The sequence below is a fragment of the Coffea arabica genome, chromosome 2c (genome assembly GCF_036785885.1).
Source record: "Coffea arabica cultivar ET-39 chromosome 2c, Coffea Arabica ET-39 HiFi, whole genome shotgun sequence".
Lineage (NCBI taxonomy): Eukaryota > Viridiplantae > Streptophyta > Magnoliopsida > Gentianales > Rubiaceae > Coffea > Coffea arabica.
The window spans coordinates 36,508,042-36,580,130 of NC_092312.1; the positions used below are offsets into that span (position 1 = coordinate 36,508,042).

The window sequence follows — 72,089 nt, forward strand, 5'->3', positions numbered from 1 at the left end:
AGTTGTAGGGAATGACATTTTAGAGGTGTCTACAAAATTTCAGGTCAATCGGAGTGGTGTAAAATGAGAAAAGTCGAAATTACTATTGCTGTTCTGGTTTTACCCGAATGTAAGAATTGGGCCTGTAATTGGTTGTTTTGGCTGGAATTGCTTCCGAATTGGTTGTTGAGGCCTTCTGATGAAATTTATCCCTGTTTCTTAGCTTTCAGTTGGTTTTGGAATTTCTGGATTTGGACTTGGAGAGCCTGAGTTATGAGGTTTCCGCTAGAATGCATTTTGGTGAATCTGTTTTACGTTTTTGATGTAGTATCTTGCATTTTTGACCTGCTTGCACTCAAAATTGGGTTGAGTGACCTTCTGTGATGTTGTAGCCCTGTCATTTAGCTTCGAAATGGTGGGTCTTGTACCCTCATCCGATAATCGTAGTGAAATTGGTGCCATTACCGTAAAATGAGGACAAAAATTATTTTTTTTTCAGGGCCAAAGCTAGTTACATTTCCGAAATTTCTGGTTTCCTTTAATGTTTGTGTATGCTTGTGGAACCCTATTGGGGTCATGTTTGGCCTTGGTTTATGACTCGTTATCGAGTCTCATTGTATTTGTTTGCATGTTTTAGGACGTGACCTAAAACCACATTTGCGAGCTTGGTGAGTGTACTACTCACTTGTGTGTTATTATATGACTTTAATACTTGAACTTGAGATGTTGAATGTTAATTGATTGAAGTGAGAGTGTACTTTATCACTCTCACTTATTGTTTCGTATGCTATTGGAAAGTTATTGGAATGTTATATGAAATGTTATATGAAATGAAATACATGACTTGGTGTCGTTTGGACGAGTCTCCAACGACTACAATTGTTATTCTTGAGCTTAACCCCATTGGTAATTGATTGAATCGAGCCGGCGAGGGCTTGGTCGTGCCAATTAATGTGCCTTGGGGCAATGTTATATGGAATCTTGTAGTATGAGAGACTCTCGATTCCGGTTTACTCGAGTAATACCACAATGCAAGTGTTTGGATTTCGGGCCCGGTTTGGGAATGTTAGGTGGAAGGAATGGAAATAAAGTGGAGTCTACAGTTGGTTATTGTTGAACATTGACGGAGAGTCAATGACGTTCGATCAAGAAATACAAACGAGGAAAAGGGCTCTTGAGAGCCATCTGTATCCTTTTATCACCATATTTGACGTGTGTCTTTGCTTATTTTACTATATTGAATGAAAGCTTGATGCTTATATGCAATTGGTTGCTTAAGTGATAGTATCTCACTGGGCAATTAGCTCACACCGTTCCTTTTGTTTTCCTTACAGGCATATGACTACTTTTGGAATGATTCTTGCTAGTTGGTTGCTGAATGAACTAGATGAATATCTCTTTTGTGTTGTATATGAAGTGGGACCCTAAATGCATCTTTAGGGCCGTTTTCACTTTAATTTGGCAAACCAAACATGTAGTAACTTTTGGATTACTTTTGTATACCATTGTGGCTTGTAATTGCAAAATGTCAAGTGTATATGTATTTTAATGTTTGGTTGGGTTCTAACGGGTCGGTTACTATTCATGGCCGACTCCGGATTTTAATTTTTGTATTTTGGGTTATTTTGCCATTTTGATTTGTTTACGCACGTTATAAGTTCCGGAACGCAATAGATCGCTCTAAACTGCACCGTTAGTCCTGGCAAGAGCTGGGCAGGCAGTCCGCTAACCCCTTTGGTTCGCCTTTGGGGAAGGTGAGGCTGTCACAGGTGGTATCAGAGCCTAGGTTTGAATTAGCCTGGGTGTTATAGGAATGCTTGATTTGAGGGTTTATTGTTTATGGCCTTTAAGATTATTTATGGTTAATTGCTCTTTTGGTGTAGGATGGACGGATCTAGTGGACCGAGTGGTGACTCTGTAGGCGAGCGACCTCGCAGAGCACTCCCAGTGATTCCGTACCAGATACGGCCAGGAGGGGTCGTCGTGCGCTGGAGCCCGTCTAACCGTCTCCGACGGTGTGAGTGTAAACATAAGTATGCCTATCCGAACGCTCTCGTGTTTGCCACTAGCGTAAGGAGTTGGCCAGAGAGAATGCTCGACTTGAGGCCAAGGTGACCCAGTTTAGGGCGGCCAATAAGAGACAGACTGAGCGCATTGAGGGTCTGAAGTACGATGTACTTGAGACAGAGGATAGGGTTGATGACCTCTGCACTCAACTGAGGGAAGTCCATGAGCGCGAGTCCAAGCGAGCTCGAAAGGTGAAGAATCGAGCCGCTTCGATCCTGAACCTTTGCGCCGAGGTGGTCGAGGGCGTGAGCGACGAGGACTCCTGTGGGGGGTCTGAGGCTGGGTTGGATCCACTCCGTCGGGTGGGTCTCGTAGCTCGTCGTCGGTCTAGGACAGGACTTCTAGGGTTTGTTTTGGATAGTTTTGAGTTTGTATATAGGGTGGATAGGGAGTAGGGCCTTAGCTAATCATTTTGTACGTCTAGATTAGCTACGTGTATATTTCTTTTGTTGAGGCCATTCCCTTGGGGATTGTCCATGTTTTGTACTCGACTTGACTGAACTTGACTTGACTGCTTGTATATATGTGTGTTGTTTGCCTTGCTTGGAATGTATATATTTGTTTGGAAAAGTTTTGGGTTACTTACATGCATTGTTTTATATTGGTTTAGTACCATTGCCTAAATCATATAAAGTATGGAAGGAACACGTAGTGGACGGGGACGTGGGCGCGGAAATAGACAACCCACACCGGATAGGGGTACTGGGGAAACCTCTACTGGACTTAACCCTGACCCCAATGTGCAAATCGCTGCCGCTATGTAGCAAATGACTAACTTGCTAGCACAAGTAGTGCAGCAACAAGGCCAGAACCCAAACCCTAACCCCGAAAACCTTGGCAACCATGTCGAGAGCGAAGACCGAGCTCTTGAACGATTTCAAAAGTTTGCTCCGCCCAAGTTCATTGGGGGACCAGATCCGGATATTGCCGAGAGATGGCTCGAGAAGATGATCGATATTTTTGCGGCCTTGCACTATACCGATGAACGGCAGGTGACTTTTGCCGTTTTCCAGTGTGAAGGGGCGGCCCGTTCCTGGTGGAACGTCATACGACAAAAATGGGAACGGGAGCAAACGCCCAGGACTTGGGTGAATTTCATCAGGGAATTCAACGCGAAATTCTTCCCTCCTCTGGTGCAGGAGAGGAAGGAAGATGAGTTTATTCGACTCCGCCAAGGAGCTCAATCGGTGGCGGAATACGAGAGTCAATTCACCCGCCTGTCCAAATTTACGCCTGAGTTGATCATGACCGAGCAACGGCGGATCAGGCGCTTCATCCAGGGCCTGAACGTCGAAATCCAGAAGGACCTCGCAGTGGCTCAAATCAATGCTTTTAGCGAGGTCGTAGAAAAGACTCAAAGGGTAGAGAGTGCTCGATTGCAAGTCCGGAACTTCCAGGCGAAGAAGCGGGGCTTTCCTGGAAGCAACTCTGGACAAGGGGATAAAGGTACTCCCTCCAAGTTTGGACGTGGAGCTGGCGGTGGACGACAGTCAGGTTCCGGCAGGGGGGCTCAGTCTAGGGGCGGCCCAGCCGGGAGAGGCCAAAGTGGAAACTTCCAAAAGGGTTCAGGTTCGGCGCCCCGCGGGCGTTGCGGGTACTGCGGAAAGCCGAATCATTCTGAAGATAATTGCTGGAATAAGGGAGGCAAATGTCTGCGTTGCGGAAGTGTAGACCACCAGCTTGCTACTTGCCCACTTTTAAAGCCAGACGGAAAGGGGGCTCAAACCGCACCAAAGACCAATGCTGGACCAGTTAGGGGAGATGGGTCCAAACCTAAGGTGCCAGCTCGAGTGTATTCCTTAGAGCCCCAACAGGTCCCGGATTTCTCAAAGGTCCTAGAAGGTACGATCCTTATTTTCCACCATTTTGCCAAAGTTTTAATTGATCCTGGTGCCACTCATTCTTTTGTTAACCCTGATTTCATGTGTGGCATCGATATAAAACCTGCTAGTTTACCATACGACCTAGAAGTTAGCACACCTACGGGGAATGAACGTTTGGTTACTAGTATGGTTTATAGGGATTGTGAAGTATGGGTAGGAGAGAAAAGATTGTTAGGGGATTTGATAAGTCTGGTCATTAAGGGGTATGATGTGATTTTGGGTATGGATTGGCTAGCCAAGTATAATGCCCAACTGGATTGTAAAACGAAAGTGGTGGAATTCCGCATTCCTGGTGAGACGACCTTAAGGTTGGATATAAGGGGTAGGTTAGCCTCATCTGCTTTGATTTCGGGCATTCGAGCTAGGAAATTGCTAAGCAGAGGAGCGAAAGGATTTTTGGCCCTTTTGATTAACACCCCACGGATAAGTTGAAAGTGGAGGATGTGGCCGTAGTGAAGGAATTTCCGGATGTGTTTCCTGATGAATTAGTAGCCTTACCTCCGGAAAGAGAAATTGAATTCAAAATAGACCTGCTACCGGGAGCCTCACCCATCTCAAAAACACCATACTGAATGGTTCCTGCCGAGCTCAAGGAGCTAAAGTTGCAATTACAGTACCTTCTGGAGCGGGGATTCATTCAAGAGAGTGGGTCTCCTTGGGGAGCTCCTGTACTGTAGGTTGAAGACTTTTACTCTAACGGTAGGTTGCAACGGTGTAGTTATCTTGTCATTAGTTTAGTGAAATAGCATAAAAGCTCTTGAAGGTGATTGTTGATGGCTATCAGAGTCATTACACGGGTGACATGATTCATGTCCACGTGTGCGGAGATTGATTGCATAAGCTTTCTACTTTTCAAACGTGGCATCACGTGGTAGTAAGCACCTGAGATTGCTTCCCATTTGGTGCGCCTCACCCAAATGTGTTATTTCGGATTCGGGGTGGGAACGGTCACCGTTCCCGAGCTGTCATCTCACAAGCAGAAAAAAAGGCGGCAAATGAATCACATCAGAAGCCTTCAGCAAAGCCCAAAACGACGTCATTTTATTAAGTGAGAAGGGGAAAAAATTGATAGACGTATTTGGGGAAACGACAAGTTACGGAATGTCAGCACCATTAGTAAGCATCCTCCCGCCCAAAATGAAAGGTTGAAAATGAAGAGCCCCACTTAGACTCTCTCCCAAACGAACGAAGCAGTTGCTGAAATTCACAACTATCAAAAAATAGGACAAGATATGAGAGGAGAAATAACAGAGAAAAAGAGGAGATTGGCAACATACGTGTGACATTGGAGTCAAGCTGTGGAACTGCGGCATTGTTGAAGGAAAAGCAGAGCAAGGAAAAGCAAGAAGTGGTGGCAGAAGTCCAATTTTTTTGTGATTCGGGTTTAGTAAAAGACGAAGAAAGGTGAAGCCAAGTAACAAAGTGGAAGATCGTGGGATCCGGAGTAGTGAACGACCACAAATGAGCCAGGTAAAACATGAGGAAGCCTAGGATGATATAGTAATGTGTGTAATTTGACAAAAAAGTGGAAGGACCTTACTTGTGGATGTTTTTGGTGTACACTATGACAGCCCCACCTCCCTCTAAGGCGAACCAAAGGGTTCGGCGGACCGCCTGCCCAACTCTCGCCGGGACTCAGTCGTTCACTCAAACAAATCCGAAATAACACCACAAGAAAGAACAAAACAATGATCCAAAACTTACAGAAAAACTTATACACATTGATATCTTAAAAGGGAAGTACAACCATCGAATATATAGAGGTTCTCACTTCACCATACAACCATCCCGTGCCAAGCACTAGGGCGAGAACCATTACAAAAAACCAAGAGCTAGACCAAGCCAGTCTATACGGGCTCTCGTCCTTGCTCGCCTTCCCCTGTTAAGGAAAACAAAACTAAAGGAATGAGTTAAAAGCTCAGTGAGGTTCCGAACACATAAGCAACAAGAAGTTCAATGCATTTACAACGGAAAGCGATAATAACACATATATTAAAAGGATACGGGCTCACAGGGAGCCATTTATTCGTTCGTTCGTTCGTTCTCCTGTCATTCCCCTTATTCCTCCAATCATATGAAAAATGCATTTTTCTTTTTAAATAAAACCCTCGTTCGTTCTTTCGTTTAATTCACCCCCTCTTGGACGTTGGCCAGGCTCCACCAGAATACAAGGTAATACTCAAGTATACCAAATTCACCCAAGGTCACCATATCGTCCGACCGAGTCCGCTTCTAGCTTGAGTCGATCGGTAACGAAGGGCAGGGGCCCAGTTCAGCCAAAAGGCTTACATCATGCGCAACTAATGTTTCAATCATTAAATCATTGAAAATTTTACATTTATTTAGGTCGAGTGCGATAAAGTACACACTCGCCTAGAAAACTCATTTTGGAAATCCTTGAAAGCACTTAACACATTATCAAATAATAACACAAGCCATGAAGTCAAGTAAAACATAGCAAACAAGGAACACTCACCTAGTTATGCAAAATAATGTCCAAAATATCCTACCGGATATTACCCTCGGTCACCGAGAAAACCTAAGATTCAACGAGAAAGCATATTACAGTTCATCTAGCAAAACAAGTAAGTGAATCGAAGAAAATCCGACAAATAACAAGTAAAACGTATAAAGATGACTTTCTAGAGAAAAGAGAGCATTTGGTTCGGAGGACGGAAATAACTACGGTTTCATAGACCAAACGGAAAACCAAACTCAAAAGGGTATAAAATTTCCAACAGAAAACACTTGACTAAAACAAATCAAAATCCAAATCGATAGGCTAAGGAAATATTCTTTCTGAATTGTTTATGTGGCTAAAAGTCAATATATATCCAAATAGATGTTATACAATAAAGGTCTTGATGAAATCATGTGGGAAAAGGAGGGCACTTAAAACTTTACTTGAAAGTAGTTCACTTGTGGCCGAGAAAACCCTAATTCATACCTCGATATTTTGGTAAAGAGTAAGCAATCATTTGGAATTTGAAACTAAAGAGGTAGCATGTTTTAAAATGGTAGAACGGTCATGGTATTTGCCAAGCATCTATATATGTTCAAATAGAAACTTAGCCCTCGAACCCCTTTTGAAAGAATCGATGAAATTTTCAACGAAATACATCCAACTCGACACAAAACACATTTTCAAAACCACTTTAACTTACACACATTGCAAGAAAATAAACGGACGGCATTTTCCCTAAAACTTTACATTTTTACCCTACAATACAAAAACCTATTCTCATGGCAACCCAACCACAATCATACCTACAACTCATAAACAATAAAATACATTCAATTAGGCCACAAAACCCTTCAATCAAAGCCAATTAGAAGCTTAAGAGCCAACTATTAGAAAACCCTCAAATTGAAACCCTAAAATCGGAAATTATCCCCACAAGCGTAAATTTTCTGCAAACAAACAAAATTAACGCACAAAGGTTCCATTTAACCCCATTTCAATCCATCAATCCAAGACCAATCCATGACTTTCATATAAAATCAGAAAAATACCCAATAAATCAGAAATTGAACCAACTTGACTTAAAACTATGAAATCATCCACAATATAGCACCTCTAGCCTTTACAAGTCACTAATTAACCAATATTAGAACCAAAAAGGGAATTTCTCAACAACTCACCTTATGAGCTCAACAAAGGTAGAAACTTAGGGCCTCTCTTCCAAAAATAACTCTACCAAGACCTCTAGTCCACCCTAACTAACACTTGTACTGAGCGGTTTGAAAATCCAACGGTGAAATCTCAAGATTCAAGTGAAAATGGAAACTTGAAAATGAAGAGCTTTTCTTTCTTTTCTCTCAAACACTCGGCTGGCCAAGGAGCAAAAATGCAGATATTTTGGGCCAAAACAGTTTAAAAAGAGAAGGAAACAGTTGGTGGCTGCCTGTGCCACGTCACAATCCGGCCAGAATCTGGTCGGATTCCAGGTAGTGGCTAAAATCAAAATTTTTTTTCAAAAAGTTCCAACAATCTGGCCGGCAATCCGGCCAATAACTGGCCGGATTTGCGGCCTGATTCGAGGCAGTGGCGAAATCAATTTTGTTCCAAAACCCTTCAACAATCCGGCCAGCAATCCAGCCAAGAACTGGCCGGATTTTTGGCCGGATTTGACCCTTGTCATTTTTTCCAAAATTTGTCTTCTTTTCCGAGTTCAATTGCCACGCTCAACCATACTTCCAACACATACACATATATATACAATCTCACACACAAACGCTTAATGCAAACAATCACACGTTCATATATATGAAATGAAACCCTCCTAAGAAATGGATAGTGAATGGTTTTCTTTTCAATTTAAAATGGACAATAAGAATAACTAAAATGCGGAAACAAATGTGAAAATTTTTGGGTTCTCACATACACTATGATGATTTTGTGTATAGTAATTGATAAGTGCAGCGTGATAAGAGTATTATGTAAAATTGTCTTTGATCGTCGAAACAGGAAAGTGGGAAAGGAGGAGAAAATCTTGCGGCACAACTGCGTGATAAAATGTGTGCATGGATTTGGGAGTTCGTAGGTGTAAAAAATGGGTGTAGATTATAATTACTATATGCTAAGTAGATAGTACAATGTGTTTAGTCTATCATACACTGCAAAACCAAATAGTGACAAGATAATTAAGTGCAAGGAAGGGTCATACAGCATGTTGGCTAAAAATTATGTTATGTGGGAAAAAAGTGACATGTGTATGGTACATCTATGTCCTTATGTAGTTTTTTCTGTGGTTCGTTCTCTGTGCTTGTTGTGGTTATTCATCTTGCTCGACTTATATGGTTGGAATTAGTTTGTTCTTTTCTGACATAGATTAGTATGTTAATAGATATGCCTTCACTTTTTGTTTGTGTTGCCTCTATCTAGTCACCAGTTCACTGCTTCTCTCGATTATGTTCTGTGCTAATGCACTATTCCTTTATTTTCTTGTTTTAATTTTCAATGGAACAGATCTTCAAACTAAAATAAGTGAGTGCCCGCCAATTTTGCATATTGGTGCAGGTTGTAAAGATAATACACGTAAATCTAGTGCAACTAATGCATCATCTATTAATAACAAATATCTGCATATTCATGTTGCTTCTCATAGGCATGCTATACGTGTTCGAAGTTTGATATTGTTTGTATCCTCTGCATAACATGATTCCTAATTGGTGATTTTTGGTTTTCGTAGTATCAAAGGCAGTGAATAAGTTACAGGCCAGTAAGCATTGTGTTGCATCCGGCAAGGTTGAGCTTTCAGATGCAGTTGCAGTAAGAGTTTGTGCTCTTTGGATATGTTGATTTGTTGGTTCTTAACAAGAATGCTGAAAAAAGGAAAATAATGTGTATTGAACCTATCAACTTGCAAAATTATCTATCTTGTGGAGATGACTTTGAAAGAAACTTTGAAAAAAAAAATTGCGAGTCAAAAGAAAAGGTGATTTAGCAACATTGCCAAAATAACAAAGGCTAGAGGCGAAGGACATATTCTATGGTATTGTAAAAGTGTTACCTCCCTATATGTGACCTGAGAACCATAAATGATGAAATGGATTGCATGGAAATTGATGATAGGAGAGTTGGCAGTAATATAAATATGTTAGGTAGAATAACAGATTGTTGTGTATGTCATACTCAGTGTGTAATAAATGTTATAAGGTTTGTTAGTTTATGGGCCACAAAATAATGTTGGATAGGTCTTACATGCAGTGGATGAATAAGTACAGAACAGAAATATAATAGATAAGTTAGTCTGAGATTGGTATGTTGTATTTGGGATTTGATTGGTGTATGTCTAGTGTATCGGTTGACGGGCACGAACACAATGTTGGATAAGTCTTACATGTTGTGGACTAACAGGCACAGAGAAGAAACAAGTAGAAATGTTAGTGTAAAATTGGTATGTCCTATTTGGATCTTCATTAGTGCATGTCTATTATATGAGTTCATGTGCACGAACACAATGTTGGATAAATCTTACATGTTGTTGGATAACTATTACATGCTATGGATTAACAGGTACACCACAGAAAGAGAACAGAAATGTTAGATTGAAATTGAAATGTCGTATTTGGGACTGCGTTGATGTATGTTTATTGTATTAGTTCTTGCGCATGAACACAATGTTGGATAAGTGTTACATGGTGTAGATTAACAAGCATAGAGAAGAACAGAGTAGATGTGACAGCCCCACCTTCGCCTAAGGCAAACCAAAGGGATTGGCGGACCGCCTGCCCAACTCTCGTCGGGACTCAGTCATACCTCAATCAAAACCGGAATAAAACCACAAGAATAAGTATAACAACAATCCAAAACTTAAAACGAAACTTATATACACTTCTATCTTAAAGAAAGGAGTACAAACTCAATTATACAAAGGTTCTCAATTCTTCATACATCCAGCCCATGCCAAACGCTAGGCCGAGAACCATTACAAAAATATTCAAAGAACTAGACCAAGCTAGTCTATACAGAGCTCTCGTCCTTGCTCGCTTTCCCCTGTTAAGGAAAACAAAACTAAAGGAATGAGCTAAAAACTCAGTGAGGTTCCAACCATATAATCAAACAATAAGTCCAATGCATTAACCATAGATAACCAATAATTCAAGAAACATTTACAATATGAAGCGATAATAACACATTCATTAAATGGATACGTGCTCAAATGGAGCCATTCATTCATTCATTCACTCATTCATTCATTCTCCTTTCATTTCCTTATTCCTCCAATCATTTGAAAATACATTTTTGTAAGGTAAAAACCTCTCATTTACAATACCAATCGTTCATTCATTTCATTCACCCCCTTTCGAACGTTGGCCGGACTCTACCAGACTTCAAGGTAATACTCGAGTATACCAAACATTCACCCAGGATCACCAAATCGCCTGACCGAGTCCGCTTCTAACTCGAGTCGATTGGTAACGAAGGGCAGGGCCCAGTTCTGTGACGACCCCACTTCTCCCTAGGGCGAACCCAAGGGTATCGGCGAGCCGCCTGCCTAGCTCACGCCAGGACTCAAAACTTAAAGCTAATAAAACCATATTAAACCACAAGAGAACTATTCATAATATATACAACCGTCAAAAGTTCTATAGCTCAACTTTTAACAAATACAAATTCAAGTATTCTATAGCTCAAAATCTAACCACCTTCCCGAGCGATCCCCGCGTTGGCCCCTGCTAAGGAAAACAAATAGAACGGGGTAAGCTATATGCTTAGTAAGTAAACAGGGGCAAAAGCGTAAATTTCACGTAACCACATTTCCATAGTAGGAGTAAAGCAAAAGCAGAAAAATAACATCACATGATAAGGATACATATGGCTCCAAAGCCAAGTCATTTGCCATGCGTGATCTCCTGTCGACACTCCGTCGACCATAAATAAGGTCCGTAGAACTTCACTTGTACACCCACCGGACACCTTATCACCCTCACTGGCCAGTCACCTCACAAACTTGTCCGGGCGAACGAAATCACAAACTTGAGCTTGAGTCACAAGCTCGGGTCACAAACTTGGTTCACCGAACTTTTAAGGAGGGGAGATTGTGACACCCCCAACTTTTAAGATGCTATTGTTTTACGGTTTCTTTAGTTCATTTTATTTTAAAACATTATTTTGTTTCAAGGAAGATGCTAAAGTTATTTCTTTGGGTTTGATTTAAAACCTTGTCGCGCCCCATTTTTTTGATAAATAAATAAATCGTTTGAGAAAGATGTATTGTTTCAATTTTGATTGGAAAATGATTTTTGTGAGTTGAAAAGACATGGGTCTCAATGAGACTTTGGAAAGCGACGATTTGACCCAAAAAATAGTTTTAAAAAGGGTTTTGAAATGAAAAGTTTGGAGTCGCCACTTGGTAATGATTTAAGGTGTACCAAGTCACCTAAAAATGAATTAAGTAATAATAAACCCTTTTTAAAACGACTCCTAGTCTACGTAAAACAAAGAAAAAGGTTCGGGAGTCACGTTTGACAAAGGGGAAGGCAAGGATAGACTCCAAGGCACCCCTTTGACCTAGCCAAGGCCAGTTGCGTAACTTAACCCTAACTTTCCTGACTTTCTACCCAGGGTATGTATTGCATGTTGGATTATGCCTATATGAATGCGAAAACGAAAAAATGCAATCCTAAATTCTACGATGTCTCTCGTGAGGTTTTTGGTCCCAAACCACATGAATTGTGGCGGCCAATAAAGGGAAACCTCATAGAGGTCGATTGATGCAAATGGTGACTCAAGTGCAAGTGTGCAAGTGTATGAAAAGATTCATGTATGAAATGGTGTAAAAAAACAAAGTGTTTGTGTGCGCATGTGTAAAGAAAGTGCACGTGTGAATTTGGATGAAAAATCAAAGTATTAGTGTGTGCAAATGAATGAAGATAGGATTATAAATATATATGAAACTTGAATTCTACTTGTGGAGTAAGATGAGTAAAACATAGTGAAAAATATGGATTGAGAAATGTGGAAAGAAAAAGTGATTAAAAGAGCATGGAAGTGAGAAAAAATGAAAGTATGTCCCTAAGGGAATGCAACAAATTGGGTACGGGGATGACGCCTAATTTTCGACTTTGATTTTCCCTCGGATTAGAAGGTAAAACTAGCGTGCTAAGGCTATCGAGTAGCCACACTCGCTCGTTTCCCTTATCAAGAGGGGATTTTCACGCAAATGAACCCTAACTAGCATGAGATGCAAGTCCTAAAGTGAAGGGGTTTGAGGAACATACCAAGTGATAAACTAAGGAAAAATGCGTGATATGTGGTGATCATGCACTTAATGAAAAAGGGAAAAAAGAACCTATTGGGTCTAGCATTGGACTAACCCATTCTATGAATTCCGACTAGCGTTGGACTAGTGGAAAAGATAAAAGAAGCCACAACTAGCGTTGGACTAGTGTGGTGACGTACATTCATCCATTCCATTCATCTATACTACAAAAAGCGAGTAGACATGCGAATCACTTATAAACACGTAGCACATAACACTTAGCATGCTTGACTAGATGCAAAATCCTAATAAAGCATTTAACATATAACACATAGGCATGCAACCATTACATTTGCTAACTAAAACAAAAGGGAAAGGGAAAATGGACCAAATTACTTGCTATGCCCTATCTATTACAAGCCAAGAGGTGTACACATACCCCATAATGAATAACTTAAATAAAAATAAAAGTAAATGAAATAAATGCAAGGAATTAAGAAAGCAAAGTAGACATGCATATTCACGTAACACGTAGGAGCACGTAAGAGAGAAGTAAAGAGGATAAAAGAAAGTTATACCTTCCCCCGCTTGTGAAGCTAATGAATGGAAACGGTTCTAAATTGGGCTAAAACCATTAAACAAATGATCAATGCACCAATTTAGTGATAAGATATAAACTAAACAATTTGAATCCACCAAAACATCAAACTTTCCCTCAATTGCAACTCAATGAAGTCAAAACTACTTAAAGACCAAGGCAAAAGGCATGATCATCCAATCCCCAAGCATAACATCTACTAAGACCCAAATGCAAGCACTACTCAAATCAATTGAACCTAATAAATCGTTTAAGCACTTCAAAGATTCCAAAAATAAAGAAAGAGTCAAACAATGATTGAAGTTGCAAATGATTTTAGGACTTAATTACAAGATACTAAAACATGCTTGGGCTATTGTGGCACAAAGAGAAACTTAGAGGGATCAAATTGATTAAATGTTCCAATTACTTGGGCCATAGTGGCATAAGGGGAAACTTGAGGGGTTGGACTGTAATTTTTCTGAAAAATATTCATGCAATCTTCATGCAAGCTACGTAGACAAAGAGCTTCTGCAACCATCACTTCACCAAAATCAGCTTTCAAATAACATTAGATCCCAGCAAACAAACACACAATCCTTTCATTTTGCATCAAGAAACGCATGGCTTCAAAACAGATTTTCAGCAGCTAGCCAAAGTTTGAAAACTTCAACAACTAAACATAGAGAATGAAGCTTGCGGCCCTTTTGTTTTCAAAATTTCAGTAATTTCCAGGTGCAACTACCTCCATTTCATCAAACAAACAAGATCATCAACCCATAAATTATTGACCCAAATCAAAACATAAAACTTGTTTGCAAGATTAAGACAGCAAATCTGTTTTTTGATCAGTAACAAAAGAAGGAAAGGAAACCGCAACAAGATTGTTTTATTTTGACAACCACAGGCCAAGCAACCTGCTGGCTCCTATTGCTAAGCTTCCCAACACTTTCACAACGGACAAAGCAAACATTTCAAACAACACCAAAAGAACTTCGGCAGTCAAATGTACAAGCCTGCTGCATTTCATCTTCGAACATGAACTTCAGAATCTAATACAACTTTGATCAAAACTTGATCCACCAAACATCAAAACTTTAAACTAAGCAACCAAATCAAGACCTTGAGCATCTAAACAGGCTAAGAAACTTAAAAAATCTGGAAAAACATGCAAACATTTGACTTTTGAAAGCTGCTGCAATTTTCCTACGGATTCAAATTTTTATCCCAACTTTGATTAGATGTTTTTAAACCCAACATCCCAATCCTAAACCAAGCCACTAACTGCACCACCACCATGATCCAAACAAGCAGGCAACTCAGAAAAATATCACAGAAGGATTCTAGAAAGCATGCGTGCAACACAGGGATCTAGCAAAACCAACAAGCAGATTTCATTCATTACCCAGCAAGCATTGGATCTCAATTCAAGTGTTTCAGCCCCCAAACACACAAACCCAACACCCTTTGCCCAATTTATATCATCAAGTAGGTAATGAAAGCCTCTTGGTGGACTGGGTTGTTACAGGCAAGGAAAACAGCAAGAGGAAACACACGGATGAACTACGACCTGCTAAAGTTTATTCAAAACTCTTCATGGATGTCAAATCCATTGCTCACATGCCAATATATTATATCCGTTCTCATCCCAACAAAAACATGCAACTCACATGTATTACTACCAAAAGAAACAGCACAAAAGAAAGACATACCAATCCATAAGACAACAGGGCAATTTTATTGACACTAGATAGCAAAATTTTGGTAAAACTCGAAACTAAGCATGCGAGTGAGAGCAAAAACTGGATTCACATGGTCTCAAAGTCACGGTTTTATCAAGCTCAGGTGAGCTTCAAACTTTCCAACTCAAACCAGAAACTGATAATCACTTCAACATGGAGAACAAAGACTGAAACGATAAAGTAAAGCCCACATATTTATCAAGACTTCATTTTCTTCTCCTAATTCATATCGACACAAAAATCTGAGTCGACAGGAACATGGAATCGACAGGAACAGGGACAGGAACAGGGAATGAAAGTGCCGACCAGAAACAGGAAATGAAGACAGAAACCAAATATAATTCTGTGTATGTATAGAGGAGAAAGATGAAAAGAAGAGGGGTTACCTGACAGATCTTGTCTTGAGGAAAATGGAGACCGGAATTCAGAAGGGACCTGCAACTGGCTTTGATGAAGGCAGTGCAAAATCTGGAATTTTTCTGGCCCTTGCCGTAGCTCCCTTTGCCGTTTTTCTATTGACGCTTTCAAACCTAACCCCCTCTCTTTTCACTTTGTTCTCAGTCGGTCACTCCCTAATCTCTCCTCTCAATTTTCTTAGCCGCCATCCTCCCTGGAATCCTCTGCATTTCTAGTTTCACTTAGCTTTTTTTTCATGCGCCGTGGCTCTCTTTTTTTCCTCCCTTGCGGCTACTCCCTCCTTTTCTATTTATATGAAGCCCCCCTCCCCTAACCTACAGTCTTTTCTTACCTATTTGCAGCCAAGGCTCCCCAGTCCTTCCTTGCAAATCCTTCCCTGCAAGCTGCGTTTTGACGCAGCTTGCATGCCGCTACTTACTTTTTTTTTTTTTTTTCAACTTCCAACTTAATAAATACAGAAATGATAAAATATAAATAATAACAAATTGACAAAAACCAGGTAATAATAATAATAACAAAACAAAAATAATTTTAAACAAAAAACTAAACAAAAATGGCCATTTTTAATTTTTAAATTTTTTCATTTTTTATCATTTTCTTTTTCTCAAAATAACTTGATAGACATAACTAAAGTGCCCAAAGATTGAATTTGAACGTATTTTTGTGAACAATTTTCTTCTTTTTTTCTTTTTTTATGATTTTCCTTTTCTCTTTTTTTTCCAAGAAAGCATTGAATAAAAATGACTAAAACATATTTTTGATGTTTTCCTTTTCTTTTCCTAAAAACTCGATACTAATCTTAAACTTAAAAGCTAAAAACTAAAAACTAAAACTAAAAGTAAATAAGAATGAATAGCAAATGAAATAGGTCAACTAAAAGGGCGAAAATGAATAAAACTAAAACATTATAACAACTAATAGTGCAAAACACACAATAACGAACTAAAATGCAAGCAATCTAAAAATGAAAATCATGAAATAGATGCTACATAAAATTATTCAAAATTTGGTGTCTACAGTTTGCCCCTCTTTGTCTGAGTTTTGAAAAAACTTGAGACAAAGAAGTAGACACCAAATGCTTACCTGTGTTATTGGGCTGCAAAAGATTCCCACGAACAGGAATTATAACACGGGACTGACCCGAACATGAAAAATAAAACGGGACTGACCCGATCCAGAATTGAAAACGGGACTGACCCGAACATGAAAAATAAAACGGGACTGACCCGAACAGGAATTTAAAACGGGACTGACCCGAACAGGAATTTAAACGGGACTGACCCGAACAGGAATTTAAACGGGGGAACAGAAATTAAACGGGACTGACCCGAACAGAAATTAAACGGGACTGACCCGAACAGAATTTAAACGGGACTGACCCGAACAGAAATTAAACGGGACTGACCTGAACAGAAATTAAACGGGACTGACCCGAACAGAATTTAAACGGGACTTCACTGGGGATGTTTAAACAATAAATTGAGTTTTTACCTGAAAGTAGTTCACACTTTTGCAGCAAAAGGGAGTTTTGATTTTTGTGACTGAAACGATAACTGACGTCGTTCTTTATGCTCAAACTTCGTTAACAACTTTATCACTTCACCGTTGCTTACTGGGGAGCCAGTTCTGACGTTGATTTAAGTGCGAGAAATAGAATGTTTGCAATGTTCCTGCAAGAAAAGAAAAAGTGGTAATGGACTCGGCACCATCATTTGATCCGATTAGCCTTGAGAATCGTGTAAACATGAGTCTTGTGATTCTTTTGCCTCTAGTTTGCGGCGTACACCTTAGTCGAGCTTGCAACTTTGAAACCTTTCAGATTCTGAGACTGATAAGCACGTGTTTACTACTTCACCCAAATCCGTGTAGCAGTCGTGTTACTTTTTAACCACTGCGATAAATGACCGAATTCCCCATCTTTGAACAAACCTTAGGGTTTATCATTCGTCCGAATTCAATGGTGAAAGAATGATGCATGAAAATGTCATATAAAACAATGATATATGCAGAATGAATTTCCTATGTCAGGCAAAAATGAGAATGCAAAAGAATACAAACAATCACAAACAGTCGAACACAAATAATTGAGAGGAACCAAGAGATTTATAAGAGTACATTTTGTAAAAGAATGTTTGTACAAGTTTGGCCAAACAATATTATATTCGAAACTTGGGGTATATCTGTTTCGGAATTCGATACTGGCAAAAATATCACAAACATGAGGAAAAGTTTGAATGAACCAGGTCACCAGCTGTCCCTTCTCGTGCTCATTCGTTGCGAAAAACCGACCTTGGCGCCCTTTCGGGTTTTCACCAAGGTTGCCCCATCACTTTTTGATTGATTTTTTCCCTTTTTTCCTCTTTCTTTTGTTTTTTTTTGTTTTTTTTTTTTGAGGCGCCCTTTCGGGTTTTCACCTAAAGAACAACGAAATCTCTTGACCACAGTCGACTCAGAATATATGCATTAAAGATTCTAGCATCAGTAAAATGCACTTCCCTTGAGAAATTGGGCGAAGGCATTATGGACATCACCTGCCAGTTGATTAACAAATTTTCTAGTAGAAATGCAGCAAGTGACGAAAGCCAGGACTTTGGGCTTTTATAATGAGGTCAGGTAGGGTGTTTTCAAGAAAAATTCAGGCTTAAAAGCAGATTTTGATAAGAGGTGTGAAATGAACTGAGATTGCACCATTTTGAAATGAAACCGAGGAAAATTTGCCCCAGTTTAATTGGATTTTCTCTTTTGCATTCTTTCATTGCATTTTTCCTCACTTTTGCATTTTTCTTTAAAACTAAATTTGCCCCAGTGTAGGGTTTTTTTTTTTCTTTTTTTTTCGTTTTTTTTTCGTTTTCGAAATAAATTTGCCCCAGTGTGGGGTTTGCAATTCTCAAGGGTGATCAAATGAAATTTGTCAATTCTGATGGCTCAAAGGGGACAAGTAGAGATAAAATGTTTTTAGTGTAAAAGAAGATGGCCTGACTTGCATTTCGCCATTTGCATGAATTTCTTAAAAAAAATTTGCTTGATCAAATGAAAAACTTTTTGCACATATCTGAGTTGATGGGTTGAGGGAATGCCCGTCCATCCATTTCCGCTAAAATAAGAGCTCCGCCAGGTAATACCTTTTGGATAATGAATGGCCCTTGCCAATTTGGAGCGAATTTGCCTTTAGCTTCATCTTGCATTGATAGAATCCGCTTTAGTACTTTGTCACCTTCTTCAAATGTCCGCTGATGGACCTTTTTGTTATAAGCCCTGGCCACACGTTTCTGATAGCACTGACCATGACAGATAGCATTGAATCGCTTTTCATCTATCAAAGTCAATTGCTCATGACGCTGCTTGATCCAATTAGCTTCTTCCAGTTTAGCTTCCATAAGGATTCGTAGCGACGGAATTTCAACCTCAGCTGGTAATACAGCTTCCATTCCATACATGAGTGAGTACGGCGTTGCCCCGGTTGACGTCCGGATAGAAGTCCGATACGCCATTAATGCATAGGGCAACTTTTCATGCCAATCGCGGTACCTTTCTGTCATTTTGCGGATAATCTTCTTCAAATTCTTATTTGCGGCTTCTACAGCTCCATTCATTTGTGGCCTATAAATGGCAGAATTGCGGTGTCTGATTTTGAATTGCTCGCATAGTCCATCTACCATGTCATTGTTCAGATTCTTGGCATTGTCTGTGATAAGCGTTTCGGGTATTCCAAAGCGACAAATGATATGATCTCTCAAGAAACTGGCAACTACTTTCTTCGTTACATGTTTAAATGATTCAGCTTCAACCCATTTGGTAAAGTACTCGATCGCCACCAATATAAATCGATGTCCATTTGAAGCAGGAGGATCTATTGTCCCAATCACGTCCATACCCCACATTGAACAGGGCCACGGGGCGGTCATGCTATGCAATTCAGTGGGTGGAGCGCGTATAATGTCACCGTGCATTTGGCATTTTATACATCTCCGGACAAAGTCTATACAATCATGCTCCATAGTAAGCCAGAAGTATCCGGTTCTCATGATTTTCTTCGCTAGCAAATGGCCATTCATGTGAGATCCACAAACGCCACTATGCACTTCTTTCATCATATATTGAGCTTCATCTTCATCAATGCACCTTAAAAGGTTCAAATCTGAGGTTCTTTTGTATAACACTTCTCCATTTAAGAAAAATTTTGAAGCCATTCTACGTAGAAAATTCTTGTCTTTTGTACCAGCATGCTGAGGGTAGGACCCAGTTTTGAGAAACTCCTTAATATCCTTATACCAAGGCATATTATCAGAGGACTCGTCTGCAACCCAACAGTGGGCAGGCTTGTCTTGAAGTTGAATCTGGATTGGTTCGATTTTCAATTCATCTGGATACTGGATCATAGAGGCTAGAGTGGCCAAAGCGTCGGCAAATGCATTTCGGGCTCTCGGGAGATGTCTGAATTCTAAATTTTGAAATTGCTTGGCCAGAGTGAGCAAACTACAATGGTAAGGCAGAATTTTCGAATCCTTGGTTATCCACTGCTTCAAAGTCTGGTGTACGAGCAAATCTGAATCACTGAAAGCTATCAACTCTTTAATTTCCATTTCTAAAGCCATTTTGAGACCAAAAATGCAAGCTTCATATTCGGCCATATTGTTTGTGCAAGCGAATTGCAATTTGGCAGCGGCAGGGTAGTGCTTCCCTTCGGGTGACACCAAAACAGCTCCAATTCCAGCTCCCAGAGAATTCGAAGCTCCATCGAAGAAAAGCCTCCATTCAGGACTTTGTTCACTTATATCATCTGCAGCGCCTACAAATAGGACCCTCTCGTCAGGGAAATAAGTACGGAGTGGTTGATAATCATCATCCCTTGGATTTTCCGCCAAATGATCAGCTATAGCTTGCCCCTTGACCGCCTTTTGTGAGGTGAAAACAATATCGAATTCTGAGAGAATTATCTGCCATTTCGCCAGACGCCCAGTCAACATCGGCTTCTCCAAAAGATACTTCAAAGGATCAGACCGGGAAATAAGATACGTGGTATGGCTCAACAGATAGTGTCTAAGCTTTTGGGCTGCCCAGGCCAATGCACAGCAGCTTTTCTCAATGAATGAATAATTAGCCTCGTACTGCGTGAACTTCTTGCTTAGGTAGTAAATGGCTTGTTCTTTCCTTCCAGAGTCATCATGTTGACCTAGAACACACCCAACTGCTCCTTCAAGCACGGATAGGTACATGATTAATGGTCGACCGGGCTTCGGTGGTACCAAGACTGGCGGATGTAACAAATAATCTTTAATCTTGTCGAAAGCCCGTTGACACTCCTCATTCCAATACAACGGTACATTCTTTCTCAACAATTTGAACAATGGCTCACAGGTGGCAGTTAATTGGCCGATAAACCTCCCGATAAAATTGATCTTCCCTAAAAAGCTTTTCACGTCCTTCTGAGTTTTTGGCACTGGCATATCTCGAATTACTTTGATTTTTGCTGGATCTATCTCTATGCCTCTCTTACTGACAATAAATCCCAACAGCTTACCCGCAGGTGCTCCGAAGGCGCATTTTGCAGGATTTAACTTCAAATTGTACTTCCGTAGTCTCTCGAACAATTTTTTCAGATCAACCAAGTGGTCCTCTGCCCTTTTAGACTTGATTATAATGTCATCCACGTAGACCTCCATTTCTCGGTGGATCATATCATGAAATAGGGTTGTCATGGTCCTCTGATATGTTGCTCCGGCATTCTTTAAACCGAAAGGCATCACTCGGTAGCAAAATGTGCCCCAAGGGGTAATGAAAGCAGTCTTCTCCCTATCCTCTTCTGCCATCAAAATTTGGTGGTAGCCAGCAAAACAATCGCAAAAGGTTTCAATCTCATGTCCGGCAGTATTGTCTAAGAGAATGTGAATATTTGGTAGAGGGAAATCATCTTTAGGACTGGCTTTATTAAGGTCTCTATAGTCAACACAAACTCTCACCTCTCCACTCTTTTTTGGAACAGGGACTGGATTTGAAAGCCAAATTGGGTAATGGGAAACAATGATAATGTTGGTTTTGAGTTGTTTTTCAATTTGCTCTTTTATTTTGAGGCTCATATCTGGTTTGAATTTTCGGGGTTTTTGTTTTACGGGTGGAAAAGAAGGGTCTGTGGGTAACCTATGCACCACCACATCAGTTGAAATGCCAGTCATATCATCATAGGACCACGCAAATACATCCTGGAACATGGTCAAGAATTCAAGCATCTCCTTTCTCTGCCTTTCATTCAAATGAATACTTATCTGCACCTCCTTAACTTCATCCTCAATGCCAATGTTAACCTTTTCTGTTTCTTCCAGGTTCGGTTTTGGTTTTTCCTCATATTGTTCAAGGTCCTTTGCAAAAGAATCGAATACCTCCTCATTATCACTCTCGCTTTGGAGTTCGGATTCACAGACCTCCAAGTCGTGATTGGAAAATGAATCGTGATTTAAAAGAAAAATGGGTCTAAATGGGGTTTTGAGAATGCGACGATTTGACCCAAAATTATAGTTTAAAAAGGGTTTTTAAAACTAAATACGGAGTCGCCACTTGGTAATGAGTTAAGGTGTACCAAGTCACCTAAAAAGTGTATTTTTAAAGAAAAATAGGGAAAAGTAGTGAGAAACCCTTTTTAAACGACTCCTAATCTACGTAAACCAATGAAAAAGGTTCGGGAGTCACATTTGACAAAGGGGAAGGCAAGGATAAAATCCAAGGCACCCCTTTGACCTAGCCAAGGCTAGTTGCATGATTTAATCAAAGATTTTCTTGTTTTAACCAAAGAATTTATTACATTTGGATGCACTACATGAATGCAAAAAGAAGGAAAAAATGCAAACCTAAATTCTAAAATATCTCTTGTAAGGTTTTTGGTCCCAACCACATGAATTGTGGCGGCCAATAAAGGAAAACCTTATAGAGGTCGATTAATGCAAATGATGGCTAAAGTGCAAGTGTGCAAGTGTATAAAAAGGTGAACGTGTGAAATTGTATGAAAAATCCAAGTGTTTGTGTGCAAGTGTATGAAAAGGTGCATGTGTGAAATTGTATGAAAAATCCAAGTGTTTGTGTGCAAGTGTATGAAATATAGTGATAAGTGCATATAGGTGTAATTAAGTGCAATTTTATGAAGTAGAAATCAAATTGAACAATAAGGAAAGGAAAAGTGATGAGGAAATGTGAATTGGAAAAAAAAAATGAGTAAGTGATAAATGAGAATGAATGAACCTAAAGGAATGCATCAGGTCGGGTGTGAGAATGACTCCTAACTTTTTCGACTTCGATTTTCCCTTTGATTAGAAGGCAAAACTAGCGTGCTAAGGCTATTGAGTAGCCACACTCGCTCGTTTTCCTTATCGGAAGGGGACACTCAAGCAAAATGAACCCTATAGCTAGCATGAGATGCAAAACCTAAAGTGAGGGGAAAGGGATTCGAGGAACATGCCCAATGATAAAACTACAGAAAGTTGTATGATATGTGGTGAACAAGCAAATGATGCACTAATGAAAAGAAAGGAAAAAGCCTATTGGGTCTAGCGTTGGACTAGCCCTTTCTATGGATTTCTACTAGCATTGGACTAGTGGAAACGGAACAATGAACCACAACTAGCGTTGGACTAATGTGGTGACGAGAAAGGGGGCCACAACTAGCATTGGACTAGTGTGGTGACGGGAAAGGGGGCCACAACTAGCATTGGACTAGTGTGGTGACGTCCATTCATCCATCACATTCATTCATGACTATAAAAAGCGAGTAGACATGCGAATCACTTATAAACACGTAGCACATAACACTTAGCATGCTTGACTAGATGCAAGGACCTAATAAAGCGATTAAACACGTAGCAACGAAAGCAAGCAATGAACTTATTACATTTGCTAACTAAAACAAAGGGGGGAAAGGGAAAATGGACAAGAAAGCTCACCCTATCTATTACAAGCCAAGAGGTGTACACATACCCCATTTAAAAGAATAATTTAATAAAAGCAAGAATGAATGAAATAATGGAACTAAAGAATGGTAATGAAAGCAAATTAGGCATGCGATTCACACTTAGCACATTGGATCACATAGGAGAGACAAAAGGGATAAAAGAAATTATACCTCCCTTGAAATGAAGCTCTAATGGAGTGAAATCAACTTATTTACCCTCCAAAATAATAAAGGAGTCAAGGTGCCAATTTATTTGACAAATAATCACAAAGGATAAAAATAAACATGAATTTGAATCAATTAAATCATGTCAACAACCCACATTTAAGAAGTCAAGAGAAGAAAGGACTTGATTGCAAAGATTGGCAAAATTTTGGGGCCAAAATTAAAGAAAAATAAAGTTCAGGGACTCATTTGCAATTAAACCAGGGACTGAATTGAAAGTAGTTGAAAATATCCAGGGGCACAGTACAGTTAAGGAGAACTTCAAGGACCGATTTGCAAAATCATTTTCTGGTTTCTTAATGGTCCAAACCATTGGGCCATTTTCTTATTTGCTTGGGCCAAAACCTTCAAAGCCCAACCGAAAGCCCAACAAAATCGGTGGGCTTCTATCCCTTGGCCCAAACCAAAATCCACTTTCTTAAACCCAAACAAAAAAAAACTCTTAACCCACACCACTTGTTTTATTGAACCCAATCATGATAAAATCCAAATAAAATTATTAAACCTCAATTATAACCTACAAACAAGAATTAATCTATCCAAACAAATCACATAAAAATATGCAAACAAAGGATTAAACTTAAAAGGGTAAAATTAGTTCAATTTTCCAGATTTCGGGCCATATCAGAATAAAGGGAGACTTGAGGGGTTTCCATGCAATGCAAATAAGGACCCAATTGAAGGAATTACAACAATTTTGGGGTCGAAATTAAAGAAAAGTAAAGTGCAAGGGTCAATTGCAATTTTTCAAAGATCTAGCTTCATATTTCCCAGAAGCGTTCTTCTTCAAATCGAATGAGATGGGAACGTTTTTACAACTTCTGATGCTTCAAAAATCCGCCAAACTTACACAGCAACAACATCACATCATTATTGAATACAAAAACAGCAAAATTGAACAAAATCAATATCAAAAGTTCATGGCATCTCTTTCTCTTCCCGAATAGCAAATTTATGTATTCTGGCCAGCTTTGGACTGGCCAGAGTCCCATTTGAACAGAAAAAACACGAAAATCTTCCCTTTTGATTCCAATTTCTGGTTCAGGCATTTCATCAGACAGGTAAGGGGCGTTAAGAATTTCTACGATTCTTTGTTTAATCAATGCTGTAACCGGCCCAAAATTTTGTCAGAAACAAAGAAAGTCAGCCCAACCAACGCGTGCATCATGTTTGGAATTGCAGATAATCGACCAAAATTGCCACAACGAATCCACAAGAAACACTCTTTGAGTTGAAATTTTCAGCATTTATGTTTGAACGGTCAACTGAAATTCGAAGGAAAGGTGACTTACCGTGCTTTCACTTGGTGAAATTCACAGGCTACGATGATGGGTTGGTGGTGAGGTCCTGGTAGCAGCAGCGAATTGCGACTCCTCCGCTCGGTTTTCTTTTCCTTGCCCAGAAGCTTTTCCCCTCTGTCTTCTTTTCCTCAGCTCCTTTTTACCATAGCCGCCCACTGCTTTTGCCTTTGCTCTGCTTTTGGTTTCCGTTGCATAAACCCGCCGCCTCCTACTGCCTTTCTTTTCCTTCAGCTCACTCTCTCACTCCTTTTGTTTTACCCAACTTTCATGCCCGAAACCCCAACCGCCTCAAGCCTTTCCTTGTCGGCCAAGCTCCTCTGTTTTTTCTCCTTCTGCCCAGATTTTTAGCCGCCGCCCCCGTAGCCTCTTCTTTTAGCCTCTCTGTTTTTCTTCCTTAGCCGAGCTTCCCCAAGTTTTGCAGATTCCTTTTGCCGTTTTTCCCTTCCCAATTCCTCTCAGTTTTTTCTTTTGCTCTGCTTTTTGTTCTTCGCCCAAACCTCTCTTGGCCTCTGTTCTTTTCCTTCCGTCCCCCTTGCTTCCGTAACCTCCCCCCAATTCCTTGTCCGCCGCCCCTGCTCTCGTTTCTTCTATTTTTCCAGACCCAAAAACCCCCTGTCGGCCATCTTTTTTTTTTTTTTTCTTGCTCCCTTTTTTTAGCCGTCCCCTTTTTTTCCTTTGTTGCTCTGTTCTTTTTTCTCTTTTTTTTTTTTTTGCCTGTCCGAAACCTTCCCTCTTTTTCCTCCTTTGTGTTTCTGCTATTCTCTTTTCCGTTCCACCCCGTAGCTTGTTTTTTCTTTGTTTCTTTTTTTTTTTCAAAAATTCCCTAAGCCCAACAAGTGTCCTTGACACCTACCCCTCTATACACTTGTCCTACAATTCCTTAGACACTTGTCTAATGATTATTTTGTACACTTGTCCAACATGCACACTTCCACCTATCCACACATTTTTCTTTCTTTTTCATTTTCATTTTTCTTCAAACATCAATTAAAAATAAATTAACAATTTTCAAACCAAATTTAAGAGAATTAAAGCCACTTTTGGTGTCTAACCCAATTAATAAATAAATAAAATGATAAAAACGAAATTAAAAATAATAAAAATTTGGTGTCTACAGTATTCCAGAACTGTGATATCCAAAGGGTCAAATAATTTTATTTTTGGCCATCTGAAAGAATTAACGAATGTGGGATTATAAGCAAATAAGCATACAACAAACAAATGAACAAACAATATGAATATAAACAAGCGAATAAACAACAATGACAAGAACAACTTGTGCATTTTCATAAAACCTTTGATTGAAAGCAAATGGAAATGAAAACTTAACAATATTTACATGCACAAACGTTAGTCAAAAAGGAAAATTGTTTTCATTGGCTATTTACAGATGCAAAAGTATTTTCATGAATTCACATGAATGATAAACCTCTTTCAGTTTACCGAAACTCCTTCCGAACGGGCAGGGACTCGGCTGTCCAATTAGAAATTGACCCTTCAGGGATGTCAGGAAAGTCAGCCTCATCTGGAAAACTATCTTCAAATGTTGCCCCTACGAACAATTGGGCCAAACTAGCTTCAATTTCTTCAACTGGATTAACCTCTGATGTGACAACCTCTGTTGGTCGTGGAAAAGTATACCACAGTGGTGGAATGTCAAAAACCCTGTGCCTGCCCTATTTCTCTGCTCTTTTGCGCTCTTTCATCTCTTTGATGTCCTTGGCGGTTGGTTGGAAACCCAAACCGAATGTATCCCTTTTTTCCATAATCTCCACTGGCTTCAGGATCCCTTGCAGTTCACGCCCCAATCCTCTGTCTAATTTGTATCCCCCACGAATCATTTCCTTAGCCATCATTACACTGGCCTTTGAGAGAGTTTGTTCCTCCATTGTGATCCAACTTACGGAGACTATATCGGATGTGCTGTGAGGGGACATGGTAACACTTTGACTACCCTCCTCTTTAACTCCAGAATCGGTGATCACCAGGCAGTCCTCTTCAGCAAAGATAGTGATTAGTTTGTCATTTACCACGAACTTGAGCAATTGATGCAACGAAGACGGCACAGCCCCCGACTTGTGAATCCATGGCCTTCCAAGTAAGATATTGTAAATGCTCGGGAAGTTCATGACTTGGCAAGATATTTGAAATTGGGCCGGCCCCATCTCGATTACTAAATCTGCCTCTCCTATTGGCTCCCTCTGCGCTCCATCAAACCCTCTAACGATAGTCCCTGAAGGCCTTAGCTTGATGTCTTGCAATCCTAGCTTCTCCAAGGTACTCCAAGGACAGATATTAAGTGCGGACCCGTTGTCAATTAGCACCTTCGGCAGCATTTTTCCGTTGCACCTCACTGTTATGTACAACGCCTTATTATGTCCAATGCCCTCCGTCGGCAATTCATCATCAGAAAAAGCAATTTGTTTGTTGAATAATACGCTCCCAACCACGTTTGAAAAATTATCAACAGAAATGTCCCTCGGAATTTGAGCTCTTGTTAATACGTCGATCAATGCATCCCTATGCACGTCCGAAGAGAAAAGTAGGTCCAACATGGTTATCTGGGCAGGTGATTTGCTTAGCTTTTCCACTATGTTGTATTCACTTCTCTGGAGTCGTTTAAGGAAATCCACAGCTTCTTTCTCGGTGATTGTTGGTTTGATGGGTGGCTCAGAACTATTGGCTTGAATTGGAGTAGTAGTCTCAAATGGATTTACAGTCTTCCCCGATCTGGTAACTACTGACACTTCCTTCTTTGCAGTTGAATTTTCCCCGATCTGTATGCTAGGCTCATCGTAATTCCACGGCACTTGTTGCAGACTTAATACGGGCTCCTGCTTCGGGAATTCGATGACTACTGGTTTCAAAGCTTCACTCTCCGCTGGCGTGAGATCTAAGACAAAAGGCTTGTTATCTTCTTCGAATGGCAACTCTATGACAAATGGTTGGTCCGTGACCCCAAACACTTCAGCTCCTATTGCCAATTTCTTGATTTGTTCCTCGTACTCCGCATCGTCCATAATGACCCCGACGTGCTCTGGCAAGGGGTTTTGATTTACGTTCGGCCCTTGTGCCTCCCTTTTTCTGATCACGATTTCTCCAGACTCAACCATATCCTGAACTTTATGCTTAAGCGCCTTGCAATCCAAAGTTGCATGCCCAGGTGCCCCCGAATGATACGCGCAAACAGCTTGCGGGTTATACCAAACGGGCATGCCATACGGGTAGGTAGGAGGTGGTACTGTACCAATTTTTCCAGAGGCCCTTAACTGGTCATACAGTTGGTCTAAAGGCCTACCTAAATTGGTAAAAGTACGGCTTAGGGGTCGGTTGTAAGGTTCATGAGGTTGAGGATGATTGTAAACAGGTCTATTTGGAGGAGGAAATCTTGGGTTATATGGTGGACGAGGTCGGTTTTGGGGTGGATTTGGTTGGGAAATTTGGAAAGGGGCTGAAGGTGGGTTAGTATAGTTTGGGCGAGGTCGAGGGTGGTGGATATTGGTAGTATATACAGGGTGTGGGTTTGAGTAGTAAGGGTAAGGTTGTTGGTAGGTTGGGTTGTGTTGGTATCGGGGTCGGGGTGAAGGGTTGTGGTTCCAAACAAAGGTTGTATCTCCTTCTTTCTTTTTGAATTGTGGTTTCTTTTCACTGCTTCCTCGCCCTTGCAAAGCTTCTACTTGCGATTTCAGGGCAGATACATTAACAATTTTCCCAGCTCTTACAAAGTCGTCAAATTCTTCAAGTTTATTTACAATTGCCGCGAATGAACATCCAGTCATACGGAAAATTTCTTCAAAATATGGAGGATTATGGGCCTTGATGAAAGTACGGATGATTTCTTCCTCGGTCATCGGAGGCTCCACCTTGGCAGCTATTTTCCTCCACCTCTTGGCATAAGTCTTGTGATTTTCGGAGGGTTTTCTTTTGGTTCCTTCCAAGGTGGTTCTAGTCGGTGCCAACTCACAATTATACTCATATTGCCTTACGAAAGCCTTGGACAAGTCAATCCAGGTTCTTACGTCTTCAGGTTTCAGATTTGAATACCAGTCAAGTGCGTCCCCTTCCAGACTTTCAGGGAACAACCTTAGAGGCAAGTTTTCATCGTCCACAGGCTTTCCCAATTTGTTTGCAAATAGTCGGAGGTGCGTCTTTGGATTACCCGTCCCATCGTACTTGTTAAACTTAGGAGTTTTGAACCCCTCAGGCAGTTGCACATTCGGAAAGAGACACAGCTCATCGTAATCCAAAACTCCTTGCTTGTTCAGCACCTGACTCTTCCTTATGAATTCATCGAAACGGTCCAGGCGCTTTAATAACTTCACATCAATGGGAGCAGAGGAGGATCCTCCCACCTCTGGTTTGGTTTGAATAAAATGGTCTGGCAGATAAGGCTCAGTGGTGGGGTAATAAAAAGCTTGTGTCTCAGGTGGTATATTTGCAGTGACTTGAGGTTGTGGGCCTTGCATAGGAGTAGGGAAAAATGAAGGATTAGGAGGGTAAGTGTATGGCAGATGAACGGTGGGGTAGGTGAAAGTCCCTTCGGGTGGACCTTGCATGGGAACAGTAGTTTGAACTGTAGGAATAACAAAGGGTTCAGATTGCAGTTGTATTACGTGGGGAAGCTCCGGCTGTACCCCGCTACTGACAAGCTCGTCTATTATCTTCTTTTGGGCAACCATCTCAGAGGCCATCTCCCCAAACTTAGCAAGTAACTCGGCCAACTGAACTCCAGGACTCGGGACTTCTGGTTGAGAAGCAGCAGTGGTCTTGTCGGACGATTCAGGTTGATTACTCATGTTTACACGATTCCTTTGGGCTCTACTTCGGGATCGCGTAATAATGGGGCTTTTCCGAAAAGCTATTTTGAAAAATTTTACCTGAGAACGCAAAAGACTGCTTTAGATAAACCAATCGTTATTGAATTTCTGCAATTTATTCAAAAGAGAAAAAGAAAAAGAAAAAGACATGAGTTAGTAACTATTTGAACAATTCGGATGCATGTCCTATTTGGGGGGCCCTTTTGTGCCAAGGGTAGGCCTAGCATGATGCAAGCCTTCGGGGTAAAATCCCATTTTCAAACCTGTAAGTGAATATAAAAGCAGGAATTCTCATTAAAATATGGATAAGCTCAGTCCTTCTTTACAACTTCATTGATGGTTCGACTGACCATTCTTACAAAATCTTCATGCCTGGCTAGTCTAGTGTGTTGGGATTCCCTAGAACTCCCAATACTAAGCTTTCGAATTTCATCTTGGATTTTATCAAATGCACTCAATGCCTTTTCCAACTTCTCGGTCTTCCTTGCCTCTTTCCTCAATTGCGCACGGGCTGCTTCCAATGTTTGGTCAGCCACCATGATCTGCAGCTGATGGTCTTCCAATTCTCTCCTCAATTTCTCATTCTGCTCTTCTAAAGTAATAGCGACTGACGGTACCCTTTCTCTTCCTTGTTCTATTATTGATTTGATCCAGTCGTTGTACTCCAAGACGACCCTAGGCTCTTCTTTATTCACTTGGTCCAAATGCAGGTTGTCCAAACTACACAGATTCCCCCAAGCTTCCAACACCATACTTCGGCATTCAGCAACTGTATTGATTTCGATACGTCCCATTCCTTGTATGGTTGGGACTCTCTGCGGGTACCCGAACTGTCTCATAACTCGTTGTGGAATGTACATAACCAACCCACTAGTGCTTGCTAACGGAATGAAGTCAAATTGTGTAGTCTTGAAGGCTGGATCCCTTACTTTCGTCCAATCGAGAACCCACTGTATCTTATCTGAAGTTAATGCATTGAATTCCTGAATAAACACACTAGGAGATGCGACTCGATAGTATCTTATAACTCTTTCTCGGTGCGATTCAACCCAGTTTGCTGTTGGAAGGCATGATCCCAATGGATTCAGTGTTCTCTTTGACAGATGTTCCATCGCCCACATTTGAAGCACTAAGTTGGATGCATAGAAAAACCCCCTCTTCTTTTGGCATTCGGTAACAGCGGTGAAGATATCAGCAATAATGATAGGCACCAAAGTAGGGGTCTTTTCCTTGATTCCTAGAAACACACTTTGAATCATGTTAACTGTTGAGAAGGTAACCTTTCCATGTTTCTGCGGGAATAGTAGTAAACTGATCAAGGCTAGTCCTAAGGCTTGTACTCGTTTTCCTTCCCATTGTTCTCTGCTAATGAAAAAGTCGTCGTGGTGTCGGTCGTAAGAATCCCTTTCCCCAAATCGTTTGTACAAGAATTCGAGTGGACATGATTTTGCATCCGGGTGTTGATCCATGCTATCTTGCTTCAAACCTAGAAACTTGCAAAATTGCTCTCTAGTTCCATTAGTTGGGTACACCATAGGGCTACCTTTCCCAGTCATTTACAATAACTCTTCTATCTCCTCTAGAGTGGGTGTTAACTCACATTCCCTAAATCGAAAAATGGAGCCATTGGGATCCCAGTACTCGAGCAGTGCTTGAATGATTGCTGTGTTCGGGGTTATATTCAAAAGATTTGGTAGATGACCTATGTACAGGAACAGTCGGTTCATTTCATGCCCCATGTTGTTCTTCCAATCAATCAGCTCACGAGGTATATGGTCTAACATTCGACATGGAGCCATCTGAAGGAGAAATTCACTTTTTAGTACCTTACCTTGGGATTTACCCCTTAGGTTAAATTGCAAAAAATAGACGTGCAAAATCCCCAAAGGTCGGGTTAAATACCCATGGGATTAGGGTTGGCTTCCCTAACATGGAAATTGCCTAATTGGCGTTCCTTCTAAGGTTTAATGCATGATGGCATTTATTAAAGCGATGTAAATATGTGACAAATATGGCCTAAAGGACATGAATAATGCATCGGGGGAAAAAGGTCTAAAATGAAATGTATTTATTGAAAATTAAGTGCAATGACTGAAATTTAAACATGTGAGTTATCTAATGGGTAGGTCACTAAAAGAGTGCCAAAGTGGCCTCTTATTGCTAAGGCACATGAATGCAAGCCAAGAAAACAAAAGAATGGTTAGTGCAATTGATAGTACACATAACACATTGGGAGCAATTTAGAAAAGAAATATAATAAAGCAAGTAAAAGGGGTAGAACCCCTTCCCTCGTGCCTAATGTGCTTAAAAGAGGGTGAGGCCGACTCTAACCTAGGAAAATTCTAATATGGATGCATGAGGTTGGGGTTCACTAATGCGACTAGACTCGATAAGGTTTAAAAGGTCCCCAAGCCTTCAGACCTAAAGACCAAGGGTCATCACTCCCAAGGCCTTCGATCGGTGGCTCGAGTGATCCCTTAGGTAGCGCTATGGGTGCAGTGCACACCATCCGCCTACCCAAGGCGATCGATCCTAATCCTACAAGGCGGTGTGGGATAGCGCCCACGAAAAATAAAATAAAATAAAATGGGATAACAATAAATAAACGTGCACGTATGAGGTGTTCCCTATTTTGAGGGAAGGGGTTGAGAACCACGCGAGGCTCTAAAGGTGACACACACCCCCCCAAATGCAATGCAAGCGCGAGATAACAAGTAAACATTCATTCAAACATACATTCGTGAGTCGAGGGATTGGTTTGATTATGTACATAAGACAAAAGGTCCTAAAAATGAAAAATGCAATCCTAATATCCAAATGCTATGCATAGAAAGGGTAGAAAAAGGAAACGAATGGTTAAGTCAAAATGCTTGGACTCACTTAGGAAATCCCCAGTGGAGTCGCCAACTGTCGAGCCCCATTTTTTTGATAAATAAATAAATCGTTTGAGAAAGATGTATTGTTTCAATTTTGATTGGAAAATGATTTTTGTGAGTTGAAAAGACATGGGTCTCAATGAGACTTTGGAAAGCGATGATTTGACCCAAAAAATAGTTTTAAAAAGGGTTTTGAAATGAAAAGTTTGGAGTCGCCACTTGGTAATGATTTAAGGTGTACCAAGTCACCTAAAAATGAATTAAGTAATAATAAACCCTTTTTAAAACGACTCCTAGTCTACGTAAAACAAAGAAAAAGGTTCGGGAGTCACGTTTGACAAAGGGGAAGGCAAGGATAGACTCCAAGGCACCCCTTTGACCTAGCCAAGGCCAGTTGCGTAACTTAACCCTAACTTTCCTGACTTTCTACCCAGGGTATGTATTGCATGTTGGATTATGCCTATATGAATGCGAAAACGAAAAAATGCAATCCTAAATTCTACGATGTCTCTCGTGAGGTTTTTGGTCCCAAACCACATGAATTGTGGCGGCCAATAAAGGGAAACCTCATAGAGGTCGATTGATGCAAATGGTGACTCAAGTGCAAGTGTGCAAGTGTATGAAAAGATTCATGTATGAAATGGTGTAAAAAAAACAAAGTGTTTCTGTGCGCATGTGTAAAGAAAGTGCACGTGTGAATTTGGATGAAAAATCAAAGTATTAGTGTGTGCAAATGAATGAAGATAGGATTGTAAATATATATGAAACTTGAATTCTACTTGTGGAGTAAGATGAGTAAAACATAGTGAAAAATATGGATTGAGAAATGTGGAAAGAAAAAGTGATTAAAAGAGCATGGAAGTGAGAAAAAATGAAAGTATGTCCCTAAGGGAATGCAACAAATTGGGTACGGGGATGACGCCTAATTTTCGACTTTGATTTTCCCTCGGATTAGAAGGTAAAACTAGCGTGCTAAGGCTATCGAGTAGCCACACTCGCTCGTTTCCCTTATCAAGAGGGGATTTTCACGCAAATGAACCCTAACTAGCATGAGATGCAAGTCCTAAAGTGAAGGGGTTTGAGGAACATACCAAGTGATAAACTAAGGAAAAATGCGTGATATGTGGTGATCATGCACTTAATGAAAAAGGGAAAAAAGAACCTATTGGGTCTAGCATTGGACTAGCCCATTCTATGAATTCCGACTAGCGTTGGACTAGTGGAAACGATAAAAGAAGCCACAACTAGCGTTGGACTAGTGTGGTGACGTACATTCATCCATTCCATTCATCTATACTACAAAAAGCGAGTAGACATGCGAATCACTTATAAACACGTAGCACATAACACTTAGCATGCTTGACTAGATGTAAAATCCTAATAAAGCATTTAACATATAACACATAGGCATGCAACCATTACATTTGCTAACTAAAACAAAAGGGAAAGGGAAAATGGACCAAATTACTTGCTATGCCCTATCTATTACAAGCCAAGAGGTGTACACATACCCCATAATGAATAACTTAAATAAAAATAAAAGTAAATGAAATAAATGCAAGGAATTAAGAAAGCAAAGTAGACATGCATATTCACGTAACACGTAGGAGCACGTAAGAGAGAAGTAAAGAGGATAAAAGAAAGTTATACCTTCCCCCGCTTGTGAAGCTAATGAATGGAAACGGTTCTAAATTGGGCTAAAACCATTAAACAAATGATCAATGCACCAATTTAGTGATAAGATATAAACTAAACAATTTGAATCCACCAAAACATCAAACTTTCCCTCAATTGCAACTCAATGAAGTCAAAACTACTTAAAGACCAAGGCAAAAGGCATGATCATCCAATCCCCAAGCATAACATCTACTAAGACCCAAATGCAAGCACTACTCAAATCAATTGAACCTAATAAATCGTTTAAGCACTTCAAAGATTCCAAAAATAAAGAAAGAGTCAAACAATGATTGAAGTTGCAAATGATTTTAGGACTTAATTACAAGATACTAAAACATGCTTGGGCTATTGTGGCACAAAGAGAAACTTAGAGGGATCAAATTGATTAAATGTTCCAATTACTTGGGCCATAGTGGCATAAGGGGAAACTTGAGGGGTTGGACTGTAATTTTTCTGAAAAATATTCATGCAATCTTCATGCAAGCTACGTAGACAAAGAGCTTCTGCAACCATCACTTCACCAAAATCAGCTTTCAAATAACATTAGATCCCAGCAAACAAACACACAATCCTTTCATTTTGCATCAAGAAACGCATGGCTTCAAAACAGATTTTCAGCAGCTAGCCAAAGTTTGAAAACTTCAACAACTAAACATAGAGAATGAAGCTTGCGGCCCTTTTGTTTTCAAAATTTCAGTAATTTCCAGGTGCAACTACCTCCATTTCATCAAACAAACAAGATCATCAACCCATAAATTATTGACCCAAATCAAAACATAAAACTTGTTTGCAAGATTAAGACAGCAAATCTGTTTTTTGATCAGTAACAAAAGAAGGAAAGGAAACCGCAACAAGATTGTTTTATTTTGACAACCACAGGCCAAGCAACCTGCTGGCTCCTATTGCTAAGCTTCCCAACACTTTCACAACGGACAAAGCAAACATTTCAAACAACACCAAAAGAACTTCGGCAGTCAAATGTACAAGCCTGCTGCATTTCATCTTCGAACATGAACTTCAGAATCTAATACAACTTTGATCAAAACTTGATCCACCAAACATCAAAACTTTAAACTAAGCAACCAAATCAAGACCTTGAGCATCTAAACAGGCTAAGAAACTTAAAAAATCTGGAAAAACATGCAAACATTTGACTTTTGAAAGCTGCTGCAATTTTCCTACGGATTCAAATTTTTATCCCAACTTTGATTAGATGTTTTTAAACCCAACATCCCAATCCTAAACCAAGCCACTAACTGCACCACCACCATGATCCAAACAAGCAGGCAACTCAGAAAAATATCACAGAAGGATTCTAGAAAGCATGCGTGCAACACAGGGATCTAGCAAAACCAACAAGCAGATTTCATTCATTACCCAGCAAGCATTGGATCTCAATTCAAGTGTTTCAGCCCCCAAACACACAAACCCAACACCCTTTGCCCAATTTATATCATCAAGTAGGTAATGAAAGCCTCTTGGTGGACTGGGTTGTTACAGGCAAGGAAAACAGCAAGAGGAAACACACGGATGAACTACGACCTGCTAAAGTTTATTCAAAACTCTTCATGGATGTCAAATCCATTGCTCACATGCCAATATATTATATCCGTTCTCATCCCAACAAAAACATGCAACTCACATGTATTACTACCAAAAGAAACAGCACAAAAGAAAGACAAACCAATCCATAAGACAACAGGGCAATTTTATTGACACTAGATAGCAAAATTTTGGTAAAACTCGAAACTAAGCATGCGAGTGAGAGCAAAAACTGGATTCACATGGTCTCAAAGTCACGGTTTTATCAAGCTCAGGTGAGCTTCAAACTTTCCAACTCAAACCAGAAACTGATAATCACTTCAACATGGAGAACAAAGACTGAAACGATAAAGTAAAGCCCACATATTTATCAAGACTTCATTTTCTTCTCCTAATTCATATCGACACAAAAATCTGAGTCGACAGGAACATGGAATCGACAGGAACAGGGACAGGAACAGGGAATGAAAGTGCCGACCAGAAAAAGGAAATGAAGACAGAAACCAAATATAATTCTGTGTATGTATAGAGGAGAAAGATGAAAAGAAGAGGGGTTACCTGACAGATCTTGTCTTGAGGAAAATGGAGACCGGAATTCAGAAGGGACCTGCAACTGGCTTTGATGAAGGCAGTGCAAAATCTGGAATTTTTCTGGCCTTTGCCGTAGCTCCCTTTGCCGTTTTTCTATTGACGCTTTCAAACCTAACCCCCTCTCTTTTCACTTTGTTCTCAGTCGGTCACTCCCTAATCTCTCCTCTCAATTTTCTTAGCCGCCATCCTCCCTGGAATCCTCTGCATTTCTAGTTTCACTTAGCTTTTTTTTCATGCGCCGTGGCTCTCTTTTTTTCCTCCCTTGCGGCTACTCCCTCCTTTTCTATTTATATGAAGCCCCCCTCCCCTAACCTACAGTCTTTTCTTACCTATTTGCAGCCAAGGCTCCCCAGTCCTTCCTTGCAAATCCTTCCCTGCAAGCTGCGTTTTGACGCAGCTTGCATGCCGCTACTTACTTTTTTTTTTTTTTTTTCAACTTCCAACTTAATAAATACAGAAATGATAAAATATAAATAATAACAAATTGACAAAAACCAGGTAATAATAATAATAACAAAACAAAAATAATTTTAAACAAAAAACTAAACAAAAATGGCCATTTTTAATTTTTAAATTTTTTCATTTTTTATCATTTTCTTTTTCTCAAACTAACTTGATAGAAATAACTAAAGTGCCCAAAGATTGAATTTGAACGTATTTTTGTGAACAATTTTCTTCTTTTTTTCTTTTTTTATGATTTTCCTTTTCTCTTTTTTTTCCAAGAAAGCATTGAATAAAAATGACTAAAACATATTTTTGATGTTTTCCTTTTCTTTTCCTAAAAACTCGATACTAATCTTAAACTTAAAAGCTAAAAACTAAAAACTAAAACTAAAAGTAAATAAGAATGAATAGCAAATGAAATAGGTCAACTAAAAGGGCGAAAATGAATAAAACTAAAACATCATAACAACTAATAGTGCAAAACACACAATAACGAACTAAAATGCAAGCAATCTAAAAATGAAAATCATGAAATAGATGCTACATAAAATTATTCAAAATTTGGTGTCTACAAACCTTATTTTGTTTTAAAAGACTAGAAACCCTAAAATTTTAATCAAAAAACCCTAGTTTACTTGTGATTATGTTTAAATCCCTCATATTTGATTCAAAACCCTAATTTTATTCTATGGAATTGTGAAATTCATCACATTTTTCTTAAAATTCCTTTTATTTGGAAATTATTCATTTATTATGGCCCTACTACTCAAGCACCCCACAACGAGTGTAAATAAACCTAGAAAGTAGGGTTTCACTTTTGGTTTCAAGATTGGAGCAAATTAGGGTTTTCGCGATTTTTCGCCGGATGATTTTTCGGGTACGGAGCAAGGATCAAATTTGGTGATTAAAAGTGACTTTTAAGTGAGAAATAAAATATGATTAGGAGCAATGATATAGAGTTGGTGAATAGGAAGTAAAAACTCTAGTACGAGTGTTTTTAAGAAAACCGGCGCGAACCGGCGGGTTCCGCGCACTACCGATTGAACGCACCAATTGGCCACCACTTTCTTACCATACAAGTTTATTGATATTTGAGTAAAATATCCTCTTAATTGTCAGCTTGTTTGACCGAAAATTAGAGGCTAGAAATAGCAAGGAAAGAAAGAGAAAAAATGAAAGGTGGAGGTGGCGACACTTGTCGCCATCCTAGAGTTTCTTGGCCAAGTGAGCAACTAACCTTCTTAAACCAATTTTCTGCACTTTCCCTTCAATATTTCTGCTGCTTGGCCGAACCAAAGAGAGTGAGAGAGAGCAAGAAGAAAACTGTGACAGCCCCACTTTCCCCTAAGGCGAACCAAAGGGGTGAGCGGACTGCCTGCCCAACTCTCGCCAGGACTAACGATGCAGACCAGAACTATCTATAGCGATCCAGAACTTACAAACGAGCGTAAACAAGCCAAAATGGTAAAATAACCCAAAATAAAAAAATGAAATCCGGAGCCGGCCATGAATAGTAACCGACCCGTCGGTGCCAACCGAAATAGCTAACAAACATTCACATCTGAACTTTAGCGTTTACAAATCAACCTGACATACAAAAGTTTTCAAAAGTTAATATATACACATGGTTTGCCAAATCAAAAGAGAAAACGCCCCCAAAAGTAAACTTAGGGTTTTAATACATGAGCTATACAAAAGATATGTTCGACTAGTTCAATTTGGCAGCCATTTGTCAAATCCAGACCAAAAGGGTTTATTTTCCTGTAAGGAAAACAAAAGGAACAGAAAGGGGTAAGCTTGCGCTCAATGAGGTACCAAACATATAGCAGAAAATCATGGCATTTCACATTTAACAAATCAGATACACATGCCAGATGTAAAGCAAAGGAACCAATGATTCAAATCAGAAGGATACGGGTGGCTCTCAGGAGCCAAATTTCCAGCGCAGTACTTGATCCAAACCGGTTGACTCTCCGTCAACGTATATAGAACGAAAACGTCCGTAGACCCCTCTTTACACCGAATTCCGTCCACCAAACACCCCTTTACCGGGCCCGCTCACCGTAACTGAACAGAAATGGTAATACTCGAGTATACCGGAATCAAGGGTCTCAATACCCAAAAATCCCCGAACAGACTACCGTGGTTCGTTATCTAATCGTCCAGGCCCTTGCCGGCCCGACTCGAATAACTTAGCCACAGGATTGAGCTCATAGGTCATAGAAATCCGAACAGATGCAGACACAGATAACAGATTCAAATTTTGCATAGTAAATTAGCATATGAACAGACTAGAGAACGAGTGTGATAAAGTACACCCCCGTCTCGAACAAATAAACAGATTGCAGAGCAGAAATCAAGTTAAACAGCAATGGAGGGGAGTGGTACACTCACCGGCTCAGCTTCAAAAGTTTTCACTTCAGATTGGCCTTAATCGCTAAGAAACCCTAAAATAATCAAAATAAACCAATTGAAGGTTTTACTTCCAGAATCGAGTAAACAGAATGCACATGTGAGGCTCGACTACTAGTCGTATGTCTCGCCAAATAATTACTAATGCAAGGGTGCAAAACATGATTTTCTTGGAAACGAAAAGGTAGCATGAAGACCTAGGCGCAAACAACCCAAAAGCCTTTCATTCTACCAAAAGGCAAACCCAACTTAAAGGAACCATACGGCCTAGAAAATCGGGCAGCACTTCCCCTAAATTTCTTACTTTTCCAGCCATTAAGGCTTCATTCTATCCTCAAATCAGTCCCAACATCTCACACAAAATTCATCTCATTTCCCAAAAGCCGTTCACTAGGCTTAAAGTGGTACAAGTACAAAAGTTAACTAGGAAACAACCGAAATGAAAGCAAGCCCTAAAAGAGACTCGATAACGAGTCATAAACCAATGCCAACCACAACCCCAATAAGGTTTCATATGCATATATAAGCATGATAGCAAACCAGAAATTAAGAAAAGGGCTTTAACTTAGGCCTTGATAAGAAAACCGGTTTTGACGTCATAATGCGGTAATGGCACAACTCTCACTACAATTATCGGATGGGGGTGTAAGACCCACCGTTTCGAAGCTATGGAACAGGGCTACAACAATGTAGAAAGTCACTCAATCCATTTCCTAGCTTAACTAGTTCGAAAATGCCAAATACTATACCAGAATTACCAAAACAGGTTTGCAAAACACAGAAAACTGTAATCGGTATATCTCAGTCCATACAAGTCCAAATGCCGAAATTCCAAAGGTATAAGTTAGCTAAGACATCCAGCTACATTTCATCAGAAGACACCAACTTCAAAATCCAAACCAATTCCAGTCAAAAGGGCCAATTACTATCGCAGTTTTCGCATTCTGATCAAAACAGAACAGCTACAGTAAAAATGGCATAACTCACTCTGCACTCATCCAAATAACCTGAAATTTTACAGGCACCTCAAACACATCAATACCTACAACTTTCATGTTTTGAGCAAAGTCTAATTCGGCCTCTAATCCAGTGATCTAAAACCGGACAGAATTGGGATTTTATGAACCCTAACTTTCCATTTTTCACACCAAATCCAAAATTGATTGCATTTAACCACAATTCACACTCACTAGAGTCATTTCCAACCATTACAATTCATCATACAAGCCCCCAACATCAAGATCATATTAAACCAGAAAAATTCCCAATAAAATAAAAACTTCACCAAAACAAGCCAAATCAAGAGATAAATCACATTTTCAAACACTCAAGCCACTTCTAAGCATCATATAACCATTATTAGAGGTAGTAGGGTGTTCAAGCAACACTTACCAAGAAATCAAGAGAGAGAGAGGGATTGTGGACACCTTTGCTCTTCAAACAAACTTCACTACAACCCTTACTAGCACTAGAAGATAGGATTTTATGGAGTAGAAACTAGTTTAAGTAATTTTCTTGGAAGATTTGAGCTATATGGAGGCTAGAATTTGGAAGAGTTTTCCTTCTTTTGAGCTTCAAGGTGGCCGGCCAAGAGGGAAGGGAGAAGAGTGAATTTTTTTGTAATTTTTGAGATATTTAACTTAAGTGGTAAAAGTCAAAAAAATATTGTCAAAAGGTGAATAGTGTTTCTTAAGTCACAACCAACCATATTGTGACACTTGTCACACTCATTAATGCACTCTTATCTTTCTTTTTCCCTCTCACATCAATCACTTCACACATTCTACTTATCTCTTAACACCCGATAAATTTCACACAGTATCCGAAACTTAACCTTATTGGCCGAACTTTTCGCACTAGTGGGTCCCACGTCCACTATTTACTCTTAATTTTCTAAAATTTCTCCAATGCTAGGAAAATCATCTTAAAACTATAATTACTCATAAAAATTCATCAGGAAAATTTCCTAAGCCAGAAAACACAGAAAACATGCAATTAAGGGGAAATAAACCCTAGGAAAAGATTAGGGTTTTTACGGGTTCTCACAAAAACACCATCCTACCTCTTGATTTCTAGCTACAAAGTAAGAAATAAAGAAAATAAACCGATTAAACTCACCTTTGAGTGTTTAGTTAGTGAAGTATTGGTGAGATTTTGGAAAGGGAAAGCTAGGGTTACACTTGCTGGACACTAATCAAGGTAAGGAAGCTGATTTCCCTAATTCTTACTTTCAATCTTGTTTAAATTAACCTAGCAACTTAAAAAATTGTGGTGATTAACGGTTGTTAGCATGTATTGGGTATTATTTTCCTTGTAGACACATGAATTGGGGTTTGATGATTTGCTGCCAAACTTGGTGTATGGTTAATATATGTTGTAATTAAGGTTATATAAGGGGCTTTGGTAGTGATTAGAACAAGAAATTTGAGAAAGTTCCATTAAATACCAAAAATTCCAGAATCTGGAAAATTTTGCCCTATTTTCTGTCCGGTTTTGTAGCTCCATGTTAGAGGCCGAATTAGACTTGGCATAAAACATAAAAGTTGTAGATAATGGTATTGTATAGGTGCCTACAAAATTACAGCTCAATCGGAGTAACGTATCTTGTGAAAAGATGAAAATACTCTAGTTGATCTAGGTCACCTTCCAGAATTCCGCGTGGACAGTTTAGTCTTGTTGGTTGTGTTTATTCACTATAAGCCGTTCGGATTTAGCCTTTTGACAAAACATAAAAGTTTTATTGCTTTGTCTTAGCTTTTCAACGCATCTGAGAACACCTTAAACGGACTTTGGTAGCCTGAGATATGACTATTTCAATGTAGTAAGGTTGATTAGCCGACTAGTTGGATTCTGGTTCTGTAAGGTTGGAAATTGCCTAGGTTACACTGGAAATTGGACTAAGTGATCTTCATGAACATTGTATCCTTATGTCTCAGATTTCTAATGCCTTTGGAATTTCATGATTTCGATTTGTGAGCTGGGAGTTACGATCCAGCAAACATACCCTGTCCGTCACCTTAAAGTGCAAATTTCTGGCACTGTTTTCCATACTTTCGACCCATCTCTGTTCAGATCCGGATTTAAGTGTCTCCATAAAAGTTATAGAATTTTCTCTTAGCTTCACAATGGTACCTCATGTACCTTGATCCGACACTCGTAGCCTCGATTGTGTTCAAAACAGTTTTGACGGTAAAACGGCTAGGCCGCCATTCCCGTTTCCGTATGCCGTTTCCGCACTTGCATGTGCCAATTTTGTCGTTTTGCTTGTTTTTGGAAATTCCCGTTTCCGTATCCCGTTTCCGTATGTCGTTTTGCTTGTGAGGTGACTGGCCAGTGAGGGTGATAAGGTGTCCGGTGGGTGTACAAGTGAAGTTCTACGGACCTTATTTATGGTCGACGGAGTGTCGACAGGAGATCACTCATGGCAAATGACTTGGCTTTGGAGCCATATGTATCCTTATCATGTGATGTTATTTTTCTGATTTTGCTTTACTCCTACTATGGAAATGTGGTGACGTGAAATTTACGCTTTTGCCCCTATTTACTTACTAAGCATATAGCTTATCCCGTTCTATTTGTTTTCCTTAGCAGGGGCCGACGCGGGGATCGCTCGGGAAGGTGGTTAGATTTTGAGCTATAGAATACTTGAATTTGTATTTGTTAAAAGTTGAGCTATAGAACTTTTGGCGGTTGTATATATTATGAATAGTTCTCTTGTGGTTTAATATGGTTTTATTAGCTTTAAGTTTTGAGTCCTGGCGTGAGTTAGGCAGGCGGCCTGCCGATACCCTTGGGTTCGCCCTAGGGAGAAGTGGGGTCATCACAAGTTCTGCCAAAAGACTTACATTCATGCACAAGTAACGTTTCAATCATTGAATCATTGAAAATTTCACATTCATTTAGGTCGAGTGCGATAAAGTACACACTCGCCTAGAAAACTCGTTTTAGCAATCATAAAACGCATTTAACATGTTATTAATCATTCATAACAAGCCATATAATCAAGAAAACATAACTGACAAGAAACACTCACTTATTTACGTAAAATAACATCCAAAATATCTTTCTGGATATTACCCTCAGTCACCGATGAAACCTAAGATTAAACGAGAGAAAATATTACAGTTCATCTAGCAAAATAAATAGGTGAAATCGAAGAAAATCCGACTAACGACAAGTAGAACATATAAAAATGACTTTAAAGGTGAAAAGAGGGCATTTGGATCTGAGGATGGAAATAACTAAGGGTTTCACAACCAAACGTAAAACTAAACTCAAAAGAGTTATAAAATTTCCAACGGACAACACTTGAACCAAAAACAAATCAGAATCCAACTAGATAGGCTAAAGAAATATTTTTTTGAATCGTTTATGTGGCTCAAAATCAATATATATTCAAGTAGATATTATATAACAAATGTCTTAATGAAAATCATGTGAAAAGGAGGACAAAATATCTTACTTGAAAGTAGTTTTTTCGTGGCCGAGAAAACCCTAATTCATACCTCTTTATTTTGGTAAAGAGTAAGTAAAAATTTGAAGTTTCAAACTGAAAAGGTATCATGCTTAAAATAGTTGTCTCATTCACCAAAGGTACAAGTTCAAATGGAATCTAGTTCATGTAACACCATTAAAGAAAAGTAAGTCCAACGCACCCCCAAATCACATTTCAAATCTCACTTTTACTTATTCAAACTTCAAGAAAATAAACGGACAGCAATTTCCCTTAATTTCTTCACTTTCCATCCTACAATCAAAAACCAAATCTCATCCCAAATCAAATACAATTTCACATACAAATCATAGGCGATAAAACACCTTTTGCATAACAACCACAACAGAAACTACACTTATCGGATTGAAATGAATCTTATGTCGTTTCGAAGCCAAGACATATACCTACATTTCTTATGAGACGTCCAAAGCCAAATCATGCATTTTCATGGTCAAAAATGAAAATCTCTATGAAAACAGAAATCTGTTCGCGAAACAGGGCTCATGGGCAGTCAAGGGTATTTCGGTGATTTCACAGGCTACAGTGCTCGTATCGAACTGAAAATTTTCAGGCAGTTAGTTAGCACATTTTCTACAACTTTCATACTTTAACCTAAGCCTGATTCAGCCTCTATTATGGCCGAATAGAACCGGCCAGAACAGGGTAAGATGAAACCCTAAATTGGAATTTCTGCACCAAACCAGAAATTTTCGCAACCAATCATATCCAACATATACCAACTCCATTTTACACTATAACAAATCATCAATCCATGACTAAACAATAATTATGATATAAAAATAGAAAAATCACTAATAAATAAAAAAAACTCCACTTTCAACCATAAAACCTACCACAAATCAACATATTTAGCCACTAAAGCCACTAATTTGACATTAGCAAGAACAAAGAGAAAGTTTTCAAGAAAGGTACCTTGACACTTCAAGAAAGATGGTATCGAGTAGATTCAAGTTTGGTTGGCTAGAACACAAGATTTGAGCAAGTTTGGAAGCTAAAATTGAAGAGCTCTCTCTCTTGTTTTCTCCTAAAGAGCAGTCAGCCAAGACAAGGAAATATTAGAGAAATTTGGTCAAAAATTGGTTTTAGTAAAGGTGATGAATAGTAAGTCAAAAGCCATCCTCCAACCGGTTTGCGACACGTGGCACCTTGAATGTTTTAAACTTATCTTCTCACTTCCAATGATTCATTTATCTAACTAACCTCTAATCATTTTCTAGCACCTTGTAAAATAATAGCACTTAGCACAAAAATCACTTAAGCACCAAAATTTTATCGCATTAGCGGGTCTCACGTCTATAATGCATTTCAAATTTAACATACACTAACTTATACTAGGAAAATGATTTAAAACTATACTTTCTTATAAAAATGCATAGAAACTTATTGTTTTAAAGGTAAGTATAAAAATATAGGCAAAAATAAAATAATGCCTAGAAAAATGTAAACATTTTTGGGTTCTCACACTCTCTCCCCTTTAAGAAATTTCGTCCTCGAAATTTTACCTTCAGTTGTCTCAGACGAGTCCGAAACTTGTCGGTTGTCTAGGGCATAAATCTTTACCGGTACATTTGTTCGGTTCCCTTTTTCATTCGCTGGTTTTGCTTTGGTTCCTTCCAGTGGTTGAGTACTACTCTCTCGTGACTGTTTTCTTGGGCAATTACTAACTTGATGATCACCACTTCCATAGATCAAACACTTCCGCCCTTTTCTCCAACAATCGCTTTCAGTGTAATTTGCCTTTCCACAGTATCCACAGACCATGTGAGAAGCCTCCTTTTGGCTTTCTTGAGAAATTTGCCCATGTCCGATTTGACTTCCTTTTGTAGACCTTTCATCTAATGCCCCTAATGTCCATGGTGGGCAGGGTAAAGGGTTCACTTTTTGCACTTTAGAAGGTGCTATCGTTTCACTAACCTCTTCCAATACACTACCCGATGCACCATTTTTTCGAGTTTAGGAGGCTTTTACCTGTGCCTTTGCCTTTTCAATTCTTTGAATTTTCTCAAGAGTCTCAATAAAAGTATTCACTTGCATCGCCGCTAAGGCTTCCTGGATTTTCAAATTCAATCCCTGTATGAACCGCCTTACTCTTCACCGTTCTGTGGCTAACAATTCAAAAAAAAACTTGGATAGTTTCGTAAATTTTGTTTCATATTCGGCCACACTTTGAGCTCCTTGGCGTAGCCCAATAAACTCCTCATCTCTCCTTTTTTGGACTAAAGGTGGGAGATACTTCTCGTTAAATTCTCTTATGAAATTCGCCCATGTCCAAGCAGTCCGTTCTCTTTCCCACTTTGCTTTAATAACATTCCACCACGCTCGGGCCGGTCCTTCAAATTGGAACACTGCAAAGTTCACTTGTCTTTGCTCAGTATAATTCAAGGTTGTAAAAATATTAATCATGGCCTCTAACCATTGTTCAGCTATGTCCGGATCAGACTCTCCAACGAATTTTGGAGGTACCAATTTTTGAAATCTCTCAAGAGCCTTATTCTCGCCTATCTCAAGATTTGGGGGTTGATTCACTGGTATTTGGCCTTGTTGATCTACCAGTCGTGCCAAGATATTTGTCATTTGTTGTATCACTGTTGCCATTTGGTCTTCGGCTTCGATCCTCAGCCCACGTTCTTGCTCGACTGATGTTTCCCTTTCTTCTCTTGGTCCTTGGGCTCGCTTAGTTCCACGGCCACGACCACGTCCACGACTACGTCTCCCCTCCATATTTTTTTTCTCTTTTTTTTTTCTTTTCCAAAAGGTAATTTAATAAGTAAATGAAGTAGATTGACTAAAATAACAAGATCCAACACATCAAATACACAAAAAGGCATATCAAGTTAGACAGATAATTAAAAGCAGTAAATAGTACACATGTAGGTATTAACATACCACAAACAAAAGTCAAGGAGTAACAATACAAGGGTAAATCAAAAGAAAAGGTGATGCCGTCCCAGTTTCAGTTAAAATAACCCCGTCCGGTCTCTCACGTCACTTTCTATCCAAACTAGACGTCCGTTGACCTCTTGTACTCATTCTAACCAAACAAAGCCTGTTCATGCTCTCAAAATGCAAGTCTCAAGTACTTAGTACCGCCTCAACTCTGGAGTACTCAGGCACGAGAATCCGAAATAAGATAATTCACATCTCGAGCTGGCCAGTCTCAAGAGTAAACTGTCTACAATCGAAATTCCTACATAACGTACCTATCTATGGTCCTCAGATACCATGAGAAAGATTTAAGGCCTATAACATTTATGATTCATAGCTTATGCTTGAACGAGCACTTAATCTTTCATACTTATTCACCACTTGACCCAAGCTCACTCCGCGCAGAGACCACGCGAAGTAGGCTCTGATACCAACTGTGACAGCCCCACCTTCCCCTAAGGCGAACCAAAGGGTTCGGCGGACCGCCTGCCCAATTCTCGTCGGGACTCAGTCATACCTCAATCAAAATCGGAATAAAACCACAAGAATAAGTATAACAACAATCCAAAACTTAAAGCAAAACTTATATACATTTCTATCTTAAAGAAAGGAGTACAAACTCAAATATACAAAGGTTCCCAATTCTTTATACATCCAACCCATGCCAAACGTTAGGGCGAGAACCGTTACAAAAATATTCAAAGAACTAGACCAAGCTAGTCTATATAGACCTCTCGTCCTTGCTCACCTTCCCCAGTTAAGGAAAACAAAACTAAAGGAATGAGTTAAAAGGTCAGTGAGATTCCAACCATATAATCAAACAACAAGTCCAATGCATTAACCATAGATAACCAATAATTCAAGAAACATTTACAATATAAAGCGATAATAACACATTCATTAAAAGGATACGTGCTCACATGGAGCCATTCATTCATGCATTTATTCAGTCTCCTTTCATTTTCTTATTTCTCCAATCATTTGAAAATGCATTTTTGTAAGTAAAAACCCCTCATTTACAATACCAATCATTCATTCTTTTCATTCACCTCCTTCCGGACGTTGGCCGAACTGTACCAGACTTCAAGGTAATACTCGAGTATACCAAACATTCACCCAGGGTCACCAAATCACCTGATCGAGTTCGTTTCTGGCTCGAGTCGATTGGTAACGAAGGGCAAGGCCCAGTTCAGCCAAAAGACTTACATTCATGCACAAGTAACGTTTCAATCATTGAATCATTGAAAATTTTACATTTATTTAAGTCGAGTGCGATAAAGTACACACTCACCTAGAAAACTCGTTTTAGTAATCATAGAATGCATTTTACATGTTATCAATCATTTATAACAAGCCATATAATCAAGAAAACATAACAGACAAGAAACACTCACCTATTTGCATAAAATAACGTCCAAAATATCCTTCCGGATATTACCCTCAGTCACGGATGAAACCTAACATTAAACGAGAGAAAATATTACAGTTCATCTAGCAAAACAAATAGGTGAAATCGAAGAAAATCCGACTAACGACAAGTAGAACGTATAAAAATGACTTTAAAGGTGAAAAGAGGGCACTTGGATTTGAGGATGGAAATAACTAAGGGTTTCACAACCAAACATAAAATGTGAGAACCCGTATTTCCCTAGTAATTTTCCTAGGGTTTAAACCCTTTAATGGCATGTTTTCTGCGTTTTCTGGCTTAGGAATATTTTCTTGGTGGGTTTTATGAGCAGTTATAGTTTTTAGATGATTTTTCTAGTATTGGAGAGTTTTTGAAAAATTAAGAATATATATTGGACGTGGGACCCACTAGTGCGAAAAGTTCGGAAAAATTCGGCCAATAAAGTTAAGTTTCGGATACTGTGTGAAATTTATCGGGTGTTAAGACATAAGTAGAGAGTGAGATTTGATTGATGGGAGAGGAAAAAGAAAGATAAGAATGCATTTAAGAGGTGACAAGTGTCACTCTCTTATTGGGTATACTTTATGATTTACTATTCATGTTTTTGACTTTTGACCAAAATGGTTAAATATCTTTAAAATTGCACAAAAATTACCATTTCTTACCTCCTCCATAGCCGGCCCTCTCTCTAGCCAAGAAGGAAGAAAACTTCTTCAAACTTCAAGCTTTCAACTAGCTCAAATCATCCAAACCAATTGCCTAAACTAGTTTCTACTCCATACAACCTTTCCATTTGGTGTTAGTGGTGAGTTTGGTGAAGTTTTTGGAAGAGCTAAGGTGGTCTACAACTTCTCTTCTCTTGTATACTAGGTAAGTGATGATTGAACATACTCCTACACCTAATGATGCTTAAGTTATGCTTAGTAGTGGCTAAAGTGATGGTATTTGTGATTTATTTCTTGATTTGAAGTGATTTGGTGAAGTTTTTATATTTTTGAGGAATTTTCTGGTTTAATATGAATGTGATGTTGTGGTCATCTATGATGGTTGATAATGAGGGGGAATGACTCTAGTAGGTGTGAATTAGTGATAATTGCAACCAATTTTGGGTTTGGATTGAATTGTGGAAAGTTAGGGTTTTATCACCCCTTATTCTGTCCGGTTTTGGATCATAGGGTTAGAGGCCGAATTGAACTTTGCTTAAAACATGAAAGTTGTAGGTATTGATGTGTTTGAGGTGCCTGTAAAATTTCAGGTCATTTGGATTAGTGTAGGGTGAGATATTTCGATTTTACTGTGGCTGTTCTGGGTTGATCAGGATAGCAGAACTGCGTTTGTATTTGTCTATTTTGACTGGAATTACTTTGGATTTGGATGTTGGTGTCTTCTGATGAAATATAGAGGGATTGCTTAGGTACCGTATGCCTTTGGAATCAATGCATTTGGACTTGTATGGACCGAGTTGGACTCATTACAGCATTATGTGATTTGCAAACCTGTTTTGGTAATTCTGATTTAGTATTTTGCATATTTGACCTAGTTGTGCTAGGATTTGGACTGAGTGACCTTCTACATTGTTGTATCCCTGTTTCTTGGCTTCGAAACGGTGGGTCTTACACCCCCATCTGATAACCGTAGTGAATTTGGTGCCATTACCGCATATTGAGGTCAAATACGGTTTCTTTGTTAAGGCTTAAGCTAAAGCTATTTCTTAATTTCTGGTTACCAATGATGCTTATTTATGCATATAAACCCTATTGGGGGTTATGATTGGCATTGCTATATGACTCGTTATCGAGTCTCATTGCATTTGTTTACGTGTTCTAGGGCGTGACGGTGGTTCACGACGCACTTTTGATCACGGTGCATGAAATATCACTTACGTGATTGGTGAGTATACTACTCACTTAAATGTTACAATGTGGTTTTGTTATATGTGAATTTGATGCCTTGAAGGCTTATTTGGTTATTGGAAGTGATTGAGGTGAGGGTGTACTTGACCGCCCTCACCCCTTGTGATTCCATTCATGGCTATTAATTGTTTTACTGAAATACTGCACTTGTTATATGAGATACTGAATTCCATTCATGGAAAACTGATTTGGTGTCGTTTGGACGAATGTCCAACGGCTTTACTGTATCACTGAGCTCAACCCCGTTTGTTAGTCAATTGGATCGAGCCGGCGAGGGCTTGGTCGTGAAAATTGTCATGCCACGGGGACTGTACTGGGGAATCTTGTAGTAATGAGACTCTTGATTCCGGTATACTCGAGTATTACCAAAAGTTACTGATTGGAGTGCGGGCCCGGTTGGGGTATGTTGGGTGGAAGGAATGGAAGTAAAGTGAGGTCCACGGTTTGGTACTCTTAACATTGACGGAGGGTCAATGATGTTGGATCAAGAATATAAGCGGGGAAATGGGCTCTTGAGAGCCAACCGTATCCTTTCACTGATTCGATTTACTTCTTATTTGCATACTTGAACTGAACGGTTATGCTTATGTGATCTTAGCTGCTATTGTGGTAGTAACTCACTGAGATTTAGCTCACTCCGTTCCATTTGTTTTCCTTACAGGAAAATGATCACTTTTGGGGAAAAGTTCATACTTGTTGGTTGCCAAATTGAGCCATGTATATGTCTATTTTGAGTAGCTCTTCGCATGAAACCCTAAGGTGTATTGGGTTCATCTTTTGATTGAAAAACCGAACATTGTATAACCATGATGACTAGTTTTGGCATGCCAATTTGGTTGTAAATGCTGAATTTCAATATATGTATATGTTGGATTGATGTATGGTTGAACTCCGGATTCTGGTGCGTCCGGCATTGTTCATCATCGGCGCATTTTCATTTTTATTTATTTTGTGATTTTGACTTGATTGCGCGCGCGGGTATGTTCTGGACCGTATTAGATCGACGTAAACTGATCCGTTAGTCCTGGCGAGAGCTGGGCAGGCAGTCCGCTAACCCCTTTGGTTCGCCTTAGGGGAAGGTGGGGCTGTCACAGGTGGTATCAGAGCCTAGGTGTGAATTAGCCTGGGTGTTATAGGAATGCTTGACTTGAGGATTCTATTGTTTATGCCTATTAAGTGTATTCATGTTATTTCTTCCTTTGCTATAGGATGGATGCGAGTGGTGACCCGAGTGACCGCCCGGCAGGAGATCGTCCTCGTAGCGGGCTACCGCCAATTAAGTATCAGATCAGGCAGAAGGGGGCCGTGGTGCATTGGAGCCCGGCCAGCCGCCTCCGACGGTGTGAGTGCCGTGATACTTATGCCTACCCGAATGCCCTAGTTTTGGCGGTGGCAAAGGAGCGTGAGGAGCTTGCTAAGGATAACGCTAAATTGGAAGCTGGGGTTGCTAAGCTGGAAGCTGAGGTGACTCAGGTTAAGGCAACCAATGAGAAGCAAGCCGCACGTATCAAAGAGTTAGAGTATGACGTGCTTGAGTTCGAGGACCGAGTTGACGACCTTTACGATCAGCTGAGGACTGCACGCGAGCGCGAGATTAAGCGAGCTCGCAAAGTCAGGGGTCGCGCTGAGGCGATTCTTAATCTGTGTGACGATGGCCTTGAGGAGTCTAGCGATGAGGCCTCGTGTGCTGGGGCTGAGGCGGGGGAGGAGTCTACCCCGTCGCCTGGATCCCAGACCCCGACAACTGACTAGGCCATGACTATTAGGCCTCTTTTGGATAGTTGGTGGTTTTGTATGTACATAGGGATAGGGATAGAGCCTTAGCTAACCGTTTTGGATGTAGGGTTAGCTACGTGTAAATCTCTTTTGATAGGCCTATCATCGGGAGGATCGTTTATGTTCGTACGTGCCTTGGCCGTACTTGACTTGACTGATTGTATATATGTGTGTGGCTTGTATATATGTGCTTGTGATCATGTTTGAAATGTATAAATATGTGTTATTGTGAAAGTTTTGCGTGTTACTTACATGCTTTGTACTGCTTTGGTTTAGTACTTTTGCCTAGACCGAGTGAAACTCATGGAAGGTACACGGAGTGGCCGGGGACGCGGGCGCGGTATTAGACAACCCGCACCGGTTAGGGAAACGGGGGAAACCTCTACTGGACCCAATCCTAAACCGCAGATAGACCCGAGTGTGCAAATAGCCGCTGCTATGCAGCAAATGACAAACCTACACGCACAAGTAGTGCAACAACAGGGCCAGAACCCAAACCCTAATCCCGGAAACTCCGGTAACCATATCGAGAGCGAGGATAGAGCTCTCGAACGTTTTCAAAAGTTTTCCCCGCCGAAGTTTGTTGGGGGACCCGACTCTGACGTTGCTGAGAAATGGCTTGAGAAGATGGTTGATATATTTGCAGCTCTACACTACCCAGACGAACGGCAGGTGACTTTTGCCGTGTTTCAACTTGAGGGGGCTGCCCGTTCCTGGTGGAATGTAATTAGGCAGAAGTGGGAACGGGAGCAGACGCCGAGAACTTGGGTGAACTTCATCCGAGAGTTTAATGCAAAGTTTTTCCCTCCTCTAGTCCAGGAGAGGAAGGAAGACGAGTTTATTAGGCTTCGCCAAATAACTCAGACGGTGGCGGAATATGAGAGTCAATTCACCCGCCTGTCCAAGTTTGCGCCGGAGTTAATCATGACTGAGCAACGACGGGTTCGACGCTTTATTCAGGGTTTGAACATTGAGATCCAGAAAGACCTCGCGGCGGCTCAAATCACTACGTTTAGAGAGGCAATGGAAAAGGCCCAACGAGTTGAAAGTGCACGGATGCAGGTCCGAAACTTCCAGGCTAAGAAGCGTGGCTTTCCTGGGAGTACTTCTGGACAGGGTGAAAAGAGCACTCCCTCTAAATTTGGACGAGGTACGGGTGGTGGTCGACAATCTGGCTCAGGTAGAGGGACTCCATTCAGGGGTGGTCAAGCTGGGCGAGGACAAAGGGGCAATGTTCAGAGTGGCTCGGCTTCGGCACCTCGCGGTCCCTGTGGGCACTGTGGGAAAGCAAACCACACCGAGGATAATTGCTGGAGGAAACAGGGTAAATGTCTGCGGTGTGGAAGTGCGGACCATCAATTAGCTACTTGTCCGGTCCTGAAACAAGATGGAAAAGGGAGCCAACCATCGTTGAGGGCCAATACTGGACCAGCGAAGGGAGATGGGTCCAAACCTAAGGTGCCGGCTAGGGTGTATTCCTTAGAGCCCCATCAGGTTCCAGAATCTTCTGAGGTTGTAGAAGGTACGATCCCTATTTTCCACCGCTTTGCCAAAGTTTTAATTGATCCTGGTGCCACTCATTCGTTTGTTAACCCTGATTTCATGTGTGGCATCGATATAAAACCTGCTAGTTTACCATATGACCTAGAAGTTAGTACACCTACGGGGAATCAACGTTTGGTAACTAGTATGGTTTATAGGGATTGTGATGTTTGGGTAGGTGAAAGGAGATTTCTAGGAGACCTGATTAGCTTGTCCATTAAGGGGTACGATGTGATTTTGGGTATGGACTGGCTAGCCAAATATAACACCCAATTGGATTGTAAAACGAAAATAGTAGAATTTCGCATTCCCGGCGAGGCAACCTTAAGGTTGGATGTAAGGGGTAGGTTAGCTTCGTCTGCTCTAATTTCGGGCATTCGAGTTAGGAAACTGATAAGTAGAGGGGCACAAGATTTTTTGGCCTTTTTAATTAACACCCCTACGGATAAGTTAAAAGTGGAAGACGTGGCCATAGTGAGGGAATTTCCGGATGTATTCCCTGATGAATTAGTAGCCTTACCTCCGGAAAGAGAAATAGAATTTCGAATAGACCTGTTGCTTGGAACCTCACCTATCTCAAAAACCCCTTACCGAATGGCGCCTGCAAAACTTAAGGAGCTTAAGTTGTAATTGCAAGATCTTTTGGAGCGGGGATTCATTCACGAGAGTGGGTCTCCTTGGGGGGCTCCTGTCCTATTTGTGAAGAAAAATGACGGAACTTTGAGGATGTGTATTGACTACCGGGGGCTGAACAATGTTACGATCAAGAATAAGTATCCACTGCCCCACATCGACGAGTTATTCGACCAGCTGCAAGGAGCAGTGGTCTTTTCGAAGTTGGACCTCCGACAAGGATACTACCAGTTGTTAATTAGGAAGGAGGACATTCCGAAAACTGCTTTTAACTCAAGATACGGGCATTACGAGTTCGCCGTTATGCCCTTTGGACTGACCAATGCTCCCGCCACCTTTATGGACCTAATGCATAGGGTTTTCAAACCCTATCTAGACCGATTTGTCGTTGTGTTCATTGACGACATTTTGGCCTACTCTAAGACACGCGAGGAGCATGAGGAGCATTTGAGAGTGGTGTTGCAGACATTAAGGGAACATAAGTTGTACGCCAAGTTTAGTAAGTGCGAATTCTGGTTGGAGAAAGTAGCGTTCCTAGGGCACGTGATCTCCCACGAAGGCATTTCAGTGGATCCGGCGAAGGTAGAGGCCGTGACCAATTGGAAGAGGCCAGAAAACCCCACGAAAATTCGCAGTTTTCTAGGGCTAGTTGGGTACTACCGAAGGTTCATTAAAGATTTCTTCAAATTAGCCAGACCTTTAACTGACCTGACGAAGAAGCATGGTCAATTTATCTGGAACGCCCGATGCGAAACAAATTTTCAGGAACTAAAGAGAAGATTGACCATGGCTCCAGTGCTAGTTTTGCCAAATGGAGTGGACGGATTTGCGGTGTATGCCGACGCGTCGCGAGAAGGCCTGGGGTGCGTATTGATGCAGAACCGGAATGTGATTTCTTTCGCCTCTAGGAAATTAAAGCTTCACGAGCAGAACTACCCGATTCACGATCTGGAACTAGCCGCAGTTGTCTTTGTACTAAAAAAGTGGAGGCATTACCTATATGGGGTGACCTTCGAAGTGTATTCGGATCACAAAAGTCTTAAGTACCTTTTTTCCCAGAAGGAATTGAACATGAGACAACGAAGGTCAACGGAATTCCTGGAAGATTACGACTGCACAATCAATTACCATCCGGGAAAGGCAAATGTGGTAGCAGATGCTTTGAGTCGTAAGGTGCAAGTAGCAGGGCTAATGATTAAGGAGTGGGATTTGTTAGAATCTGTGTGCGAGTGGAGACCCTGTCTTGGAAGCCATAAGGTGATGTTTAGCAATGTTAGGGTGGCCTCCACTCTACTGGAACGTCTTAAAGAGGCACAAAAAAAAGATTTGATAGTACGGAAGTGGAGAGAGAAAGTGAAAAAGGGAGAAACTACGGACTTCAATTTGAGTCCTGAGGGTATTTTGAAGTATCAAAACCGTATAGTGGTACCAAGGGAAGAGTCGATGAAAATGGAGATTCTGGAGGAAGCTCATCGGTCCAAGTATACAATCCATCCGGGCAGCAGCAAGATGTATCAAGACCTGAAAGGAACCTATTGGTGGGACAATATGAAGAGGGAAATCGCTCAGTACGTGCAGAAATGTCTCATTTGCCAACAGGTGAAAGCAAAGCATAAAAAACCATCGGGTTTGTTACAACCCTTGGAGATACCCGAATGGAAGTGGAAAAACATCACAATGGACTTTGTTTCAGGATTACCGAGGACGCAAAGGGGACATGATGCCGTTTGGGTGATCGTTGATCGATTAACCAAATCGGCCCATTTCTTGCCGATGAACATGAAGTATTCAATGGACAAGTTAGCCCGACTGTACATGGACGAGATAGTAAGACTACACGGTGTTCCTGTGAGCATCGTCTCCGATCGGGATCCACGGTTCGTATCTCGGTTTTGGCAGAAGTTTCAAGAAATTCTGGGGACTAAACTCAATTTGAGCACGACCTATCATCCTCAGACGGATGGCCAGTCGGAACGGACCATTCAAACTCTCGAGGACATGCTACGAACTTGCATTCTGGACTTTGGAGGCAACTGGGGTCAGCACATGACTTTAGTAGAGTTTGCGTACAACAATAGCTTCCATTCGTCGATTCAAATGGCTCCATACGAAGCTCTCTACGGACGCAAGTGCCGGTCGCCGATTTACTGGGACGAAGTTGGCGAAAAGAAAGCTCTAGACCCAGCAACTATTCCATGGATGGAAGAGGCTCAAGAGAAGGTCAAGTTAATACGGCAACGAATCCAAACAGCTCAAAGCCGCCAAAAGAGCTACGCGGATAACCGAAGAAAAGGTTTGGAGTTTGAAGTTGGAGACCATGTATTTCTCAAAATCACACCTTTACGAAGTATCACAGCGGGCAAAGGAAAGAAACTTCAACCGCGGTACGTCGGACCCTACAAGATTCTGCAAAGGGTAGGAGCGGTCGCGTATCGATTGGAACTACCGTCCAGTCTCTCTCGAATCCACGATGTATTTTACGTCTCGATGCTAAAGAAGTACCATCCTGACCCATCCCATGTATTGCAACCGGAGGATATCGAAGTAGATGAATCACTGGCCTATGAAGAGAAACCGGTCCAAGTGCTCGATCGGAAAGTCAAAGAGCTCAGAAACAAGCGGATTCCGCTAGTGAAAGTACTATGGAGAAACCATGGGGTAGAGGAAGCTACCTGGGAAGTGGAAGAGGAAATGCGAAAGAAGTATCCAAACCTTTTCAGGAATTAAGGTGAGAAATTTCGAGGACGAAATTCTTTTAAGAGGGAGAGAGTGTGAGAACCCGTATTTCCCTAGTAATTTTCCTGGGGTTTAAACCCTTTAATGGCATGTTTTCTGCGTTTTCTGGCTTAAGAATATTTTCTTGGTGGATTTTATGAGCAGTTATAGTTTTTAGATGATTTTTCTAGTATTGGAGAGTTTTTGAAAAATTAAGAATATATATTGGTCGTGGGACCCACTAGTGCGAAAAGTTCGGAAAAATTCGGCCAATAAGGTTAAGTTTCGGATACTGTGTGAAATTTATCGGGTGTTAAGAGATAAGTAAAGAGTGGGATTTGATTGATGGGACAGGAAAAAGAAAGATAAGAATGCATTTAAGAGGTGACAAGTGTCACTCTCTTATTGGGTATACTTTATGATTTACTATTCATGTTTTTGACTTTTGACCAAAATGGTTAAATATCTTTAAAATTGCACAAAAATTACCATTTCTTACCTCCTCCATAGCCGGCCCTCTCTCTAGCCAAGAAGGAAGAAAACTTCTTCAAACTTCAAGCTTTCAACTAGCTCAAATCATCCAAACCAATTGCCTAAACTAGTTTCTACTCCATACAACCTTTCCATTTGGTGTTAGTGGTGAGTTTGGTGAAGTTTTTGGAAGAGCTAAGGTGGTCTACAACTTCTCTTCTCTTGTATACTAGGTAAGTGATGATTGAACATACTCCTACACCTAATGATGCTTAAGTTATGCTTAGTAGTGGCTAAAGTGATGGTATTTGTGATTTATTTCTTGATTTGAAGTGATTTGGTGAAGTTTTTATATTTTTGAGGAATTTTCTGGTTTAATATGAATGTGATGTTGTGGTCATCTATGATGGTTGATAATGAGGGGGAATGACTCTAGTAGGTGTGAATTAGTGATAATTGCAACCAATTTTGGGTTTGCATTGAATTGTGGAAAGTTAGGGTTTTATCACCCCTTATTCTGTCCGGTTTTGGATCATAGGGTTAGAGGCTGAATTGGACTTTGCTTAAAACATGAATGTTGTAGGTATTGATGTGTTTGAGGTGCCTGTAAAATTTCAGGTCATTTGGATTAGTGTAGGGTGAGATATGTCGATTTTACTGTGGCTGTTCTGGGTTGATCAGGATGGCAGAACTGCGTTTGTATTTGGCTATTTTGACTGGAATTACTTTGGATTTGGATGTTGGTGTATTCTGATGAAATATAGAGGGATTTCTTAGGTACCGTATGCCTTTGGAATCAATGCATTTGGACTTGTATGGACCGAGTTGGACTCATTACAGCATTATGTGATTTGCAAACCTGTTTTGGTAATTCTGGTTTAGTATTTTACATATTTGACCTAGTTGTGCTAGGATTTGGACTGAGTGACCTTCTACATTGTTGTAGCCCTGTTTCTTGGCTTCGAAACGGTGGGTCTTACACCCCCATCCGATAACCGTAGTGAATTTGGTGCCATTACCGCATATTGAGGTCAAATACGGTTTCTTTGTTAAGGCTTAAGCTAAAGCCATTTCTTAATTTATGGTTACCAATGATGCTTATTTATGCATATAAACCCTATTGGGGGTTATGATTGGCATTGCTATATGACTCGTTATCGAGTCTCATTGCATTTGTTTACGTGTTCTAGGGTGTGACGGTGGTTCACGACGCACTTTTGATCACGGTGCATGAAATATCACTTACGTGATTGGTGAGTATACTACTCACTTAAATGTTACAATGTGGCTTTGTTATATGTGAATTTGATGCCTTGAAGGCTTATTTGGTTATTGGAAGTGATTGAGGTGAGGGTGTACTTGACCGCCCTCACCCCTTGTGATTCCATTCATGGCTATTAATTGTTTTACTGAAATACTGCACTTGTTATATGAGATACTGAATTCCATTCATGGAAACTGATTTGGTGTCGTTTGGACGAATGTCCAACGGCTTTACTGTATCACTGAATTCAACCCCATTTGGTAGTCAATTGGATCGAGCCGGCGAGGGTTTGGTCGTGAAAATTGTCATGCCACGGGGACTGTACTGGGGAATCTTGTAGTAATGAGACTCTTGATTCCGGTATACTCGAGTATTACCAAAAGTTACTGATTGGAGTGCGGGTCCGGTTGGGGTATGTTGGGTGGAAGGAATGGAAGTAAAGTGAGGTCCACGGTTTGGTACTCTTAACATTGACGGAGGGTCAATGATGTTGGATCAAGAATATAAGCGGGGAAATGGGCTCTTGAGAGCCAACCGTATCCTTTCACTGATTCGATTTATTTCTTATTTGCATACTTGAACTGAACGGTTATGCTTATGTGATCTTAGCTGCTATTGTGGTAGTAACTCACTGAGCTTTAGCTCACTCCGTTCCATTTGTTTTCCTTACAGGAAAATGATCACTTTTGGGGAAAAGTTCATACTTGTTGGTTGCCTAATTGAGCCATATATATGTCTATTTTGAGTAGCTCTTCGCATGAAACCCTAAGGTGTATTGGGTTCATCTTTTGATTGGCAAACCGAACATTGTATAACCATGATGACTAGTTTTGGCATGCCAATTTGGTTGTAAATGTTGAATTTCGATGTATGTATATGTTGGATTGATGTATGGTTGAACTCCGGATTCTGGTGTGTCCGGCATTGTTCATCATCGGCGCGTTTTCATTTTTATTTATTTTGTGATTTTGACTTGATTGCGCGCGTGGGTATGTTCTGGACCGTATTAGATCGACGTAAACTGATCCGTTAGTCCTGACGAGAGCTGGGCAGGCAGTCCGCTAACCCCTTTGGTTCGCCTTAGGGGAAGGTGGGGCTGTCACATAAAACTAAATTCAAAAGAGTTATAAAATTTCCAACGGAAAACACTTAGACCAAAAACAAATCAGAATCCAACTAGATAGGCTAAAGAAATATTATTCTGAATTGTTTATGTGGCTCAAAATCAATATATATTCAAATAGATATTATATAAAAAATGTCTTGATGAAAATCATGTGAAAAGGAGGGCAAAATACCTTACTTGAAAGTAGTTTTCTCATAGCCGAGAAAACCCTAATTCATACCTCTTTATTTTGGTAAGGAGTAAATAAACATTTGAAATTTCAAACTGAAGAGTTATCATGCTTAAAATGGTTGTCTCATTCACCATCGAAAAGGTACAAGTTCAAATGGAATCTAGTTCAAGTAACACCATCAAAGAAAAGTAAGTCCAACGTATCCCTAAATCACATTTCAAATCTCATTTTTACTTATTCAAACTTCAAGAAAATAAACAGACAGCAATTCCCCTTAATTTCTTCACTTTCCATCCTACAATTAAAAACCAAATCTTATCCCAAATCAAATACAATTTCACATACAAATCATAGATGATAAAATACCTTTCGGCATAACAACCACAACTGAAGCTACACTTATCGGATTGAAACGAATCTTATGGCGTTTCGAAGCCAAGACATATACCTACATTTCTTATGAGACTTCCAAAGCCAAATCATGCATTTTCATGATCAAAAATGAAAATCTCCACGAAAACAGAAATTTGTTCGCGAAACAGGGCTCAATGACAGTCAAGGATATTTCGGTAATTTTACATGCTACAGTGATCGTATCGAGCTGAAATTTTTCAGGAAGTTAGATAAGACCATTTTCTACAACTTTTATGTTTTAACCTAAGTTTGATTCAACCTCTATCATGGCCGAACAGAACCGGCCAGAACAGGGTAAGATGAAACCCTAAACTGGAATTTCTGCACCAAACCAGAAATTTTCCGCAACCAATCATATGCAACATATACCAACTCCATTTTACACTATAACAAACCATCAATCCATGACTAAACAATAATTATGATACAAAAATAGAAAAATCACTAATAAATAAAAAAAACTCCACTTTCAACCATAAAACCTACCACAAATCAACATATTTAGCCACTAAAACCACTAATTTGACATTAGCAAGAACAAAGAGAAAGTTTCCAAGAAAGGTACCTTGAAACTTCAAGAAAGATGGTAGTTTAGTTCTTCCTCCTCCAAAATTAATCCACCAACACCTTTAAGTTTTCCTAGTGATCACTTGTATGGAGTAGATTCAAGTTTGGTTGGCTAGAACACAAGATTTGAGCAAGTTTGGAAGCTAAAATTCAAGAGCTCTCTCTCTTGTTTTCTCCTAAAGAGCAGTCGGCCAAGACAAGGAAATATGAGAGAAATTTGGTCAAAAATTGGTTTTAGTAAAGGTGATGAATAGTAAGTCAAAAGTCATCCTCCAACCGATTTGCGACACGTGGCACCTTGAATGTTTTAAACTTATCTTCTCACTCCCAATGATTCATTTATCTAACTAACCTCTAATCATTTCCTAGCATCTTGTAAAATAATAACACTTAGCACAAAAATCACTTAAGTACCAAAATTTTATCGCACTAGCAGGTCTCACGTCTATAATGCGTTTCAAATTTAACATACACTAACTTATACTAGGAAAATAATTTAAAACTATTCTTTCTTATAAAAATGTATAGAAACTTTAATATTTTAATGGTAAGTATAAAAATATAGGCAAAAATAAAATAATACCTAGAAAAATGTGAACATTTTCGGGTTCTCATAGTCGAAATGTTAGTATGTAATTAGTATATCGTATTTGAGATTTCGTTGGTGTATGTTTATTGTATTCGTTATTATGTATAAACACAATTTTGCATAACTGTTACATGTTGTGGATTAACAGGAACAGGACAAAAACATAATACAAATGTTAGTTTGAAATTGGGATGTCATATTTGGGTCTTCATTGGTGTATGTTTATTGTATTAGTTCATGTGCATGAACACAGTGTTGGATAAGTGTTAGATGTTGTAGATTAACAGGCATAGAGAAGAAACAGAGTAGAAATGTTAGTGTAAAATTGGTATGTCATATTTGGATCTTCATTAGTGTGTCTATTCTATTAGTTCATGTGCATGAACACAATGTTGGATAAGTATTACATGTTGTGGATTAACAGGTACATCACAGAAATAGAATGGAAATGTTATTGTACTCAGGTTGGTAAGTTATATTTACAACTGCATTGGTGTATGTTTATCGTATTAGTTGCATAAAAATGTCATTTATTGTAGGATAGTTAATAGGTTAGTGAAGTGAAGGCAATTGAAAAAAGTTAGTTAGAGTAAAAAATTTTTCAACTGCTTGTTGAAGGATACAACAAAAGATCGGTACCTTCTCTTAGTCAGTTGTTGTAGAGAATGTGTTTTGTAGATTTGGTGGTAGTATATCATTCGTAGATGTACTTCATACTGTATTATGGAGGTAAAATCGTAGAAATTGAGAAACAGAAAATTTGTAACTAATTGTTGTAGATGCCACGAAAGAGATCAAGAAGATCACTTAAGAAAACGAGCAGAGAAGAAGAAGAAGGGGGAATATGTTGTGAAAGAGAAGGGTAGACACCATCAAAGGCACCGAACAAGTAAGTGGACAGTATCTTTCTCTAAGCATGGGCAGTAGGAAGTGCGATGCATAAATTTGATTACAATGTCAATGAGCAGAGGCAGGATGACACGAGTGAGACAGGCAAGACACAAAAATGGTGTATGTGAAAATGAAGAAATAGAGGCAGCGGGAACAAGTGAAATTAGACAACCAGTTCCACCGTTGAATCCGTAGATGAAGTTCAGGTAATGTTGATGTTAATAAAAAAATAATAATGAAGACTAGAACGCATAGTTAATTGGTTAATGTTTAATATGTGTAGGAAGGAGTATCAAAGCACCATTCCAGTGAAAGGCATTAAGATTACAGAGGTATAAATGAAAAGCTAAATAAACCATTAATCAACGAAGTTGTGGCACAATAAAAGTAAAAAAACAGAATCAGAAAATGTTGAGTTGCATATAACATGATTCATGATTATATGCATCGAATGTAGTATAATAAAATGGTCAAAGCAGCATATGATAAGTTGAGCGAGGAAGAAGTACAAAAGCGAAAAGAGAACTATCGGAAAGAGAAAGAGGAGTACAAGAGAGAAATGGCGCGGCTTGGAAAGGCTATACCGCCAAAACAGCAGATTAAGGTAAGCACAAAGCATGGCTGTTGAAATAGGTTGTTTTGTGATAATATGTGTATGGTTGACTAGTTTTTTTTTTTGTTGAACTTGATTATAGAATCAAAAGTACACCATTCGTTGTTCACCAAATCAGATGTTTTGGTTAGCTTCGAACATTGATGAAACAAAAAAATAGCAAATCAGATATGGGGTTTGGAGGGCTGCTGGAAATAAAGTGTCGCTCCATTCCGAGTGACATAGGAACCTGGTTGGTCGACAATTTTAATCTGACACTAAGCAGTTTTCAGCTACATAGAGATGGTGTACTACCCTTAACAGCAAAAGACATCAGTTTAATCCTTGGAATCCCAAATGATGGCCCCTTACCAGTTGAAGATACTGGTAACAGTGAGGGTGGAGATTTTGGGCCAAGTCGCCGAAGATACAAATGGAAAAAGCTGCCAAAGGAGTTATTATCCATGAGCAGCGGGGATGAGTTCAAGCAACTCTTTGTTGCATTTACTTGTGGATGTCTATTGGCTCCAACTACTCGGGTTGAGCACAAAATCCGGGTATAGGGTTGCACGAAGGTGGTTACTGAGGTTGCCTCATTAAATTGGGCATAGTACATTAGAAATGTACTATATAATAGGATATTAGAAGTTCAGAAGAAAAGAGGAAAACATCACTAGTATGTTGGGGGCTGCATCTTTGTCCTACTGGTAAGTTTAGTTATATGACATTGAAAGTTTTTAAGTGATGTAACTAGTAGGGGATGCAACGAAAACAAATTCCATTTAGGCAGACAGAGTTTGTTTATGCATGGACATAGTTTGATAAGTGATTCTGGAGAACGTGAAAGAAGGTGTTCAAACAAATCGGACCTTAGACAGAAATAAAATTTTACTCTAGTAATACATGTTTTTTGCAAATGATATAATTGATGAGTCACTCTCCAATTTAATTGCAGGTACATTATTTTGATCGAGTAGTAATACTAAAGCATAAAGTGGCTCGAGTTACACCAAGAGCAAAGGCATGGACAGATGCTTGAATTTCAGAGTGGGATGCATTAGAGGTCGATAATCTCAGAGGTTATGGAAAAGGAAAACTAGTAAGAGCGAAGTTGTTTGTATTGATGGATTGCAACTTACTAATTTGTATATATATAGGCCACACATACCATGTACTTATGAAGTGAATGTTTGAGTTTGTTTTCATAGATTGAGGCGCACGAAGACGAAGAGGCTGAATCTAGTGCACAGATAAATGAACTACCCCCTGAGCTAGTTGGAATAATGATGGACAGCGGGCATCATAATATTGCTATAAGCTGCCTATCTTTTAACATCGATACTTCATTATGTCCTATTGTTGCGTAAGTAAAAATTATACATTTTTTATGATGTGAACAACCATATGTAAGCAGCCAAACCTACATCACTTAGGAAAGTTATCTTGTGAAATAAAGCAATTGTCTGGCTATGTTTCAAATCCTACAAAGTAATTGTGAAGGTTGGATTGTTATCAAAAGAAAGTTGTAGGAAAAGAAAACCATGAATTTGTGTATTAATCTCAATTAGTTTCTTGACTTGCGTTTGAAAAGGAAAAAAAATAACACCTGATATGATTGGGTGTTTGGCAGACCTTGTTTGTGTATAAACAAAGAAAAACTTAATTACAAATGGGGAAGTTAAGGCCTTAGTTCTGAATTATGTGCCATTAGTGTAGTGGTACATAGTTTTCTAACATACTTTCAGTGTAGTTCATTAGTCATGCAAAATATAAAGGTAACTGTATATTTCATTCGTCTCGAGCCGCAAAATACAGCTTAAGGCATTTTATGTATATGGTGTACATAATTTATTCATGAAAAACATTTCACCAATTGAACATGAAAAGGCAGATTTAGTGAGGACCATGAAGCAGTAATACACATCATTGCATAATATGAATTGATCTGTTCTGGATTAAGTTGAAACGGGACTATTCATTGTGGTTTGTTAATGTATAAGCAGGCTGAGTTTTCAGAGGTGTACATTATGATAGTGACTTACCAAAAAAGGATATTAAAGATTGCAGAAATGTTGTGTACTCATCGTAGGGCGAAAGCAGTAGCAACAGAGGTCGTTTCAAAGGAAAAGCAGAAACAGAGGCTGTCTAATTCAGAGCAAATACATCTTGATATGGAAAGTGAAGATCATTCCAAATATGAATCGGCAGAAGAAGGAAAGGACTCCAAAGATGACGATGACGTTGATAGTAGAAAAGAACAAGATACAAGCGATAATGATGATGACATTGAGACCCCAGTCAGATCAATAGATGAGGCTAAACCAACAAACCAATATTCGATGGGGAATACGTTAGAAAAAGAGCAAACTGGGAGAACCACTGATGGGAAGGAGGCAGAAAATATAGGCAACAGAAGTGATGGGAAGGATGTTTCAGACAGTGTGTACACGCCAAATGATACCTCAACAAGCGTCAAAAATGATTCACGAGCCGTTCAAGCACATACGGACCATATAGCAAGCACATCGGACCGCTTAGAAGATGAAGCCACACAACATATGCAGCATGATTGCTCAATAGGTCCCGTTCGAATTGAGCATCCTTTGGATGGGCCACACACACAGAAAAGGTTGAGGTCTTATAGTCGCAAAAGGAAAGGTTAGTGAACTTGGTGGTTGTCAAGAATCTGATGTACAAGTAGCCACAAATTACTTCATTGTGTTGTGTTGAGTGTAAACCTTGATACTATTGAGGCTGAAATGTGCTCAATACATTTGAACAAGGTTTATTAATTGAAGAATACTTGGCTGATCTGTTAAACGTTATTGCCATGCTGCTGCTCTATTATATTTTTGTATAACACATACCTAATCATCAGATTGTGATAGTGTGAAATATATATTGAATATTTGTTTTCTGTGTATTGATATCTGCAGCAATTGTTGAAGATGAGAATGAGCACAGGCCAACTCAGTCAACGAATAAAAGTAGCATGCTACGGTCAGCCGAGTACCTTCTACTTTCACACGTGACAATCAGCATGTACGACAAAAGTGTCGCAGCATTCGCGTGGGAGGTAGAAGAGAATCCCAAGTAAGGTTCCTACATATTTATAATACGATCACGAGGTTATGATATAGTCGCTTAAGAATTTATTAGTGCTACTATTTGTTAAGTGCATCGCTCCAATCCATTCGTAATCATCTCTGTATTTTTGGAGGCAGAGTGCATGTCTCTCTCCTTGTATTTAGAAAATTTGTTATTAACAAAATTAAGAACTAGCATCCCTGCAGTAGCAGAGGGTTTGCAAAAAAAAAAATCTAATGTTTTGACAGCTTTCATTCTTCAATAAATCTATATCCCACAAATCTAGCATATTACTCATACAAATCCATTTCAATTTTATTTAGGGATAAAAATGGTATTTGTTCAACCACTCTTATTATACCACAAATGCCCTAATTATCTTTGCTCTTCTATAACTGTATTTTGTGCATTAATGTGCTATGCCCTGATTGTTAAACCACTTTTCTCTAAAAGGTTACACATCATGTAAGATATTAGTTACTTCACTGTGTTTATTTGTAAAAGGTACAATCAGTTTACAAACATGTACATTATGTTAGTTGTCAATTACTTGACTATGTATTTCTATAAAAGATAGTGTAATGGTACGCATAAATTTAGAATGGCTATTTAGCCCTTGGATCAATTTGAGCATCTCCCTATGTTGGTGTGTAAATTTACTTGTATGAGCAGTCCTTGTTTGTCTATGAGTAATTTACCCGGCGTGATCTATGAAGTACAATCAGTTTCAAAAAATGTACATCCTATTACGTGTTAGTTACTGACTATGTATACATGTAAAAGGGAGATTAAATATAGCCTAATCAAATCAAATTCCAAGCCTAGAGGAATTTTGTACTGATAATCGCGAAATATTAGCTAACTTGTGAGGGTATTTAAGTCGTTGTAACCATGATGATGTAAGAAATGGGACCTAAAATTAGGATAGGGAAGGGTATTTAGGTCTTTTTGTGAAATGTTTTGAAATCCCAGGGGAGGAGAGTGAGATTGTCAGGAACCTCAAGGAAGATATCTGAAATTATCCTTTTTATAAATAGTCACTCGTTTCTCGCATTTTCTCTTTTAATTTTTATGCTCTCTCCATTAGAATTCAATTTAGGCTAAAATGGTATCACTTCTAACCACAAGGTTCTAAAATTTCTTCGAATTTACCTTGTTTACTACTTTTTATAATGAAGAACTAGCATAAGGAGGTAAAATTTCTCGCAATTAGGGGATACATAGTTTATTAGTGCTACTATTTGTTGGCAAAAAATGAATGTCACTTTATAATAAAGCATTTACATTTTTGTAGTATGTGGCTGCTAAAAACTGCAAAATTTAAATGCCAAATTTGTCAAAACCTTTGGCAGGGAGGCACTCATTCAAATGTTCTAGCTTTCTCTCACACGAGATGACCTCAGGACTCTTTGTGATGGAATACATGTCTCGACTCAGGTTAGGCAAAATTTTCGCTGCCCAAGAAATAATACATTATGTTGGTTTTGTAAGGTAAAGCCATAGGCTTTTGAAATGTCAGTAACTAAACCAATTCCATTTATGTGTTGTGAATACACAGGTCACGGACATGTTTGCCCGGCTTATAAACTGGGGTGGGGAGACTAGCTCAACCAGTAAAGTTAAACGCTACATTGTCGAGCCTATAGCAGTTGTAAGTATTAAAATTATTGTTATTTTATGGTTAATATCGAGCCTAACAATCTATATCCCCTCTCCTGTATTTTAACAGAATGGCATTTTAAATCTTCAAAAATTTGAATCACAATCTGATGACATCCAAACTGCTAAACTTATGAAGTTGTTCAAGATCTGCGGCCCTGATAGGGGGGCTAATCTTTCTAAGTGTCAGTTGTTATGGACATAACCGTATTGTATGTGATTTGACGTAGTTTTGCATATTGGCAAGATGTATGTCAACCAATGTATTATGCTAGTACTCACTAAAGTGATTTGCTATTTGTCAGATTCTTGTTCCTGTGTACGTAAACCGGTGTTGGTTTGTGTACTCCTTCCATATCTCTCATCGCATAGTCCATCTACTAGACCCGACAGTGCATAAGCAAAGAGCAAAGATATTAGTGTTCAAAAGCGCTTGGTATGGTTGTATATGGGACTGTTTAATTTCATATTTTTATCATATGCTATTGTAACCCGTGTTTGAATGTAGCAACATGCTCTTGGACTAATAATGGTAGCAAGATTTGGGACGCAAATTGACTTTTCACGTTTCAAATTCGAACTTGCTGATGTCTCTCATCAGTCACCTGATACCATGTAAAATTTATTTTCTTTCATGACGACCCCGATAGCTTATTCTCTGTATGTCAACTACTATCACTTTTGTGCCAACACATATTCCTGACTAAAATTTTCGCTAATATCAACAAATTCGATAGTGGAGTTTTCACGATGACCTTTCTTGAAAACTGGAATGTCATATTGGCTGTGCACATTACACAGGTTGAAAATGTTGTCTATGTTTTGGTTTCGCTACCTGTTCAAATAAAACGGTTAGTGGCATTCTTTATCGTCATGCTGATGACTATAATTAAAATTTGCAGGAAAATATTACCACGTATCGAATGCTGTACACAGCGCGGCTGTGTACTTCGAAGCATAATAAAAAGTTTCGGGACATGATTGCCGCATCAGTTTTGCCCAACAAGTAATGGTAGCTACATCATCTGGAGGAAGGAAATTGTTGATAGTGATATGTTGGATTAGTCAGATGTTTTTGGACTTCAATTTTTGTTTATGTGGATAGCAGTCGCCATATTTACAGCCTTCTTTCTCACCCAATCCCTTCATTTTAGCTGGAGTTTTGTCTTCTGGTTTTCCTCCATCTTAATACAGTCTAACAATGTTCATCGCTTGTCTTTTCATCGTTCTATGCATGATCAGATTGTGCATTTATCATCAGCTTTTAGATTTGCTTCTAATCATACAGTCTAGTTGTGTTTGAATTTGCAGTTGCAGTTACAATATTTTGCAGGCCCTAGTAATGTTTTCGAGATAAAGTCTTATTCTCTTGTGCATTGAGAAATGCCCTTATATGATTTTTCCTTTTTTTTTATTTTTTCAAGTAAAGTTTTTCTAAAGGGTGCTCAATTGACTCTCATCAACACACCTACATTTCACCTAATTTACCATGCATAAACACACACTAACAATTACCACCACCTTTCCTTGTATTTATACACTTTCTCCAATTAATTTTAATTTTTTTCATACATGTAACACTGTGAAATATATTTTAACGAGTGTCTATTTATCACACCCTTTTTATAGGTTCAATGGTTTATGTTCTTAGTGACTATGTGTTTCTGCGGGTGAAGTACTTACAGAAGATGTAGACAAGTATTCTTCACCCTCTTTGCTTCCTATTGGCCAGAGTCACAAAAAAAAAACTTGCCAGCAGCTGTACAATTCTATGTTGTATCTTCAGTATAATTGTTAGATTAAATTATCATGTACATAGCCCGTAATAGTTCTTAATGGAGTTAATAGGTGTAGATGGAATTTTGTATTGACATTTTCAAAAAAAATATGAAAAATTAATATTTTTGGACATTAAGATGTATTCTTTAAGTCGAAATCTTTGACAGAATCGCTATCCTTGCAAATCGGTACTACCTTTTGGACCAAAGACACCATTTATTGTCATTAATAATCCTACACGAAATGTATTTTTATAAAAACAAAGCGTAAGTACATGGCAACTACTTGTAATAGTTACACGGGTATTCTTCACCCGTGTAATGATATGTTATCTATATATGTGTAGCACAAAATGTGACGGCCCCACCTCCCCCTAAGGCGAACCAGAGGGTTCGGCGGGCCGCCTGTCCGGCTCTCGCCGGGACTCAGTCGTTCACTAAAGTCCTCAAATGAATTACAAGAATAAACCTCAAATATACATGACATGGTCCACAAATATACATCCAAGTCTCCAATAATTACATGTCACAAATGCAGCGGAAACTAATTCCCAACTATACATCAAATGATTTCAAATCCAAAACTGTACAAAATATATGCCATCCATTCACGTGAATAAGCACAACAAGTCCTGCCTTCGCCTTGAGCCCTGTGGAGGGGAATAAAATATTTTTGGGGTGAGCTGTAAGCTCAGCGAGTAACCAGAAAATCAGTAATCAAATCGGTTTAACAATATTTCTTTTCAATGATGTCATAAATCAAATAATAAGTCCAGAAACAACTACAACATTTGCAAAACAGTAAATATGGAGTATCAATAATTCAAGAAACATGTACAATGGAAAGCGATAGTAACATTCATGAAAAGGATACGTTCATTTTTTTATAAATAATCCCTCGTTCATCTTTTTATTCGTTCATCTTTTTTTTTCCCGGACGTTGGCCGGTCTCCACCCATCCGGACGTAGCCGGACTGTCGCGCCCCATTTTTTGAATAAATAAATAAATGGTTTAAAAAATGTATTTTTTGTGATTGGAAAATGAATTGTGATTTTAAAAGAAAAAATGGGTCTAAATGGGGGGTTGAGAATGCGACGATTTGACCCAAAATTATAGTTTAAAAAGGGTTTTTGAAATAAAAATTGGAGTCGCCACTTGGTAATGAGTTAAGGTGTACCAAGTCACCAAAAAAAATGAATTTTGAAAGAAAAAATAGGAAAAAGTAGTAAGAAACCCCTTTTAAACGACTCCTAGTCCACGTAAACCAAAGAAAAAAAGGTTCGGGAGTCACATTTGACAAAGGGGAAGGCAAGGATAAAATCCAAGGCACCCCTTTGACCTAGCCAAGGCTAGTTGCATGATTTAATCAAAGATTTTCTTGTTTTAACCAAAGAATTTATTACATTTGGATGCACTACATGAATGCAAAACCCTAGACCTAGGGGTATTGGGGAAAATTTCTCTTCAAAGGTTGAGTGGTGCCAATCACATTAATTGTGAAGCCCAATAATGACCCTTTGGAGAGGTCACGAATAATGCAAGTGGAATGCTCAAACAAGGAGAGAAAATATGAGAGGTATGCAAAGAAATGTCTTTGGACGTAAAATATACTCCAAGTGCAAGTGGGCAAAAATGCATATATGCAATTAGAGAAAAGTGTGAAAGTGTCGGTGTGCAAATGAAGATAAAAATGTTCGTGTGCAAGTGAAAGGACAAAAAGGTGTACGTGTGCAAATGGGAGGAAAAGTGTTCGTGTGCAAGTGAAGGGATAAAAAGGTGTACGTGTGCAAATGGGAGGAAAAGTGAAAGTGTAATGATAGAGTGGACTTAGAATGCATGAGCCTAGGGAATTCATACATATTGGGACGGGGAGACCTAAATCGTGACTCAATTTTGCCCTTTTATAGAGGGAATACAAGCGTGCTAAGACTTATAAAAAGCCACACTCGTCTATATCCCATATTTAAGGGGACTCTCAAGCAAATGAACCCTATAACTAGCATGAAATGCAAAAATCCTAAAATGGAGGGAAAAGGGGTTCGAGGGGCATGCCAAATGATAAACTAAGAAAAATGCATGACATGTAATGATCACGCAAATATGTACTAACGAAAGGGGGAAGGCCTATTGGGTCTAGCGTTGGACTAGCCCTTTCTATGAGTTCCTACTAGCGTTGGACTAGTGGAAATGGGCAAAGGGGCCACACCTAGCGTTGGACTAGTGTGGCGACGTGCATTCATCCATCATATCATTCATAATCATAGAAAGCGAATAGACAGGTTAATCACCTATAAACACATAGCACATAACACTTAGCATGCTCGACTAGATGCAAGAACCTAATAAAGCGATAACACATAGCACATAGACAAATAATGAAGCTAAAGAGCCTATTACATTTGCTAACTAAAACAAAAGGGGGGAAGAGGGAGAAAGGACAAAATTACTCTCCTAACCCTATCTATTACAAGCCAAGAGGTGTACACATACCCCATTGAAAGAATGACTTAATAAAGGCAAAAGTAGATGAAAGAAAGGAAATAAAGAAAGGCAAGGAAAGCAACATAGACATGCAATTCACTTAGCACGTTGGATCACATTGAGAGAGACGGAAAAGATAAAAGAAAGTTATACCGCCCCCTTTGAATGATGTCCAAATGAAAGAAATCACTTATTTATCCTCAAAAATGAAAGAAAAGGTCAAGGCATCACTTTAATAAACAAATAATTGTATGAAATGGAAGGAGACACAAAAATTGACTCACTCAAAGCCTTCAAATAAACTAAAAAACCCCTATTCATCAAATGGAAACAAGTAAGGACTCAATTGAATGAAGTAAGGAAGTTTCAGGGTCA

At 39.5% G+C, this 72,089-nt stretch overlaps 1 protein-coding gene across 1 annotated transcript; it reads right to left on the reverse strand.

The window, feature by feature from the left end:
* Positions 1-26,511: 26,511 nt before the first annotated feature.
* Positions 26,512-29,631, reverse strand: LOC140035645 (uncharacterized). The gene is made up of 4 exons (XM_072076954.1): positions 29,385-29,631; positions 29,104-29,294; positions 27,817-28,104; positions 26,512-27,669 (listed from the first exon to the last, which is right to left on the reverse strand). Exons 1-4 carry the CDS (start codon positions 29,629-29,631, stop codon positions 26,512-26,514), a joined length of 1,884 nt encoding a protein of 627 aa, XP_071933055.1.
* Positions 29,632-72,089: the final 42,458 nt, after the last annotated feature.

Coding starts and splice junctions, on each gene's coding strand:
- LOC140035645 (XM_072076954.1), bottom strand. CDS start 29,631: ATGAGTAATCAACCTGAATCGTCCGACAAGACCACTGCTGCTTCTCAA. Junction 28,105..29,103: donor AATTCATAAGGAAGAGTCAG/GTGCTGAACAAG, acceptor CTGTATGACCAG/TTAAGGGCCTCTGGAAAAAT. Junction 27,670..27,816: donor AGGAACAAATCAAGAAATTG/GCAATAGGAGCT, acceptor TTCCCGAAGCAG/GAGCCCGTATTAAGTCTGCA.